General features: G+C 39.8%; 1 protein-coding gene and 1 non-coding gene across 6 annotated transcripts; one reads left to right on the top strand and one right to left on the bottom strand.

Annotated features, from left to right (window-relative positions):
• The first annotated feature begins 12374 nt into the window (after positions 1–12374).
• Mobp (myelin associated oligodendrocyte basic protein) lies at positions 12375–63691 on the top strand. 5 transcript variants are annotated; one of them, XM_047531025.1, is made up of 7 exons: positions 12375–12504; positions 24227–24304; positions 40887–41096; positions 41391–41636; positions 50663–50882; positions 63099–63178; positions 63295–63691. In XM_047531025.1, exons 3-5 carry the CDS (start codon positions 40891–40893, stop codon positions 50700–50702), a joined length of 492 nt encoding a protein of 163 aa, XP_047386981.1. In that variant the 5' UTR covers positions 12375–12504; positions 24227–24304; positions 40887–40890; the 3' UTR covers positions 50703–50882; positions 63099–63178; positions 63295–63691. The 5 variants fall into 5 exon arrangements, 4 of the variants coding, with proteins under 4 accessions (XP_047386981.1, XP_047386982.1, XP_047386984.1 ...); XM_047531026.1 differs by lacking the exons at positions 63099–63178; positions 63295–63691 and adding exons at positions 51643–51714; positions 52275–53205; XM_047531028.1 differs by lacking the exon at positions 41391–41636.
• On the bottom strand, positions 37738–37844 carry LOC124969636 (U6 spliceosomal RNA). The gene has a single exon (XR_007106009.1). It is a non-coding gene; the product is annotated as a U6 spliceosomal RNA (small nuclear RNA).
• Positions 63692–72089: the final 8398 nt, after the last annotated feature.

The following is a 72089-nucleotide window of genomic DNA, read 5'->3' as shown; positions in this document are numbered from 1 at the left end:
ATGCATTTGAGATTCATGCATGTTGTTGCATGTGTCAACACTTTAAGCTGCTGAATAGTATTCCATTGTATAAGTACCCCAGAAATGGTTTATCCATCACCAGGTAGAGGGGATGGGAAGGTGCTTGAGCTGTTTCCAGGATTTGATGATTATGAACACAGTCACTATGCACATTCATGTATGGATTGAGGTAATTTCTTTGGGGTAATTCAGCAATAAAATGCTGGGTCATGTAGTAAGTTAATTTTTAACTTTATGAAAGGAGATATGAAGAACGGGGGGAGAGAGAGAGAGAGAGAGAGAGAGAGAGAGAGAGAGAGAGAGAGAGAGAGAAAGAGAGAGAGAGAAGAGAGACAGATTTGATGATGCTACTCTGCTGGCTGCTTTGAAGGTAGAGAAAAAGGCCATAAACAAATGTTGGGAAATCAAAATCTTCTGCCAACCCAGAAAGCATCCCTGTCAGGAGGGGTGATTTGAATTATGGTCTCTGATTGTCTTTTGACAGGAGCGTGCCTCTGCTGGGAAATCCTTGGGCAAAGGCAGAGTTGAGACTGCCCAGCTGCTATGGTGACTTGGCCCTGTTCAATGGAGGTTCCGTGCTTGCCACGGGACTATCAGTCTTGATCCTGAGTTCACACACCAACTGCTGGGGTAAGTGAATTATGAGCACAAGTTGATGATGATAATTGGGCTACTAATCTTCCACCTTGGTCCTGCTTGCTTTGAAGAATCTTTCTCATAGAAAACCCTTTGATGTTAAAACCTATAAAACAAAGGTGCTGTGCTGGCTCTGGGGTTGAAGAACCACTGGGCCCCAGCTTTTTCTCTCTACATATGTCTGTTTGTCTTTCTCCAGCCCCCACTACCCCTCACTGGTTTTCTGCATTAACGGCCATGGAGGTTGCAGTATATCCCCACAAAAGCAGAAGAGAAAGAAATAGTTTTATTATCAAATAAGCATTCAACCAGAATGTAATGCACATCCCAGGCAATCAGTTAGAGATTGCAAAGACAGAAACATATCTCATCAGTTTACAAAGCCAGGAAGATATGTGCACACTTTTTTTTTTTTAATTTCTTTTTAGTTGTCGATGGACACAATACCTTTATTTTATTTGTTTGTTTGTTTTTATGTGGTGCTGAGAATTGAACCCAGTGCCTCACACATGCTTGGCAAGCACTCTGCCACAATCCCAGCTCTACACACATGATTTCAAGACACACAATATCAGATCCTCCAGAAAAAGGACTCAGTAGTACTCCTTAAGAAAGACACTGACTTTAGGCAGAAAAAGGACATTTGATTCTTTTCAGGGACAATGACAGAGTCATTCTCCCATGCACAAAATGCTTTAGAAGAAAGAAATTGACACTGTCTAGGAAATTTCAAAGGTATCTTGAATACATTTTATTTACAAACTGTCACAGATTGTTCACCCTAAAATCACTGGGCAATGGGGTAACCACAGTAGCCATGTCTGATTATGTGAAGAGAACATGAACTCTTCCTATCATCAGTGGGAGGTAATTTTGCATCTTGGACTGATGCTCCCAGTGAAGTTAGCTGGGAGACAGGGTGCTTTGTTCCTTGATGCTGAGTTTTGAAGAGATGATACTCAAGGCTTTGAGGAAGATCTTCCAGGGTTGCAAGGCTAGAAAGAGGCTTATTTAGCTCTTAAAAAGATTTACATACATCTCAAAGGGGTAGAGACAACTTGCAATGACAAGTTTTCTAAAATCAGTGCTTTAACAAAGGGGAAAGAGAAACCTCTTCCCTGATTTTTGACAGGGAGAACTGAGGCTCGTTTTTCTTTCTTATTTTGAATTTGCAAGTGCCTTTGCAGCTGTCTTGCAGGCAGTCTCCTCAAGGAAGTCACGCTAGAGAAGGTAAGGAAACGTTTCTCTCCTGGAGTCTCCTGAAGGGGTGCAGACTCTGGGAATTCTCGACTTTAGCTCAGAGGAGTTGGTTTTGGATTTCTGACCTTCAGAACTGTAAAATAATGCAGTTGTTTTAGATTGTGTTGTCATAAATCATTAACTTTGTGGCACTTTGTTACATCAGCAATAAGAAATGGATACTCAAGTTAATATAATCCTCATTACAAGACAGGAAAAGAAATGTGGTGCGCATAGTAGGTGACTGTTGGACAGCTGGCTTCAGTATGAGAATCACTTTGGAAACACATGTAACAGATTTATGATCATTAGTTTTCTATCTATCTAGTGCTCAGTCCACTGCACTAGACAACAGAATTCTAAGTAAGACGGATGCATACTGGGTGCAGTGGTGCGGGCCTGTAATCCCAGCAACTCAGGAGGCTGCGGCAGGAGGGTTGCAAGTTCAAAGCCAGCCTCAGCAACTTAGTGAGGCCCTGAGCAACTTGGTGAGACCCTATCTGAATAAAATATAAAAAAGGGCTGCGGATGTGGTTCAGTGATTAAGTGCCCCTGGGTTCAATCCCTGGTACCAAAAATAGGTAAATAAAATAAAGGAAAATAAAATAAAATAAAATAATAGATGCATTAAAGTTTCATGACATGAATATTTATTACAAACAGGGGTGAGTTCCAACCTTGTCTCCTCTCTTCTGTTCCTCAGGGAGACTTGTTCATATCATTAGAAATCACCTGACTGCTAATTACAGACGCCTAAGAGAACAGTGGTTTGATGAAGGTGGGCATCTTTTTCATTCTGAATGTGAGTTCTCGGATAGGCAATCCAAATTGCCTGGAGGCTGCAGGAGATTTTGCCCCGGCAGACAGGGTCCTCCTATTTGCTCTGCCCAGTTCAGTTTCTACTCTCACAATTGCAGGAAGGCCATAGCGCCATTTGAAACATTCGTATCGTGGGCATTTGGAACATTCCATATTGTGCAGGAAGAAGAGGGAAAGGAGGGATCAAAAGGCATCTGCCAGCTGAGTAAGTCCCTTACGTCATGTTCTCGAAAGCCGCTCAAAGTCTCCGCTTGCATCATTGGCCTGTCTGCAAGCAGAGTCAGCTGCAGGAGAGGGTTCTTTTTAGAGCAGAGCACGGTACTGCCCAACCTCAGAGGCGTTCTGTGACTACAGATGGAAGGTAGAAGAGGTGGCGGGCATCAGTGGTTTCTGATGCACTGTTCTTCCCTGAGAGCCCAGGAGATTTCAGATCCTCCGCTCCAGCCTTCTGTTGTCTCAGGACTGGTGTGTCCAGATCAAGGAGTTAGAAAAATTCATGTGTATTAGTCCACATGGAACTCTGAGGAAACTTTGGAATCAAATTCTGGCACTACTGTTCTTATTTCTTGTTCCATATTGATTTTCCTGCAATACTTTTTTTTTTTTTAATCAAGTAAACATCTAAAAATTCAGCTTTATAAAAATTTGTCTTCGGAGTTGCTTGAGCAGTTCCACAGATGATAATTTCCTATTTAAAATGATTTAATGTTTTTGTGGAATACCTTCATCATCTGTATGCAATCTATACCAGAGATTCTTTTTTAAAAAATTTTAAAAGTATTTCTCTTATTTTGGTAAAAAATACATAACAGAAAATTTGCCCCTTTTTTTTTAACCACTGTTAATGGCACAGTTCTATGATATTAGGTCGATTCACAATGTTGTGCAGTCATTATCACTCATTTCTAGAAAAGTTTTTCACCCCAAACTGAAACTCTGTACCCTTAAACAAGAGTCCCCCATTTCCATCTTCCTTCAGACCCCGAAAACTACCATCATACTTTCTATCTGCATGAATTGATGACTCTAGGTACCTCAGATGAATGGAATCATAGAGGATTTGTTATTTTTGACTGGCTTAGCAAAATGGATTCCAGTTGCATCCATGAAATAGCATGCCAAAATTTTCTTCGCCTTTTTTCCATTTTTAATTTATTTCGTATCGGGGTAAAAAAACACATAAAATTAAATTTATCATTCTCACTTTTTAAGTGTGCAGTGTAGTAGTGTCAGGTATATTCACATTATTGTGAAACAGTTCTCTGGAATTCATGCTTCTTGCAGAAATGGAATTCTATAACCATTAAGCAATGATTCTTCCCCACAGTCCTTGGTAACCACCATTCTACTTTGTTCTTTGAATTTGAATACTTGACAAAAGTGGAATCATGTAACACTTGCCTTTTTATGACTTAACCAGAGGTTCTTAAACATTCTTTTTTTTTTTTTTCCTTCTTGTAGTGCTGGGGATTGAACCCAGGTCCTTGTGCTTTTAAGCAAGCACTCTGCCAACTAAATCACATCCCCCCACAAACATTCTTGATTCAAGGAATTTTCAGGACTTCTATAATTCTTCACTGCCATAACCAAAAACAACACCAAATCAAAATGCCAAAAAACCTAATATTTCCTTTCATGAAGTAACTAGGCCTGAATATCTTAATAAGCTTTTGTGTTTTAACAATATTGTAGTGATATCAAAAAAATAATACCCAGAAATTGAAAGGAAAGATAACATTTTTATTTTATTCTTAAATAAGTAAAATTACTTTGTAATGGGGTCCCTGTGCTGTGCAATGCATAACTTTTCAAACTTTGGAAGTGGATTCTGGTATCACTGTTCTTATTTCTTGTTTCATGTTGATTTTCCTGCAGTACTTGTTTTGCTTTTAAATCAAGTAACCATCTAAAAATTCCACTTCATAAAAATTTGTCATCATCCAAAGAAACACAGTATTAACTTACTGTTGAAATGCTGAACTATCTCAAGCCAGTGACTCAGAGGGTGTTGGACTGAGGTTGGCTATTCTGTTTTTCTTGCATGGCACCCCAAGAGCTGGCTGTGCCACACCAGGGCTTCTTGGAGGAGTTTGGGGACCAGATGACATGTCACACATGTTGAAGTGCTATATGGCATGTCATCTGAGCTCCGCCTTTGTGGCACCTCCACTTAGGTGGAGGAAACACAGTATACAGGTCACCAAAGAGGGGGTGAGAGGAGGTGGTGTGATGGACCCATGAGCAAATGAAGTCTTTCTTTCTGAAATGGCTAATATAACTTTGAAGTTAGATAGCTCCACTAGCCATGGTCACTGTGTGCTATGGTTTGGAATTTTTATGTCTCCTAAAGGTCATATGCTGGTGCAACCTTTAGGAGGTGGGGCCTTGTGGGAGAAAGTTAGGTTTGGGGGCGTGCCCTTGAAGTGGATATGAATACCCCAGTCCCTTCCTCTCTCTTTTTGTTGCCCCACCACCATGAGGTGAGCAGCTTCCTTTGCCTCATGCTCCTATCACATTGTTCTTCCTCATCACAGTCCCCAAAGCAACAGAGCTAACTGACCAAGGACTGTAATCTCTGAACTGTGAGCCAAAATAAATCTTTCCTGTTTTTTAGTTGTTTATCTCAGGTATTTTGTCATAGTAATGAAAATCTAACAGATGGTGAAAACATGGACTGCTCTGTGTGGAAAGGACAGTATTACAGAATGACATGACTCAACAGATGATACCGGAAACAAATTGAGACTTTTCCTTACAAATAGCAGCTGGTGGTAACAAATGTTTAGTGTGCTGGTTTGACCAAGGACCAAATTTCATTCTTGTACTTTTATAAAGTAGAAAGATATTATTCTTCTCTTTACTTAAAATATGCAAAGTTTTCTTTATTGCTAAAAGTTTTCAAATTATATGAATTAGGGTTTTCCAGAAAAGCCAGAACCAATAGGATTTATGTGTGATGATATACAAGTATATAAAGACATTCATTTTAGAATATCAGTTCATTTGATGGTAGAGGCTAAGAAATTCCCAGATCGGCCACCAGCAGGCTGGAGACCCAGCACAGCCTGGTGCAGCCAAAAGCCTGAGAACTGGGGAGCTGATGGGTAGATTCCAATATGGGTCTGAAGACCTGAGTTCCAGGTTCTCAAAAGCAGGAGAAGATCCATGTCCCAGCTCAAGTTGCCAGGCAGAGGGAGTGCAGATTCAGGCTCCTTTGCTTTTTTCTTCTAGTCAGGCGTTTAGCAAGTGGATGATGCCTGCCCACATTGGAGACGGTAGTCTTCTATACTGGGTCTATTGACTCATTGTTAATCTCTTCTGGAAACACCCTCACAGACATACACAGGAAAAAATGCCTAACCAGCCATCTGGGCACACCATATCTGGTCTTGTTGGCTCCTACAATTAACCATACCAGTGTGGTCTAAAATTCTTCCAGTTTATACCTCCCTTAAAGATAAACTAAAGTTATTGGCTGGTGAAATAATTAAGTGTGAACTATCTGAGAGAAATGATTTAGCATTTTTTCCTTCACAAAGCCCTTTACCAGTGATGATCCATAGGAATTCCTCCCTGGGATCAATGGTGAAGCCTTCATGTAGACTTAGATGAATTTGCCCTGAGTAAAAAGTCACTGGGTTGGAACTCTTGTAACAATTTACTTGGTTGGGACCATTTTACCAAAAAGAAATCTTGCAGAAGTTGTGTTGTACTCAGAGTTGTCTTAGAAACCTGCTGAGAGGAGCCATCTTGGCCCAGGAGAGAGAACCTGAACAAGGTGCGGGCTGGTTCTACCATGCCACAAATGGCATAGAGATCTTTCTAAAATCATTCTACCAGCTGAGAAACTCTGAGCTAATGAGGGGAGTCATTGGCAAATTTGGAGAAAAATAAAGAGTATATTTAAAACAGGTCTGCATGAAGGATTCACCATTGAGTCCCAGAAAGAAAGTCATGTGGACAATCACTTGTGAAAGGCTATGTGAAGGAAAATGCTAAATGATTTCTCACAGAAAGCTTTCAGTTAATTATTTTGCCAGTCAATAACTACCATAACTCTAAGGGAGGTATAGGCTGGGAGCATGCTAAACCATACTGCGATGGTTGATGTAGGAACCAACAAGACCAGCCACCGGGCGCCCAGATAGCAGGTTAAGCATTAATTCCAGGTATGTCTGCGAGTCTTTTTCCAGAAGCGGTTACTATTTGAATCAATAGTCTGAATGAGGAAGACTTAGCCACACCTTATTGTGCACCTCAGGTCAGTAGGCTTTGAAATCCGATTTTTACTTTTATCAGGGGGTAATAAGTTAGAGACAGCAGCTTCTATTTATAGATATCTGATTGTGTATAGGAAGTGTACAGGTATATTCTTAAAAAAAAAACACAATGGGGCAATTAGTTCCAATCTATTAACTCACATTGGCAACAGGTTTCTTGGAATTTGTGATTTTTCTCAAGGTACTTTCTTAACAAACCACCAGATGCTTGGCTGCCTGGTAAACACAGAATTAAGACAAAGATAATTCTTTTGGTACAAAGAGTATGCCCGTTAATGCTGGGTCCTGCTTCAGTGCGCATGTTTCTCTGGGAGACTGATGTCAGAAATGAGAGTCGGAGCTCCTTCCCTGCAGCGCACCCACTGCACACTGGCGCACTGTCCTCCCAGCTCCCTCCTTCTGCTGGAACCCTCGCAGGTCACCCTGCATCCACGTTTTCCTTCCCCAGTGGTAACATTAAATGGATCTAATGCATGGATTGCAAGCCCGATATTTAATAGCAGAGGTGTGGCTGAGTGAGTTTTAACACAGCAAACTGGAAAGAAACCCAGCCCCTTTCTTAGGGAACACGGCGTCTATTCTTAGGCCGGTCATCGCTGGCCAGGACACACAATTGTGACTGGGCCCTAGCAGAACAGAGGAAGGCAGACAGAGACATTGGGTGTGGAGCTTGGGAACACACAGAGGCTTTGTCTGAGCGGCTGGCAGCTCAGTTGGTATCACATTCCCCTGTTTACCATTGAAAGTGGGGAACCATGTAGCTACAAATCTGTGAAGTCAAGGTCAAAATCTTGGATGAGGCAGATTTACACCAAAAATAAAGCTCAAAGGGCAAACGAGGACCCGTTCAGACTTGTGTCAACAGATTCATTATTATTTACATCCCAATAACTTAAAATTGGCCTTAGAGTTGTTTATAAAACAAAAGACTCATTTTGACATATTTATACAGCACAGCATTGTGGTTGAAAATCTCTGGCTTGTCTTTTATCTCTTTTGATCAGACCAGATCAGGTATTTCAAGGTAGTATGAGTGTAGAATCTTTTTAAATTAAAAAAAAAAAAGAAAAACAAAAAACTTTTACAACATATATTTTGATATATAGTTTTGCCAGGTAAATAACCATTGAAGAATTGCGGGTATGACTTCATGTGCATCCAGGGTCGCACATGTCTCCTTTCTTAAGGTAGTGTTCCTCTGTAGATAATTCATTTATTTTATACAAACTTTCAATAATCTCTCTGACAAAAAAGATTTGCCTTACCCTCATGCAATTATAATCATCCCACTTTTTAGGGGAAAAACTATGTGCTTTAAAAAGAAGAGTCACCAAACAAGTATGAAGTCATAGAATCAAAAAATATGATTTTCAAAACAAAGTGTAAAACTCAGTTAAGAGGGATAAAATGGAGCAAATAGGAAAGTATCCTAGGAGAGAAAATAGACAGAGCTGGGAACTTGGAATGAATGAGGAGAAAAAGAAACAATTCACAGCATTGATTTAGACCGGTAAAATGATAAGAGATTTCAGAAAGAAGGAAGAAAGGAAAGGAATAAATTTTTAAAAACATACAAAAAAATTTCAAAATGGAATGTTATGAATTTCCAAATGAAAATGGTCCTTCAAGTGGGGATGAAAAAAAACCTACCCATACCCTCCAAAAAACCCCTTACATTGAAGAACAACATGGTGAAGTTTCAAAGCACTTGGGGTTAAAATATGACCCTTAACATTTCTAAAGGTTTAGAAAAAAAGAGTTGTAGGCCCAAAACAAAACAAAACTACCCTTCCACACAAACAAAAACATAACCACAAAATAAACTAACTCAAAAATAAAAGCCACCAAACAAACAGCAACAACAACAACAAAAAAAACCCAAAATAGACAAACAAATGGAATTCTAAAAGATTTAGAACTTCTCAAATCTGCAATGAGATAAAAAAAATAGAGAAAAGCAATACATTCATAATAATATGGGGAAATAATTTTTCAACTTAGAATTCTATATCCAAATAGGCAAGCAAGTATGAGGGTAGAGTATAGCAGTTTTCAGATGTACAGGCACTTGGAAAAATCCACTTTATATATACCCTCTCTAAGGAAGGTATTGGAGGACTTGTCTCAGAAAAATGAGGGAGCAAGCCACAGATGAGGATGACTGCGATCCAGGACAAGGTGACTCCATCTCAGCAGAGCAGTGGGAGGAAGATCCAGTGCCCCAGGCCCAGAGAGCAGCCGGCCTAAAGCCAGAGACATAAGAGATTAATGTATTGGAATGCTTGAAAAAATCATCAATCAATATTTGACACAGCTGCTGGAGTATTTGGAAAAATGAGTGATAAGTAAATTTTAAAACCTAAGCAAATTAAAATACATACACAAAAGCAAAAACAGGACAATTATTAACTTCAGGGAAAAGAAAGTCATACACAGAAAAGGAACAATCATGGTTTATCATAAGACTGTAGGCAATAACATGTATATGTTTATAGTAATATAAGTACTGATTGATTTAACTTCACTCTGGGGGAGGGAAAATGGAGAAGAGGAAGAAGTGGCGGGTAAGAAAACTAAATCCTCAAAAGGAAGCCAATAACCTTCAAAGATATAAACAGCATATAAATGACTGTTTGTGTGAATAATGTAGCAATATGGAAATAAACAACTAAAAAATAGTTACATGATGGAATGGAGTGAGGTGGCATCACGGATTGTTAGTTTGTTTTTGTTTTTGTCTTTCTTTTTACCGCTGAGCTACATCCCTAGCCCCTTTTATTTTTTTATTTTGCCACAGGGTCTTGCTAAGTTGCTGAGGCTGGCCTCGAACTTGCCATCCTCTCGTCCAGCCTCCTGAGTCACTGGGTAAAGTCAGTGACTGAGTTAAGTGACCTGACTCACTGGGTAAAATACAGCCTACTGAGTCACCTGTAAGGGTGACAGTCCTCATGCCAGGTTTCACATGTGTTATTTTGATGACAATAAAAACAAATGAAAATCGTACTTATTGGTACATACCGTATATTGGTTTGCTAGGGTTGCCATAACAACGTACCACCGTTTGGGTAGTTAAAACAGCAGAAATATCTTTTCTTACAGTTCTCCAATTCAGAAGCCTGAGATCAGGGTTTTAGCAGTGTTGGTTCCTTCTGAGGACCAAAGGAGGAATCTGTTCCAAGCCCCTCTCTTTGGCTTGTAGATGGTCATCTTCTTCCAGAAGACAATGTCCCTATTGTCTCCCCACTACGTGTGCAAATTACCCTTTTGTATAAAGTCATGGATCATGGCCTACCTAATGATATTTTAACTTGACTACTTCTGTAAGACCCTGTCTTTAAATAAGGTCACCCAGAGAGGAGGTGGGGGTTAGGTTTTAAACACAGGAATTTGAAAGGCAAGGGGACACAATTCAACCTTAAAATGGGGGGATTGTCAGTTGCCAGCCATAGTTTCTGTGGGAAGTCCTCTGAAATGTTATCAAGTTACAGCATTAATTTTGACTGAGTCCACTCGGAGTCCTGGGAGGTCTTACCCTGTGTTGAGCATAAGGCTGTGGACCCTCCACACTTTGCATAAATGGTATATCACTGCATTTGTTATGGAGTAGATCAAAGATGGTACCTCATAAAAATTTGCCATTAAGGTTTGAGAAGCAGAGGAGTCCTTTAGTAAAGATGGATTTTTATAATTTATCTATGATCTTGCATTTTTTAAAACATCCTGATCTCTAGTAGTTTGGGGGTCAAAAAGGAAGTCTTTGCAAGTGCCATTCACCCTTGTTTGTAAGTTTCTTTAGGGTTCCAACAATGAGCACTAACATGGTGTGGCACTTACTACTACTACTCACTGTGTGTGAGGTGTATTTCAACCAGTATACACCTCCTAACTGATTTAGTCCTCCCTCTGGTCCTGTGAGGTGGGTCCCATGATCTTCCAGTGTCCAGGGCCTTCAGAACCTCCTTACTCTATCCAACCCTCAGCCATATTTGCCACAGGACAAGCAAGATGCTGGCCTTGCAGCAGGAACAAATCAATCAGCATATGTATAAATCAGTGCTCAGAGAAGATGTTTAATTAGCCATGATGTTAATGAGCAATAAGATTGGTACAGAATGTTTGCAGTCCCATAAGTTTGCCTTTGCAAGGTTCTCTGGCAGATTCTTTTTTGCCTAAACCAAGAGAAGAGCCTAACAGGAAATATGGTGACGATGTTGATACTTGCATTTCACTGTGTTTCAGGGAGTTCTGGAAATTCAAGGGGCAAGCTTGCTGTGGTTGGTTGGATTCGTTTCAGGAGTATTCTTTCAGTTTTCAAATCATTAGCAGGTAGGTGTATATATAACTACCTGCTAATGATACACACATCCATATATGTGTGTGTGTGTGTGTACATATATATTATATATATAAAATGTAATTTAGCAGAAACTTAGAGTTATAGGACCCATGAAATTTAAAAGAGCACAGAGGGTTATGGACCTTGAGAGTGGGGTCCCCAAATTTTAAGAAAAGGATAAGAAAATATCAAAGACTGAAGTCAATGTTATTATGTTCATTGAATGAAATTCACTATTTACCAAACCATCTACCATAATAAATGGTGTACAGAAGTTTTCATAAATTTGAATGCCTAGGGTGACTGTCACAGAATCTTCCAAATTCAATCTCAGTTGTAATTAGACTAGATAAGACTTTCGTTAAATCAAGTGTGCAAAGGCATTGTGTGTGAGAGGGTTAGTCTTGGTGTGTGTGTGTGTGTGTGCGTGTGTGGGAGGGGAGTGTGGATGGGTATTTAATCTTCATGGAGTATGAAAATAGGAGCCCAAAGATCCAAAGATAGGGATTCGTTAGTGTGTCTCCAACACTGTTCTTGGCTGAAGGATATGACTTGGGTCGTGGGGGGTGAGGTATGATGTGCCGGGATGGGGTGGTGACTGTGGTGGCATGTGTGTGGGTAGGACAGCAAGGTTGTGTGGGGCGTGCTGGTGTGCGGTATGGATGGATTTGGCTGGTTGGAAGGAGCCTTGGTGATGGGTGAGGTTTCACATGGGCATTGATTTCATGGGAGGTGGGAGCTGGGGCATGCGAGTGTGTGTGCTGTAGTGTGGATATGGGTTGTGGGTGTGTGCGTGTGTGCATGTGTGATAAGGCCATAGCTTAGTTTAGCTTTTGTTTAGATTTTCTTTTGCTCTTTGTTTTGGCTTTTGTTTTTGTCTTTGTTTGGCCTTTGTTCGTCTTTGTTTCACTCTTTGTTTAGACTTTCTTTGGCTTTTGTTTGGTTTTTCTTTAGCCTTTTGTTTAAACTTTGTGTGGCCTTTTTGTAGTCTTTGTGTAGCTTTTGTTTTAAAGTGCATCTTGGCCGGAGGACCCATCAAAAACACCTTGTGTAATGAAAACCCAGATATATAATCTCTCCCTATATATTCTGCATGCATTGAGGTAGCCTCAACCCCTCAGGGACCTTGGTATAGACGAGGGACCCCTTACACCCAGCAACTGCTATCTGAAGGTAAGAGAGTGACTCTGGTTTTCATCTTACTTCATCTTGTACCAGATCCTCAAGTGGCAAGTGAACAGTCATATTGTAACCATTTTATTACAGCTGACTGTAATAGCGGTCAAGGTTGGAAGGACAGAAAAGAATGGAGAAAGGACTGGAGGAACGGCAGCAGCAAGTTGATTCTGATGTGGGCAGAGAGCCCTCCTGGAATGTTTCTGCTAATGTTTGGGATTTGTCTGAGCCCAGGGAGAGGTTCTGAATCCTAACGCAGATTTCCTCAGTTTCAAAGGCCCCTGTTGTTTCAGTGAGATCAATGGTGCTACTGGGTTCTTTTTTTTTTTTTTAATCCCTCTTTTGACTTTGATAATTTGTCATGATTTGAAAATGAGATTTTTTTTTTTCTTATCTGGGAACAACTGCTTCCCCTCTACAGTTGGATTTATGTGTGTGGGATATTAATGGAGTAACAAAAACCAAAATCTTAGCATTCTTCTCCCTGTAGACCAACCAACTTAAATGGAAAGACATTGATGTCTTGTCACATACAGAATCTCTTAGAAATCACAGGGAGTCTTTCAGTTCTATAGTTGACAAAAAAATGGAATGAAAAGATAATGTGTCAGGGGAATAAAGTCACGAACTTGGCTAGGATACTGGGAAGGAAATGGAGAAAAGGAGAATTTTTAATGCTCTGTGAATAAAACAGGGAGGCAGAAACCAGAAAGCCAGATGTGCGGATATGCTGGTTGGTGATTATTTAGAATGACAGGGGAATTGTGGGTGAGCGGATTTCAAAAATTGCTTCAGAAAAGTTGCAAACGGTACAAAAACTCCAGATGCACAGGGTTTACCCAAATGTGAACATAGTACCAGATTTGCTTTATCATTCTCTTTCTATAGCAACATATAAAACATATTATATCTTTCTGAGTCTTTGAGATTAAGTTGCAGACATCATCAAAATAAAAAAAAATGTTATGAGAAATCTAGAATTCATCGATTGTCTCAGCTGTCAATCCAGTATGATTAATTGACTTCAATTATCCTATTTCTTGAGTGTCCTTTAATCTGAAACTCTACCTGAGATAGCTATTCTCCTTCATGACAGTAATGGTTTTGCAGCATGTAACCTCGTTATTTTGTTAAATGTTCTTCTGTATGGATTTGGTCTGGAGTTTTCTCATAATTGCGGGGGGGTTTTTGAAGGAATATGCTTGTATTTTGACTGTGAATATTTAAATTCATACTTGAATCAGTTTCTAGAAACTTGTTTATTTGTACTGGGGATTGAACCCAGGGATACTTTACCACTGCGTCATATCCCCAGTCCTTTTTATTTTTTTATTTTGAGACAGGGTCTTGCTAAAGTGCTTAGGACCTCACTAAATTACTAAGTGTGGTCTCAAACTTGTAATCCTTCTGTTTCCGCCTCCCGAGTCACTAGGATTATAGGTGTGCCCCATAGTGACCCGCTGATTCAATAAATTTTAAATTCTTATTTATCCAAGAGTTACTTGGATTTTAAATGATTACCTAAAATCTTTGTCTTTGAAATTACAAAAAAGTTATAAATCCAGAAATTTTACAGATAATTCCCAAGCATTCACCAAAAGTGTGTCAGAGCTCACCTTTGATTATAAATGGGAATTGCTGTGATAAGTTCATAAACTTGATAGTCTTGGGTTGATATTTAATTTAGATTCTTTGCATGTGTTGACTGCACTGAGTTTTTTTTTTTTTTTATTACTTTTTTACTTGTCAATGTACCTTTATTGTACTTATTCACATGTGGTGCTGAGAATCAAACTCAGTGCCTCATACATGCTAGGCAAGCATACGACCACTGAGCCACAACCCCAGCCCTGCACTGTGAGTTTTCATTGCATAAATGTGGTCACTCCTTCCTAAGCACAGCTAGGAAGAATGCTAAGATTTTGGTTTTTGTTACTCCATTAATATCCCACACACATCAATCCAACTGTAGAGGGGAAGCAGTTGTTCCCAGATAAGAAAAAAAAAATCTCATTTTCACAGCTGTGAAATTGCTTAAGGAAGAACTGTCCTGAGTAGCCACCCAGCTCTCTGGTATCCGTTAGCAAGTTGGCAGGGTGTCTGCAGTAATGGAGGAGGCATAACTTTGCCAGGGCTGTGAGAAGACCCCTGTTCTAGAAACCACATCCCAGCACAGAGCTATTCCTTTGTGAGGATAGGAATCCAAATTCTGAGATCCCAGCCTGGCTCGGTGGTGCATACCTCTAATCCCAGTAGTTCAGGAGGCTGAGGCAGGAGGATCACAAGTTCAAAGTCAGCCTCAGCAACTTAGTGGGGCCCTAAACAACTCAGTGAGACCCTGTCTCTAAATAAAATACAAAAAAGAGCAGGGGATGTGGCTCAGTGGTTAAGTTCCTCCAAGTTCAATCCCTGGTACAGAAACAAACAAAAAACTGAGATCCAAAGATTTACCAAGCATTCTTAAAATAAATATTCTCAATAAAATCTTTGAGATAGGAAATATTATTCATATTTTACAGATGAGAAAATTTAGATCTAGAGATCAGCCTGTGATTTTTATACATGGGTAGCAAATGTCAGAGCCCACAACTCAAACTAAGATACCTACTGAATTGTCATGAATGACAGGTATTCTTCTTCTATTTTTTTTTTTTTACTAATAGATCATACACATTACAGTTACAAAAATTAAAATTGAAAAAGTGGGCTGAAAATGAAATAAACAATATTTCAAAAATAATTTTATACCCTGATTTGGACATTACATGGAGACTTGACTTCCCTTTAGGCTTTCTTTATTTTATAAAAGTTATTAAAATGCATTCCTTACATATGCAAATAAAAGCATTCATTTGTTTTCCCCCTCAGGGAAGATGCTGAAGTCAACAAAAATCAGAATGTGAGGTAGTTCACTACCCTGTTACATTATCTTTGTAGTAAAGTGGGACTTTAACAGGACTGTTCCTTGGGTGAGGGAGATAAATGTTTTCTTACCTAACAGTGGAATTAGATTAAAAGTTTGGGGTTCTGTACAGGGTGCTATTTAAGGCTGAGGAGCTTGGCTACTGGGAAAAGGAAGTGTCAGATGTTATGACTGTCTTATCTGGGTCATGGAGGTCACCCTATGGTTTGGTGAAGTGTTTTATACTTCAAAGATTATGTTTTCCCAAAATGAATTATCTTGTAGTGGAAAATGAAGGCAGGAAGACCCCTTTCTCTCAGTCAAAAGAATTGGGGGTCAGGACATGGAAGACTTGGAAGACCAGGAAAGTTAGACCAAGACTAACTCTTGGATGAGAGTTAGTCTTCTGACAACCTAGAAAATCTGCTGGACTGGGACCATGGGATGAGGTTTTATAACATGGGCTCCAGCAGTGATTTCTTTCCTTGGAATGTAGGCCACTCTGACATCTGTTGTTTCTGTTACCTTTCAAGCATTAGAGTCGGCTGTGTTCTGGGTGGCTAAGGAATCATCCTGTTTAAAAACGTACCTGAGATTTTGTTATTGATCAGATATGGTGAGGCTAACAGATCAGGAAAAGACTGTCATTGGAAAGAGTTTGTTACAGTTCCTGTTTTAGTCAGTATTTTTTTCTTTCGCTGCTATGACTTAAAGACCTGACCAGAACAATTTTAGAGGAGAAAAAGTTTATTTGAGGGCTCATGGTTTCAGAGGTCTCAGTCCATAGACAGCCAGCTCCAACCCTTGGGGCTCAAAGTGAGGAACATCACGGCTGAAGAGTGTGGTGGAGAGAAGCAGCTCACATGATGATCAGAAGCAGAAAATTACACTTGCCAGATACCAAATAAAAGCCCCAAGACACACCCCCAGTGACACACATCCTCCAGCCACACCCTACCTGCCTTCAGTCATCGCTCAGTTAATCCCATTAGGGGTTTAATTTGCTGATTGGGTTAAAGCTCTCACAACCCAATCATTTCTCCTCCAAACCTTCTTGCATTGTTTCATAGGTGAGCTTTTGAGGGAATACCTCACATCCAAACCATAACAATTCCAAAGAAGAGGGAGACATGGGGAGGGTCACAGGACCACATGGAGAAGCACCAGGTTCCTTAGTCAAGAGTCAGGAGGAACAAGGGATGGGAGCCTTTATTGTGGTTTTTTTTTTTGGAAGAGTGGGGGAGGCAGGGTAAAGGAGTAGGCAGGTTTAGGACTGGCTAGTTTGAATAATATCTTGGGACTCTGGGATGTAGGATCTGTCCCAAGTTAACTGGTATCTGGCCCTGGGGTAATTGGGACAGAGGAATATTTGTTCAACCTGTGAAAGCTTAATGAAGGAGGTAGTTGGAAAGTTTGGGCTCTGGATTGGTTGATTTCCATAGGAAAGATGAGCTCGCCGGAGAGTCATTTTCTATCTCTAGGAATTAACTAGTCTTAGGAAAGACATTCTCTCTAGGATCAGTAACACCTGGGTTGCCAGAGGATCGTGAATACAGAATATAAGAAAATACAGTTAATATAGTCAGTGTCCATCTTTGGAGTGAATGAACACAGGGAAAAGAGAGCAGCATTTACAGGCTGGAACAACAGCATTTAAGAGCCAGGACATCTGATACAGAGACCTTTATGGAAAGTGTAACATTTTTTATGAGAGTCCAAAATATTATAAAGAAGAAAGAGGAATGGATCTTCAGAGATCCACAGGAGTGAGTATATTTGTTTCCTATTGTTTTGTAGCATATTACCACAAACATAGTGTCTTAGAACCGTTCCCATTTATTACCTCACTGTTCTGTAAATCAGAAGTCCAGTCCTCTGCTTTGGGCTTCACAAGGACATGGAGGGGTTGCCTGCAGAGCTCCTGTCTAGAAGAAGCTCTGAAATCCAGGCTCATGCAGGTTTTTGGCAGAACTCACTCCTTGTGGTTGTTGGGCTCAGGTCTCTGGTTTGCTTCAGTCAGTAATGGTGGACTGAACTCTTCTCAAACTTGGAGTAACTCTGACCTCATCTTCTGTTGCATTTCTCTGACTCCATCTAGATAAAGTTCTTGGCTTTTAAGAGCTCATATTATTTGACCCACCCAAATAATCCAAAATAATCTCCCTGTAAAATCCTTAGCCTTCACTGTGCCCATAAAGAGTCTTTTGTTATGTAATATAATATATTCAGAAGTTTCAGTGATTAGGAGTTGGAAATTTATTGGGCAGGCCATTTGGCCTACCACAGGGAGCTTAGGACCAATGCAAATGTGAATATTAAAAATATAGTGAGCGCATACATTTTCTTTTTTCCTTTCTTTTATTTTTTTCAGCACAAACATTTTCTATGTGGAGTCTAGTGTGATTTAGGGTTGTGCCAGTTACACGGAAAACCACTGTAGGGATTAGATCTAGTCCCCTGCCCAGAGCTCTGCAGCTCCTTGGAGTTTGGGTGGTCCAGCTGAATGCCCATGCTCCAGGCTCAAGTAGCCCTGCCCGCCATGTTCCTACTCTCTGCCTAAATATTCCTGTGTGTGGGCGGGACTAGATACTGGAACCAATGTTCTTGGGCTGGCTCTTATTTTACCAGATATTTCTGCCACCTCTTCTTTGATTTTGTCCCAGAAAATATAGGCAGACATACGCCTGGCTTTTTCCCTCCTACTCCACTTCTACTGTGAGTGGAAGGGCTCCCAAGTTTGTTTCCCTCACACAGGGACCTTTTACATACCATGCCCCCTTCTTCCCCAAGGCAGTGCTTACCCTCGCTCTCTTCCTTGGGATTATCATAATAAAATGTCTGTGAGGGAATAGGGTTCATTGTAAGACTTGATGTACTAGTCTGACCCATTAAAATTACCGATTACTTTAGAAATATGTTGAGATTTTGTATTTTAAGGAGCACCATAGAACAATATACAACCTAGGAGTTAAGTACCAGAACTGCACCTTCAACTTTTCAATTATGCCTTAGGGCATGTTAGTGCAATTCTTTAGATCATAGTATGTGAAAAATCATAGGTATAGATGGTGTTTAAGTACTAGGTTTTTTTTATGATAAACACAAAACAGTGTTCATCCATAGTTCAGTCCTTAGATGGAATGGATGAAATCTGTTGGAATAATATTAAGTTAAAATTCCATTATAAAAACTTAGAATTTTTTCAACACTTCCCCTACACATCCCCAATTTCATTTCCCCACTCTTTGTCTCTCTCCCCTCACCCCACATCTCACATATACACTGAAGTCTCCAGTCAAACTGAACTGCTTGTAGTTTATCCTGGTGGGTCCATCTTTCTCCCATACTTCCCAGTTTCTGGAACACCCTTCTCTGTGCCGTCACCTGATAGCTCCAGTGCATTGATCAGGTCTTGCTTCATCACCCCCACACCCCTTGAGTTACCACCCTTGCTTCCTCGGGTCAGGTTTGAAGTCGGGGATCCCAACTACTTGGCAGCACACATTCATACTCCTCTAGATACTTCCATACTGAGTCCTGGTCTGCCGATGCTCGGTGGGTATCTCTTCAACTGTGAGCCCTCTGAAGTTGCCACAGGTGTGTTCACTGCTTCATTGCCAAGGGCTGAGTTGGTGCCTGGTACTGGATAAAAGTCTGTTAAGAAAGAGATTCCTCCATAGTCATTCTAAGAGCCTATTTGAGTCTACCACCCAAAGCAGTTTTGTGTGCAATGATGGCAGGATTCCATCCTGTTTCCCAAGTTGAGGAAAGCTATTTCTGAACATCTGTGTGTGGACCTTCTCTTAATATCCTGATGGTGGCAAAAGTATTTTAAAAATTTCTTGCTGAGAGTAGGTGTGAAGAGGGTCTGGGGATTATGTTGGGCAGTTTAACTTCACTATATTGGAGAACAGCGTTGAGTGGCAGTTACCAATCAACCAAGGCATAAGACTTGTGCTTAAAAATTCTGAAACAACATTGAGCTTTATATTCAATAATAACATTTGCCCTCAGAGACGCATGGAAGAAATCTTCATAATACCTTCATGCAAAATGTTTTCAAGAATAACCAAAGTCAATTCCCTAAGTTTAGAAACTGGTTTGCTTATTATGTCTTTAAAAGCAAGGTATTAAAGGTCTATAGTGGAAGACAAACATTTTTTGAGGGGGAAAGGGACTCCATCATGTAAGGTCCTTAATGTGGGACTAGTCAAGTAGTCAGTAACCAAGAACAACTGTCCAACTCTGAGTAAATGCAGAGTCCCTTGGTTAAGGAGATTGGAAGTTAACTTATGACATGGAGTTATAGTGAGACTTCCTTCTTCCTTTTTCCTTTCCAAAATCCCCATTTACTTCATCCCAAATCTGAAGATTTGTTGATTTCAGAGGCAAGGTCAAGAAGGCCCATCTATCTATGTTGCCAGATGAAAGTAAGAGATACAGAAACAGGGAAGTGTGTGTTTTCTCCCAAGTCTGGTGTAGGCCTTGAGCCTTGGCCACTTGGCTCCCTGTCTGGGAAAGTCAGGCTGTCCCAAGTGGAACAGGGAACAATATCTCTGGAGAGAGAAAGTGAGGGAGGGAGACAGAGAGAAAGAAAGAGAGAAGAAAGGCAAGGCTTTGACTTTCTTACTGATCCAAAGGCAAAAATAAATCATGAATGAAGAAAATATATGTATAGCCCATAGGCATAGTTCTTACTGATCATGTCATGAAAATTGACTCCAGCACTTGCATATGGAAACTTTGACTTAGAGGAGGTGAATACACCTGTAGAGTAGGCTTGAGAAGTTTTAACTAAAAGTAGTAACGGACAAAACTGTAAGTTAAGCAGGTAAACCTCAAACATTAATTTCAGGCAAAGGGAGTAACAATCATTGCCTTTTATATGATTAAGATAAATGGTGCATTCACAGTCTATTTTAAGACTCTGTAGGAAACACAGAGACCAGACACCAGTACTGAATGACACTGTACATCTTCCTCAGGGCTTCAGTTCACTGGAAAACTAGACTGTGCTTGGGCATCACCTTCTCTTTATAATCCATATTTATTTAAGATAACTTGGTTCTTAGATAAAGTTACTACATTTTGAGAGGTGAACAAAATAGTAGATGCTAACTAACAGATGTTGAATAAACTGGGGACTTCAGAACCACAATGTCTTCTGTAGTAGTAGAGGATACAGAAACTGTATGGTTCTGTCTTACACATAGCTATTTAAAATTAACATTCAAGTTTCCAAGTAGCTCCATGTGGAATAGCCTTGGTGCCCACCAATGCTATTAGCTGATGTTCACTAGTGTGTAGATAACCTGTTGTTAACGCTATGTTAATTAGAGTAAGTTGAGGAATTCTGAGTTACCTGGAAATCTACATTCAGGTATTTATCCTGGATTCGTCACAAGATTGTGTCACATTTCATTCATTCATTCATTCATTCGTTCGTTCATTCATCCATCCACTCAAATATTTGAGAGTCCATGTGGCAGGCACCGAGCTAGCATCTGGAGCTAAAATGGTGGATAAAGTGTAGAGTGTACATTTTCATGGTAGTGAAAAGAAAAATGCAACCCCAACAATAATAAAAGCAAAAGAGAAGAAGCCCAGGGAGCTATACAATTGTGAAATGAGGATGCTTGATAGCTAATCTAACTAAATGACCAGAAAATTTTTCTCTTAGAGAGGGGTGTTTGACTTGAAATTTTCTATTCTCAAGCAGGCATTACACAAATAAAGCAAGCTCAGGAGGGTATTTCTGGAAAAGGGACTATTATTAGCAAATGTCCTGGGTAGGTAAAACCACATTGCTTGGGTACATTTGAGTATGGAGAAGTACAGAGAACTAGGTGCTAAATACCTTTTATAGCTTCCCTTTTCCTGACTTGGCTGGTTTTTAGGAATCCCTGCAGATTAAATAAGTTATTATCATGAAACAGATGATGACATTAAACAAAACACAGACTCTGCAATTATCTGTATCACCTAAAATATATTCATCATTCCCTTAGGAGCCATTTATTCTCTAATTGCTTCTCCCTCTCCATGAAATTTTAATTCTGCAGAGATACTATATATTGTTTATGCATTGTACATGTCTCTCTGCTTTGTTCATAAAAAGAACAAGATATTTTTGGTCCCCTGCCCCTGCCACCACTTTTCAAGCTCTTGGGGAACACCTTTCACCCAGGTTCCTTTAATGTTAACATTTAACACAACCATGCAGTTCAATTAATAAAACTGATAAATTAACATTGATACATTATTAACTAACCACATTCCACATTCACATTTCACAAGTTTTACCCACTAATACCCTTTTCCTATGTCAGGATCTAACCCAGGATCCCCCATGGCATTTATACTGTAAATTAAAACATCTCTTTAATTTTCTCTTGTCTGTGACAGTTCCTCAATCTTTTTCTTTTATGACCTTCAGACTTTTAAAGAACACTGATAAGTGATTGGTAAAGTGTCTTTCCATTTGAATTTTTCTGATGCCTTTTCACGATTAGATCATGGTTATGTGTTATTGAAAAGAATCCCAGAGATGACATTCCCTTCTCAGTGTGTCACATCAGGGAAAATGACGATGATCTTTTTTATTACTATTGATATTACCCTGCATCACATGGTTAAGGTGATATTTTCCCAATTTCCCCACTATAAAATTATTATATTTTATTTTAAGTTAATAAATATTTCTTTGGAGAAGAGTTATTTTAAGGCTATGCAGATATTCTGTTTTTCATTAAACTTTCACCTATTAATGTTAGCATTCATGAGTGACTGTTGTTTGTAGAAATTATTGTGTTGTTATAATGGTGGTTTATTATTTTTCTCATTTTAAATACATTCATTAATTAGAATTATTCTTTCAGAAATAATTCACCTCATTTCTCTTCCCTTCAGCATAGTTATATGATTAGTTTTATCTGATTCATTAATTACATTCATTTGTCTCCATCTTGGGTTCCCTCCCATTCCCTATATCACAATTGATTCTTTAAAATGAATTTTTATTCCTTGTTGAAATTTCTCATCTTCTCACCCATTGTGTTAATCTTTTTTCTAATTTCTTTAACATATCAATAATGATAATCTCTGGGTCTGCTTCCATTGATCATTTTTTCTCTTGACTTTTCAATTTCCTTTTGTTTCTTCAAATGTCTGGTAATTTTGTTTTTGTTTTTGTTTTGTAAGTAACATGTTATAAAGAACAGATTGTAGAGTTTCTGGGTTATGTTAAGATGGATCACCTTAATCCTGTCAAGTCTTGATTTTAGGCCTTGTTAGGACACACCTATTTTATTTTTGCTTATTCCTCGGAGTGGACCATACCTTAGGGTGAAATCTCCTGGTGTCTCAACTGAAAGCTTGGGGTATTCACCAAAGTTTTACAGTGTTTCCTCAGTAGTGTGGGAACTCTGAAATGTCTGCTCAGTTATCAGCCTCTTCAGAGATTTTTATTCATGGGTTTCACAAGTCTCAAACTGCATTTGCACAATTTTGGATTTGGCTAAGTATCTGAGAGAAAGTATAAATATCTCCCCCACTTTTTGTTATTCTTTCCTCCCCCCTTTAATCGATCTTTTCAGTCTTAGTATCCCCTAACTCATGTGTCTGTTTCTTCCTCTCTCTAAGTTGGATCTTTTTCCCTATATAACAGTTTGGAAGGTATCTTTAGAGAGAAAACCAATATAGTGTGGTTCACCTCCTTTGCTTCCTTCCTCTCAAAAATTATATCCCTGATATGTTTACTGTTCAGTGCTTGAGAATAATTCATTTGTATATTTTGTTGAGTTTTATTGTTTTCAGTGGGAGTGTAAATTTGATACCTGCTACCATATTATGACTGATCTTTTTTTTATTGTTTGATAAGTAAGTTTGTAGACTTAGAGTTAAGAATGGTGGTACATGCCTATAACCCAGCAACTTGGGAGCTGAAGCAGAAAGATCAGAACTTTGAGGTCAGCCTAAGCATCTTGATGAAACCCTGTCTACAAACAAACAAATAAATAAGCAACAAGAATTTCAATTATTCTATCAAGTATGTGGTAGAACATGTTAGTAATTCTAACCTAATTTGAGTTAAAACTCATAAAGATTTATATGGTTAGTCATTACACAGAGTAGCCAATTACATCATTATTATTAGAATAACAAATTACCTAATAGGATAATCAATTCACATTACAGATTTTCGTTTGGGAGTTCTAGAACCTTCATAATTTTTAAGACCCCCATTTATTCAAATGAAACTTCCAAGATCTGCTATATAGCAAGAAAGAAAGGAACATAAGGTTATGATTAATCACATTAATGCTCATACTGCAAAGGAAAATAAGACTGATATCTGCCAAAGTGTTCACATCTGTCTTTTCAGATCTCTAAGGGAGGAGGATATTCCTTTAACCCCCCTTTTGGGCTGATTCCTTTGATTATGAATATTTGCATTTTTAGATCCAGACTCTAGAATTTTATTAATTAGTGTAATAAACAAAACCCAGGCTTGTGGAGCTCAAATTTACTAGGAGAAATGGAAAAAAGATTAAAAATTTTATTTAATGATAATAAATTAACTGGAAATATGGTATTTTTTTCTTCTCTAAAGGTAAGGTGGCTTTAAAAAGTTTGCATGTGATTTTGTGACTATGTCTTTCTCCCAAACCCAACTTGCAGATGACATCTAGATCAAATATCATGATCCTTCCTACAATGGCGAGAGTGGAGCTCCATGTAAAATGTACTTGAACTATTTACACCCTGAGTAACGAAAACACTAATTAACCAGAACACATTCTACTGCTTCATTTTTAGGAAAAAAAGAAGCAAATGATTCCAAGACAAGCTTACAGCAGAGATTTAATCACCAGATGTGTACGGATGAAAATACAGGTACAAATGAATCTCTTAACTGGATCTGTATCTAAACTGTTGCATAATGATGGCTAGTCTTCAGAATTTCACAGTAGAATCAGCAATGGAATTTGCATAAAGAGTTAAACACCTTTGCAGTATGTCCAGGTGTCTCACAGCATTCTAGATTTGGGGAGTAGAAATATGAAAAAAAAAAAAAAAACTCTATCAGAGAGAATATGGCCCCAGTCACCATTTTTGTCCACTATTGACAAACCTATGTACTATGTATGACAGTCATCTTATGAACAAGACTACCTTTTCTTGTGCCCTCAGACTCCACTCAGAAAATTCTTTCCATTTCTTTGTCTTAAGTGAATCTCACCAGTCTTCTGAGAACAAAGCTTTATATGTTAGTTTCTCGAATGGGGGCATTTTGTACTCCCTGAAGCTCCAGGTTTGAGAGTGCGGTCAGTGTCTTCCCCTACCCCTTTCAGGTTGCTAATCTTTCACTCTCTAGTTAAATCTCTACATTTTGAAGCTTGTCCTCCATTTCTTATCGGGGAGGGAGGGTCTTCACTTGATCTCACTCAGTCACTTCTCCTTGTTCACTGATGATCTTTTTATCAGAGTTCCCACTCCTTTTCTACTCCAACTCCATCTATCAACTTGGATGACTTTAATAATAATGTGAATGGGCTATTCAACCCTCCAGTGAATTATACTGTCTCATCCATCCATTGCCATGCTGTGGACCTTGTCAATACTTGATACTACTGCATCAATCAAATAGCGCAAACATCTAGCATTTGCAGACTTCCTTTTATTCCGAATTGCTTTCTAAGTATCCCACTACAACCATTCTTCACCATGTGCTTCTAGTTGACTTGCCCTTTCATTTCCCCTGTCTATTAATGAATTTGTTCACCTATCCATTCATCAATCACTCTTTTATGCCTCTTTTTCTTTATATTACTGGTAGATTCTAAGATCCATTGTTTCAATTATGCTTTTGCAAATTAACTGGCAAATCTCAGCCCTGGATCAACCTATCTGTCTTCTCCATGTCTACATGCAAACCACTGAGAACAACTGGAGAGAAACATGGTGGAGCAGACTACCAATCAATGTTTAGTGACCTCATCTCAGCTTTGAAAACTGCCTGGTACCCTGGCAAACTGCTACAAAATCTCTTTAAAAGTCATTATAATCTATTACTCAGCCTTAAAGAAGAATGAAATTATGGCATTTGCAGTAAATGGATGGAACTGGAGAATATTATGCTAAGTGAAATAAGCCAATCCCAAAAAACCAAAGGTCAAATAATTTCTCTGATAAGTGGATGCTAATCAGAGGGTGGGTAGGGAAGAATAAAGGAATTTTGAATTATGCAGAGGGGAGTGAGGGGAGGGCGGGATGGTAGGAATGAGAAGGACAATAGAATGAGACAACATTATTACCCTATATACATGTGTAAAAAAAAATTTTTTTAAATATTTATCACTGTCATAAAAAAGACTGAATTATTCCAATCTAGAAGTTTCTACTCACTTGATAAAGAGTAATGAAAATATTTTCTTTCTTTAGTAATTAATAAAGACTTCTAAAAGTTAAAAAAAAAAAGAAAAGAAAAGGCATTGTATTCTTAAATCTCCTCCTCTGACAGCTGATACCCTTGCTTCCAATTTCACTGGAAAAATGAAGCGAGTAGAGAGGAACTTCACTCAGTCAACTGTTTTCTCTCTTCTAACAAAGGCCAACCATTCTAGTTCCTCAAGTTTTTCTTCAGCCCATTGATCATTTCCTCTTTCTGATACAATTCAATCGGACCCTTCCCATCAGTATCTATGCATGCTCTTGTGTCTCATTGCATCAAACCAACCAACCAATGTACCAACCAATCACCCCTTTCCCCCACAAAAAGCCTTCTGGAAACCATGTAGGTCTTCAGCTACCACACTCTCCCTACTCTCTCCTCAAACTTCTGGCCTGCATTGTCTGTGGTTTCTCTCCAAATCTTTAGCCATTATTCCCTCTACAAATCCTCAAATCTAACTCCTGCTTCAACTGCTCCATGTGAACAACTTTTGTTAGTGTCACCAATTCTTTCCATGTCACATAGTCGAATATGCTCTTCCAGTCCCATATCACTCCGCCTCACAGAATTATTCTACAGGGTTGACGACTCCCTCTTTTGAAACATTCCTTTCCTTGGGTTCCCATGATGATGCATGTTCCTCACTTCCTTCCTACTCTTCTGATTCTTTCCTTATCTTTTACCATTCATTGGTCTGCAAACTTGGAGTGCCCCAAGACTCAGTCATAGTCTTTTCTCATTCTACATCCCGCTATCAAGGCAGTCCCATCCACCCTCAAGGTTCAACTGGCACCCACACTCCAACAGCTTTCAAATTCTATATCCAGCTATACTTCCCCTCTGACTGTCCATAGGACATCTCCATCTGGATACCTTCAGTCACCTCAGGACCCTCCCGCCTGCCAGGCCTGCAGAAAATCATGGAATTATTCCTCCACATACAATGGCAATGTAAATTTGTATGTGCCTAAACCCAAACTGAGCATTGCATAATTTTATACATAAGAAAACAAAGGATGTCATGTTATTTGTGTAACATTTAGGAGAGTACCATAATTTTTGTGTATTTTTCTGCCTCCCCTATAATGCCTTAGGTTTTGACTCCTAAAACATCTACTAAAATATATTCTTTGTGTGCTCGGGACACCAATCTTTGGTCACACGTATTTCTTTCCCTAGAATGGCCAGAGTCAAGTAGATCTTGTTCATCAGAAAGGGGTCCTGCACAGCTCCAGGAGGTAGTTGTCTGTAGTTTGTCATCGTTGCCTGAAACAAAGCAAAGCAATGAGAACATCCAACAAGGCTTTGTTTTGTGTCCCCAAGTGGGCAGTAACCTCCAAGATAATTAGAACCTTCTTATTCCATTACTTTCTCACAGTCTTGGCAGGTCCCCAAATCAGTATTGGATTTTGGCATCTTGCTGCTCTCTGTGGAAAAGCACCCTGATTCCAAATAAATATTTGTAGGGAAATTTCCATTACCTGCCACTGATTTGTTACCAATGATCTATTGTTCAACTTTCAGTGTACCCATTTGTAAGCATAATAATTGCAAAGGCGCCAAGTGTATAAGCAGGGACAAATGGAAAAGGTGATCTTTAGAGACAGTGTTAAGTAGTTACGACCAACTTTCAGGTCCTGCCTTTTTGTATTTTTGCTGTGCTGGAATGATTGACACAGAAGCCATTGTCATTACTGTGTAAATCTACATGCAGAGGAAGGCATTAGCCTCTGGCCTGGGAGATTAGCAAGGCTTTAGGAACTACCAAAGGCCTCTAAGGGAGTTGGTGAATGTGGAATGAATTTACGCTGCAGTGAAAATCAATTGCTTTTCTCGTAGCTGGAGGCCTGGGGCCTGAGCGTCTTTGGAAACCTGTAGTTGGGGTCATGTAAAAGAAAGCCAGAGCCTGGAGGGGAAGGTTTCTTGAACCCCCAGGTATTGTTTGGAATAGCTCTTCTGCAGGCACATGTGTGCATTATTTCCTGACAGGAAGCCAGGGGTTTCATTGGCAGCCGGGGGCTGCGGTTCCAGGTACCAAGTGCAAAGGGCAATCAGTGTTTGCTGAATGGATGCCTCACCTTATACCCCTGACTTCTTTATATCTCTCACTTGCAAAAAGGGACTATTGTGAGATTTTCAGGGGTGAAAGGAACTTAAGTCCTTGAATAGTGCTGGTTTGTGTCTCATGCCCTGTCTTTGCTATTACAATTCTTCCTTGGATCTTTGGTCTAATTTCACTTTGTTTTTCTATTAAGTAATCTATTCATTTCTTTATGAAGCTCTTGCATTTCTTTTAGCTGATATAGTTCTCTCTCTAGGTACCCTGTGGTTTTATGGTATGAATGGTTTCTTTTATATTTTCTGATTGGATCTTCCTGATCTATGAAAAATGATTGTGATTTTTATACATTGATCCATGTCCAGAAATCTTATTGGATTCTTTTTTCTTCCTTTTAATTCTAAATTTTGTTTTTTATGTGTTCATCTTGGTGATGATTTCTAGAGCAGTGTTGACCAGTAGTAATAAATGGTAGTTGGTTTCCTTGTTGGGATATCTGCTTGGATGGAATGTTTCCAAAATTTTACCAGCAGAGGACATTTCCTTCCCTTCCCACTATGCTAAGAGTATACATCATGAATGGATATTGAATTTCATTGGCTGCTTTCTTAGCATTTATTACTGATCATATTTCCCCCTTTCATCTATTTATGGTAAATTACAATTACAGACTTTTCAAATTTAAACCATCCTGAGATTTATGTCATCTAGTTTGTATTACAAAACATTTCACCTATTGGATTGGCAAAATATTTGGGTTTGATAACCCCCTTTATTGTAAAGGCCATGGGGAAATGGGCATTTTCATATATTGCCTACAGAATGATACTTTTACAAACTCCATGGAAAGCAAGTTGGCGAATCTATCTGTTTTAGTCAGCTATTTTGCTGCTATGACTAAAGGATCTAACCTGCACAATTGTAGCAGAGGAAAAGTTTATTTGAGAGCTCATGGTTTCAGTGGTGTTAGTCCATAGAAGGCCAGCTCCCTTCCTCGGGTTTGAGGTGAGGCTGAGCATTGTGGTGGAAGAGTGTGGTAGAGGGAAAGAACTCACATTGCCATCAGGAAGCAGAGAGAGAGAGTTTCCACTCTCCAGATACAAAATATATACCCAAAGCCACGCCCCCATTCCAATCTCCTCCAGCCACACCTACCACTTCAGTTCCCACTCAGCTAATCCCTATTAGGGGATTAAATCACTGATTGGGTTAAGACTCTTACAACCCCATCATTTCTCCTCTGAACCTTCTTGCATTGTCTCACATATGAGCTTTTGGGGTACATCTCATATCCAAACCATAACATTATCAAAATGTATAAAATTACAAATGCATAGTGTTAGCTCTCTGTCACCATAACAAACACACAATGATTAAGACATAGCAACTGGTGGAGAGGAACGATTTATTTTGGCAACCAGCTTTAGGGGTTTCAGTTGATGATCAACTGGCCCTATTGTTTTAGGTCTGTGTGGCACAAGGAATGGGGTGGTGGAGCAAAACTGCTCATTTCCTGAACATGAAGTGAAAGAGAGGAGAAAGAGGTTGAGAACCCACTAACTCCTTTGAAAGGCATGCCTCCCAATGGCTAAAGACCTCCCATGAGACCACACCTCTGGAAATTTCCACCATCTACCAATAGCACCAAACTGGGGACAAAGCCTTTAACACATGGACCCATGGGGGACATTCCAAATCCAAACTAATGCACATAGACCCTTTGACCTAGTGATCCCATTTTTTTTAAAAGAGATTTATCCCTCAGACATGTAAATGATGGGTACACACATTTATTACTACATTTCCAATGATAATAGATGGGAAATTTCACCTACAGGAGACCGTTAAGTAAAGTATGAGCCTCCTTACAATGGAATCTTTATACCCAAAGGACTTAAAATTAGCATACTACAGTAACACAGCAACATCAATGTTTATAGCAGCTTAATTCACAATAACTAGATTGTGGAACCAACCTAGATACCCTTCAACAGATGAATGGATAAAGAAACTGTGGTATATATACACAATGGAATGCTACTCAGCGATAAAGAAGAATAATATTATGGACTTGCAGATAAATGGATGGAATCGGAGAATATCGTGCTAAGTGAAATAAGCCAATTCCCCCAAACCAAAGGACAAACATTTTCCCTGATAAGTGGATGATGATATATAATGGGGGTGGAGGAGTGGGGGGTGAGAGAAGAATAGAGGAACTTTAGATTATGTAGAGAGAAATGAGAGGGAGGGGAGTATAAAAATGGTGGAATGAGACAGACATCATTACCCTATGTACATGTATGATTACATGAATATATGAATCTACATCATGCACAACCATAGAAATGAAATGATGTACCCCATTTGTGTACAACGAATCAAAATGCAGTCTGTAAAAAATAAAAAAAAGAAATAATAAAAAAAAAGAAATCTCTCCTTGTGTACTCTTGGAGAGATATATGGTTAAGTAAAACAAAGTGTTCATATTATATACTTCTGGGTAAAAATATTAAAAAAAAGAACACCTACACACACAGTCAAATGTCCACACAGTCTCTATTTTATATTACTCATTTCTTCCATCCTTTTTCATTCCATGTGTGTGTGTGTGTGTGTGTGTGTGTAGTACTAGGTATTGAACCCAGTGCCTTGCAAATGCTAGGCAAGTACTCTACCACCGAGCTACATCCTCAGCCCCCAAAAGGATATGCTTTGATAGAAGGTTCAGGCATATGTATAGGTATTCAGGTAACTATTTTAAACTGCTGCATAGAATTCTACTATATGAATTTACCATACTTTATTTATCCAATTCTCTAATGCACATTTCTTTTATGTTTCGTGTTTTTTCTCTTTCAAATGGGGCTGCCATTAACATGGTACAACTCTCTTGTGTGCATGGACTGATTTCTCTAAGATACATGCTCAGGAGTGGAAGCTCTGGGTTCTTTGGGACTCTGGTTGCCATTGCAGATACGATTTTTTTCCCGGTTACTGTTCTACTGCACCCCTTTTCTCGGATCCTCTCGGCTGTAAATCTCATCTGTAAAGTCTACTACACTTTAATGTATTTCTTGCTCTCTTTCTGGATGCTTTTTCTCATGTGACCAATCAATTGCGTTTCACAGCCCGTTGGAGGCTTTGCCGTTTCTCACTCTGAACATGTGAAGAATGAACTCTGGATTCTTCTCCCATCCCTAAGCCTGTCCCATTGTAGTGAAATGATTTGCCATCTTCCTAGTTTCTCTCAGAGATTCCCTGGATGTCTTTGCTTCCCTGTCTGCATTCAATCTACCTGCATGTCCTGGTCATGGTCGGGCTTCCTTTCTTGCTCCCTCTATACTCGGACCCTTGGCAATTTTGAAGCATATGCCGATGCTGCTAGCCTAGGCGAGTCTGCTGAGTGGCATCATCAGCGCTTAGGTCCTTATAAGCATCTCACGCTTCATCTATTTGGCACATAGTAGGAGCTCAATGAATATTTGTCGAATAAATAAATGTGAAAAACCATGCTTTCACTCCCCTCCCCCAGCTTCCTCACCGCAGTACACAGCTCCATCAGGCATCTGCGGACACCCTGTGTCTGACAGTCATCCTTTCAAATCCGCATCCCATGCATCCTGAAGTCCTGTTAATTTTGCTTCCAAAATCCACCTCCACTGGCAATGCCCTAGTCAAATTCCCTGCCATGCTTCCTGATTTCCTTGCTTCTACTCCTCTCTCCCTCCATTTATGATGCAAGGAACCTGAGTGATTGTTACTGGATATAAATGGGAAGACGTTCCTCTTCTCTGGTCAGTTCTTCCAACACCTTCCTTTTTCTCTGATTGCTTAGCTCACCTTCAAGGCCCTGCCTGGTCTTGCTTGATGCCCCCACTCCAATCCTCTAGTCACCCCCTTTTTCCTGGTTTTTCAAGCACATCAAATCTTAGGGACTCCGTCTAGAACTCTCTCCTACCCCACATGTGAATGGCTCCCATTTATCCTCTGAATCTCAAGTTAAATGTCACATTTTCCAGAATCCCCCCTTAGCCCCTTAATAAAATTTGTCTCCCTGTTGTATTTCCTCCTGAGCCTGGTTTCTGTCCCTCTGAGCCCTAATGGCTCTTTAGTTAGACATGCAGTTTACTAGTCAGGAGGTGACAGATGAGCTGGTAATGTCTCCTTTTCAGTAGCCTAAGCTCCATGAGTCCAGGGACCTCTTTGTCTTGTCCACCACTGGCACTTACAGGCACTCAGTAAATCTGCCAGCGAATGGCCTGGTCTTAGCACCGTATTGGTCTACATTAGCTTTCAGTCATCTTATGAGTACATTCTTCACACTGATAGGCTGATGTCATCCAGTTTCTTCTGTCAGTGAGATCTGTTGTGGGATCACAAGTAAGTTGTCTTAAAGACTTCTACCTGTAGAGGGCCTTCATCAGCCTTAAAATCAGTGCTGAGAACTGTTCTCCAGGGCACTAATGTCTCATCTATTTAAGGCAGGATCTGGGTGTGGCTCTCCCCGTGCTGAAGGTCCTGTCTTCCTTTCCAGCCCTCTGCTGCAGGTGCTACTCCTGGAGGTGCCGTAGGTACCTGAGGGAGCTGGAAGCCCTCTGGATGTGGACTGCCACACTGACTCTGCAGGCTTTGGCTGGGATGGCCAGCTATTCAGAGCTGCAGCCTACAATAAATAATCTAGCCTCCTGCTGCATTCAGTTGGTATTATGAAGGTATTTGTTAGGTCAGTACAGCTGCCTCATAAGCACCCTTTAAGAGGGCTGCCTAATATTGGGTGGGTCTTCAAATAAATATGTGGTATTTCCAGGACTAACAACTTACAAGAAATACTAACAATTAAACAAAAATCAAATCCTTACTGATTACATGGTATTTTTACAAAAATGCACAGATTTCCCCACTCATCTCTTCTTTGAAAAGCTAGACTGATTTTAGGAAAGATAAAGAATAATGAATACTTCACTTTTTTTATTCTGGCAATTTCTTTACCACCTCTGTGTCTGGGGAGTATGCAGAAATTCAGGTTGGGATTTTCCTACCATCTTCTCCCTGTTCCCATCAGTAAGTAAAATTCCACTTCCTATTTTCCATGCATATTCTTCTATATTACTGGAAATAGATTTAATTTCTATGTCCCCTCACAGAATGAAAGGTTAAAAGATTTTATTGCTCTCAAGGGCATTGATTTTTCAGACAGTAAATATTAAATTGTGAAATGGAAGCAAGGCTTAGCAAAAATTCATTTGAGATTTATAAATATTTTAAGCACTTGAAGTTAATTCTTCCCTACTTCAGAATGATTTGGTATTTTAAACATTTGGCAATTCAGCTTGTTCTTGCAACCAATATATGAAACTTGCAATTCCTAGTTACTTTCCCTTTCTTTACAGTTATTCCTAATCACTTGAAGGAACTGAGGGTGGTGGTGTGGGCGTTGAAGAGAAATTGCAGTCATGGACAGGAAGGACTTAGAGAAAAGGAAAGGGAAGACCTGGAAGGAACATGACCTCATTTGCTCAAACCTTATGTACTTCCTAAATGTATGGGGGATATTGTGTCCTCTGAAGCACATTCTTAGCTGTTGAGGGGTGACTTCTTTCTGTTTTGTCTTTTAAAGTGGGAGCAAAGGAAGAGGCCTGGGATACATAATTTATTATAACCATCCTCACCCTTTCTCTAGTGTTAGATGCACTGTGGTGCTGTCATTCTCTAGAGTGTGAATGACCAGCTGAGATGTCGCCAAGGTCCCCTTTGCCCTATATGGACAGAGCGTGTGAGTCATCCTAGACAAGTGGTCTCAAGAGTTATGCTGGCTCTTAGTCACTTATCTTCTCTGGACCTGTCTCCTCATCTCTTAAAAAAAGATACATGTGAATCTAGAACTACCATGAGGGTTAAATGGATTAATAAATGTTATGCACTGAGAAGAGTACTTGACTCACATTGACCTGTCAATTCATAGTGCTATTATTAGCTACCATTAGTAACCTATGTTTCCCAATGGGTGTGATTTAGGGATGTTAAAGTACATTTTTGTTCTTTGTTATCCTTAGTTCCAGATGATCTGACAGCTCACATATCAAGAATCATGCCAGGCGGGGCTTTGTGATGCACACCTGCAATCCCAGCAGCTTGGGAGACTGAGACAGGAGGATTGCAAGTTTGAGGCCAGCCTCAGAAACTTGGAGGCCCTAAGCAACTTAGGGAGACCCTTTCTCAAAATAAAAAAATAAAAAAGACTGGGGATGTAGCTCAGATGAGCAGTGCATAGCTTGCATGGGGACCAGAAGTTTCCTCAAGTGGATGTGGAGGAGCTGAGAGGACCAGAATGGGAAGATGCTGAGGAAGAAGTCTTTGACCAGTGACTTTGGTCAGGTCAAGCGGTTAGCAATGTGTGTCATTTATGCCAAAGTGAGACCAGACAAGACTTCCCATGGCAGAGTCCAGCAAAAAGGACATCACCTAGACTAGCCACCCCTATGCTCATTGTCATGAGGACATTCAGCCATCTCCATATTCTGTTCTACTTTGAGAAAGAACAGAGGGAGGCAAGAAATAGTCCTTTTAGGAAATTGAATTCTAACCATCTACTTACCAGGAAGAGGTGGTTTGAACCAGAAGTGATCAAGGCACTATAAACTCAGAGTTCCAAATCTCTCCCTTCCCTTTCCTTTCCCAACCAAGAGATGAGTTGTAATATTGCATCCATTTTATAAGAAGGAAATGAAAAAACTGCATCTTTTTTGTATCCTCAAGCCGAGTTAGAAAATATTTGGTATTTCTTGCTTCATTTGTTGACTTAAAATTTTTCCCTCAGTATAAATTAAACATTCACTATCTTAATTCATAATATAATAAGAACATTGTGATGGATCATGGCTCCATCTTTAAGATTAAAGCATGATCCAAGATTGCAGTTGTACCCATAAATAAATTGCCAGATTGTAAATTGTGCACATTAAAAAATCTTTGCTTGATAACTAGCAAATTATTTCCAGAAAAAATCAATCTTCAATCACATGTGGAGCATTATAAAAATTGATTGTGTATTAGGCCATAAAGTAAGTCTCAAAAAATATCAATCATTATCATATATTATTTTCTCTGACTAAATGTGTTGAAATTTGAAGTTAATATAACAAAAATAACTTTATTCATTTGGGGAAATTTTACAACAGATTTTTAAAATTCATTGATGGATTCAAGGAGAACTCATCCATATTTAAAAGGAAGCAAGGATGAAAATTTTATTTTAATATTTGTGGTGTGAAGCTTAAGTTATACTGAAGGGGAAAGTTGTAACCACAAATGCATGTGTGAGAAACACTTATTCAAGAATTGAAAAGAACAAGAACATAAATCTACAGGAAACTCATAAAGAAAAGAAATAATAAGCACATACAGAAATTAACACAGAAAAGAGAAAAAAGACATGAAAACCAAAACATTATTTTTTAAAAAAATAACAAAGTAGATAATCTCTGTCAAGATCGCTCAAGAAAAATGGGAGAAGATATAATAATGTAACTCCAAAGGAGTTTACAATTACAAGCCAAAGGAGATTGTAATTGTAAATTCATCATAGACTTAAGCAACCATAAAAATACCATAAATAACATTTTGTCTATGATTGAAAATTTAAAAAATAATTTTCAACTCTAGTACATAAATTTGAACAATAGGTAAGTTATGGCTTACTTTCTATTAACTATGTATTTGCATGTAAATATTCTTAAAGAAATAATTGTTCAAACATTTTCGAGAGGTTGACTATGGGGTAAGAATCCAGGAGTTTGTATTATTTTCATCCATCCAAGTTTTCTAATTCTCAGCAGTGAATGTAGATTTTAAAAAAATCTACTGGAGGACTGGAATGCAAGGAGCTATGGGAACACCTGTAGGTCCTGTTCCCTCAGCTTCTGGTCCAAGTTCACATTCTAGTCCTGCAAGTTGAGTCTTCTTGGCCTGGTAGGACAGTCCTGGCCGCCATATTGTTGTGAAGTCTCCAAACTCCATTCTTCATCTTTCCCTTTCGGTGTGGATTCTTTCTGCAGCTTTCAGTCTTCTTCATTTTAGGACATTGATTCACAAGTCTCTGCAGCCTTATCCCATCTTCAGTTCATGGAAGTCCTGTCTGGGCCTACCACTTGAACTTCTGCTCCACAGAGATGGGGGTTGAGTAGGAATACAGATCAGTGTTGGATCTAATTTAAGAATTAGAAAGGTGGGATCCACTATTGTGGACTCAAATCCTCTGCCTCTTATTGGCTTTTTGAACTTGGTCATGTTTCCTAGACTGTCATCTTTAGTTTATTTATTATTTTCATCTTTAGCTTATTCATTATATATTTTATAAGGAATAAAATATATAAAACAACCACCATACAATAGGTTCAATAAATGTTACCTCTTTTCTCTGCTACTAGTTATATGTCTGTACTTGCAACTAATTTACTGGTTTGTTGGGAAAGAATGACTTGTGTATATTGCTTTTGTTTAGCATGTAGAGTTTAACTTTTCTAAACTGGAGGGTGGTGTGGGGTAAGAGTAGGGAAGGCAGTATACATAACCAACTAAGTATATACCCCACAAAATACTGTATTTCTGCACTGGTATAAAGAGTTAGTATGCTAGAGCTTTCCACAGAATATAAACATTTGACTTAAGGAAGAGAGGAATGTTCTTTTAAAAGATGGATGAATTTCTAGCTGATTGTCCTAGGACAATGGTAGTGTTCTTTTAGGTAAGATGATTTCTTTGTCCTTTAGGACAATGGATAGCAAGAGAGGAGGCTTCCCCCTGCTGGACATGGTGGGTGAGGCAGGGGGTGAAGGAAGTCATGGAATAAGAAATTGAGAACTCCCGGCTGATGTGCTGGGGAGGTGGGGGAAGAGATGGGTGTAGAGAGGGCCTACACATCACCTCACCTGGCAGTGGAGAATTCAGAGCAGGAATTCAGTAACAGCAGACTTGAAGTCTTCCTCTTCCCCCATGCCAGTCATCTCTTAGAAAGCTGGGGCATGTGCTAGATATTCTGTGGGATGGGTACCAGGGTCATTTGGGAAAAGATGACCCCAAGAAGGGAAGAATTGAAAATGTCTGAGATTCCTGTGAAAAGCAAGGTAACAGTCCCTGTGTGCTCGGTAATTCAGAAATGCTGCTGCTGTGGCTAGATCTGAAGTGTTTCGTTTTAGTGATCTCCATGGTGGGAAAAACTTGAGCTAAACTTTGTGACATGTGTAGGATGTGGGTAGGGGTATGGCATGTCTTTGGGATATTTTGTTTGTTTTTGACTTTTTATTTTTAATGTCTTCCTTTAACTTTTTAAAAAACATTATTCTATTGTTTCTTTTCTGTTCATTCTACTGTATGTATTAGGATTCATCTTGACATAATTAAAAAAAGGATGGAATATAATTTGCTCAAATTCAGTCCTCAGTATTTGTTCTTTCCCTCTCCTTGTTCCCTTCCTTATACTCTACTGATATTTGTGCTGTTTACTTTCAGATCTTTTTTTTTTTTTTTTTTTTGGTTAGTGTCTTTGTGAATATACATGATGGTGAGATTTACTTTGGTATATTTGTGTATTTACATAGGAAAGTTAGGTTAGATTAATTTCTCCGTTCTTCCCTTATTCTGTCTATTCTCCATCCCCCCCAGTTCCCTTCATCTAACCCACTGATCTTCCTTCTTTTTTGATAGACCCCTGCTTCCCTTTCTCTCTCTTTCTTTCTCTCTCTTTTCCTTCTTATTTGGACTAGCTTCTGCATATCAGAGAAAACATTTGATCTTTGGTTTTCTGAGTCTAGCTTTAAAAATATGGAATGCTTTATGGATTTGCAGGTCATCCTCTCACAGGGACCATGCTAATCTTCTCTGTATCCTTCCAATTTTAGTATTGATGCTGCCAAAATGAGCACTCTTTAGAATCTGTACAAGGAACCAGAACCTATAAATTAGCTGTCGTTTCCTGTTGATCTATAAATGCCTGTTTGAATAAAAGGCTTCTTTGGATATTGCTGGATATCTCCTTCTGAAAGTTGGGAAGTTTCTAAGAGGTTGTTAATCATCCCGCCCCTCTAAACAGCCCTGCTACTTCTCCTTCTTTGGCTCCTCTCCCTCAGCTTGAAGGTTGACTCATTGCTCCTCCAGGAAACCTTCCCTTCTCTGGTCCCTCCCTCAGTTCTCGAGCATCTCATCCATCCCAAGTTTATGCCTCTTTTCATAGGTGAAGGATCTCAAGATGGCGGCTCAGCTCCCAAGTGTTGGATGCCTATTTCCTCATGCATGTCCTGGGCACCTTAAACTCGGGGCATCCCAGACTAATGAGATGACTTCATTCATTAGGGTTAGGCCCTTTAGAGTGACAGGTCATCCCTGTCCTCCCTCATCACCAGCACCTTGGTGCTATTCCCCTGCCTACACTCCACTCTGCAATGCAGGAAGAGGGTTCTCAGAGCTACTATAACTCATCCCTCTGTGTCTTTGCTCAGGTAACAAACATTCCCATCCCCCCACAAGTTCTTATCTCTGATTGGCCAAATCTTAATACCAGATGAAATATTTCTTTCCGTGAAGTTTTATCTGGTTCTATAGCCCAGGATATCACCTATTGTTTGTGGACTTCCCTTCTCATTTTATCAGCATGTTCCCATGCTGTTTCTTGTATTGCTTTTCCTGAGATCTGTGTCACATTCTTCCCTCAACATCCTGAGCTCATTGCGAGCAGATATTTATCTAATTCATTTCCTTATACCTCTCAATGATATGTACATATTTGGGGTCAATAAATTAGTCTTGTGGCCATTAATACACTAAGTGCATCCTAGTCACAAACTTGCCTGTTTCTCCAGCTGGTGGAGAAGTTTCTTGAGGATGTGACTGAGCATGATTCAACTTTGTGTCTGCTATATCAACTGAGCATGGTCCTGGAACAACCTAAATATACAATAAATGTTGAATTGAATGTTTGATGGGAACTCCACTAATGATTTAGTATTTATTATATCTTGAATATTTAAACATTAAAAGTTTTGGATAGAGCAGGTGAACCTATAAAAGATATTGAGAAGGGGTTTAGGACAGAAATCTAGAAGAACATGGTATCACAGAAAAGGGAAGAGTTACATGGAGAGAGGACTAAATAAGAAGACATCTGGTTTAGCAGCATGTACATCTTTGGGGATCTATTTTTTTTTTTTTTTGTGGTGCTGGGGATTGAACCCAGGGCCTTGTGCTTGCAAGGCAAGTACCGACTGAGCTATCTCCCCAGCCCCAATCCTTTTTTTTTTTTTTTTTGAGAAGGGAACAGAAGCCAGAGTGGAGTGCGTTGAGAAATGAATGAGAGCTATAGACATCTCTCATTGATGATTTTTGGAGAAAAAAAAGTATTGAAAATCTTGCCTCTGAGAGGAGGAAAGTAATAGGGATGCAAATAGATATTGGAGTGGGATCCAGAGAGGATTTTTTTAAAAAATGGGAATATACAGCAGTGCATGGTGGCACACACCTGTAATCCCAGCAGCTTGGAGGCTGAGGCAGGAGGATTGCAAGTTCAAAGCCAGCCTCAGCAACTTAGTGAGGCCCTAAGAAACTCAGCGAGACCCTGCCTCAAAATAAAAAATATAAAAAGGGCTGGGAATGTGGCTCAATTCTTGAGAGCCCCTGGGTTTAATCCCTGGTACCAAAAACAAACAAACAACAACAAAAAAACCCTAGGAACATACATTAGTATTCTTAGAAGCTTAGGGAAGAAGACTGAGGGAGAGGAAATATAGAAAGCTGACTAAGAAATGTATTTACACAATAATTATTTTTGCATGATAAAGGTGGATAAAACATCAGGGAAGAGCATTTGTAACATACATAACAGATGTAATGCAAAATTTGGAATATCATAACTGAGGTTGAAAAGCATATTTTTTATCTTTATGCAGCTTGCTTCTCAGCCCTCCTTTCTGTCTGTAGCAGAAGACAATCACATTAAAGAACAAAAATATGAAAAAAATCTCCTTAATGTAACTTAGTTGTCCTTAAAAACCCAGATCATACATCCTGTCTTCATCCTTCTCTGCTGCCCTTTCACTTTTGCACAAACTTCTGTTGGCCAACGTAACACTATTTTGTAATTACACACTGCACATCTATTCCAGTGTGACCCTGATTTTGTCAAGAGCAGGAATGTTCTTAGTGCCCAGCACAGGCTTATCACCCATGATAGTTGCTGACTCTTATTGATTAATAGTCATTTAAGTTCCTGGTGTGCTTCAGTGTTTGGAGTGTTAGTTGGAACATTTTCTGCAATTGTCTCACTCCAAGAAGGAACATTATCAGTCCTTTGTAGGCTCTATTGGGCCCCTGCTTAGATCCCACCTTCTCCAAGAATAACTGCTGATTTCTAGCACCACAGATGAGTTTTTGGATCTCATGTAAAGTGAATCATACAGCTCGCATCCTTTTGTGTCTGACTTCTTTTTGCTCAACATTATATTTGTGAGATTCAAATGTGTGTGTCAGTGGTTGATTGTCTTGCATTGTTGTGTAGTATTTTATTGTATGAATAGTGATTAGGATTTTAATAATAAAATCTTCTTTGCTTTTTAGACAAAGGGCCTTTCCTAAATCTAGAATATTATTTAGCCAAAGATATATTTAGTTTTGTAATATTTTTCCTATCCTGTATAGATCTCTAAAACATAAGGAAGAGTCAGATTCATATTCCTCTTTCTCCTATAAAGCATGATTTAAAAACGTGAAGATAAAAATTAATAAATATTCACTCAGTTCCCTTTTGTAGAGCTGGGTAAGACGTTGGGTTTCTAGGCTTCTGTTCTGTAGGACCACCTTGAATGTTAACTGGGACTGTGGAAATAACGGGGAGTGGGCCTCCTTGAGGGGAAACCTCCTTTTCCTGACAGCTCTGTTTTGTGTCTCCCCATCTCTCCCACGTGGATGGTTTCCAGTAAGATGAGTCAGAAAATGGCCAAGGAGGGTCCCAGACTCTCCAAGAACCAGAAGTTCTCCGAGCACTTCAGCATCCACTGCTGCCCGCCATTCACCTTCCTCAACTCCAAGCGTGAGATCGTGGATCGGAAATACAGCATCTGCAAGAGCGGCTGCTTCTACCAGAAGAAAGAGGAGGACTGGATCTGCTGCGCCTGCCAGAAGACCAGGTGAGTGGTCGCGCTGGCCCTGGCGCCGGGGCTGGGCACCGGCCAGTCGTCTCTGGGCTCCAAGTCCACCCTGCCACTGGCTCTGTGATGCTGGGGTTGGGGCTCCGCGAACCGCTCTCCGGGATCCTGACAGTTAGCTCCCTGCTAGGTTCGGACACTGGAAGGCACTCCAGGGCCATCGGAAGGTGGGAGGGGCAGCAGGGCCTTCCTCCCTGTTTCCAGCTCCTGTCAGCATCCCTTAAGCAGCAGAGGAGAGCCCTGGCTCCAGCCTCCAGCTTCTTTTGGCCCTCTCAGAACCAGCCGCCGTGCCACGTCCCCTCAGAGGCCCAAGCAACAGCCAGCGGCGCCCCCCGCGGTGGTCAGAGCACCAGCCAAGCCACGGTCCCCTCCGAGGTCTGAGCGTCAGCCGCGTCCCCGCCCAGAGGTCCGACCACCACCAGCCAAGCAGCGTCCCCCTCAGAAGTCCAAGCAACCGCCACGCAGCAGCCCCCTCAGAGGGCCAGGCGCCAGCCGTGGGGGGTCTCCCAACAAAGCTTCTAGGTTCTGGTAACACCATCTCTTCCCTTTTGTTTCCCCAGCCCTAAGGTTAGTAGCTGTTGCCTGTACTTGTAAACATGGGGCTCTCTCCACGGCCCTCTCTCAGCCTTACCAGACTTGTATAATCAATTCCCTGCATTAAATCCCCTCTGTTTGAAATACCCAGTGTGGCTTCTGCTTTCCTCCTGGACACTGTCGGTCCATACCTCATGTGGCCCTGTCCTTTGTCTAGTAGAATTAGAAATCATGAAGTTACCAATTAAGATTATTGATCACAGTAACAGATTGAATCAAGGATTACCTCCAAGGATTACCTCCATTCTTGTGCCTCAGAGAGGAGGAATGGTGACTGTTAGAATATCTGTGTTTGTGTGGAGGGAGAGGTTCAGCCCGTTCTGATTCTCATCCTCTCAGCACACTTCATCAGATGTCAGTCTCAGTGGCAATGCCACTCATTAGTTTGCCTCTGGAGTCATTCAGCAAACCTTACTGTACACCCATTGGAGTCTATGCTCTGTGGTGGAAGGGAACATGGCAATGAACCCACCAGGGCATTTGTGATTCACCAGGACCAAGTAAGAGAATAATTGGTGGCAGTATAGAGTGTAAAGGCTCCAGTATTGCCACAATCAGGATGTATCTTGACCATGGGGCCCTTGAGTAGAGAGTTATTGGCACAGGGATTTGGGGCTCCAGGGAGGAAGTTAGGTTAGGGTGAACAGAGGGTTAGAGGACGGTGATCCATGTAGAGGGAACAGGAGAACCAGAGAGGCGCACGTTCATCTGCCCTTAGTTGGGTTGGCTTTTTCCTTCTTAAATAGACTTTAATTTTTGGGAATAGTTTTAGGTTTACGATAAAATTGAGGGAAGGCACAAAGATTTCCCCTGCATCCCCTGACCTTATGCAGGGCTGGCCAACGGTTTAGTCCTTTTATTATTTTGGAAAGTTAATTTGCTATATAGGACAGAAATGGGTGTTAATTGTATTTGATATGCTCATATCTACTCTGATACCCGGCACCTGTATAGCACGTTACTGAGTGTAGATATCACATGATGTTTACTAATTTAGTAGAAAGATGAATCAACCAGAAAGCATGTTCACTGATTCATCAGTGAAGCCCGGGGATCTGCATTTTCAACAAGCATCCTTTCCCCAAGTGTAGTGAGAAAGTACAAAGAGTACATGATGAACAACCCTGACCTAAATCTTCTATAAATAAATGGTCCAGATTATCTGTGATATGTAGTAAGAAATGTGAAAAGTACCAAATTTATGGTATCAAAGTGAAAGCATTAAAAAGATGCAGGATCGGGTGTAAGGGGCTGGAGTAAAAAGTGGCAAGGTGAGGTAAGTTTCAATATGCAGGATTGGTTAAGGGAGCAGAGGAAATTTTCTAAGAGGCATGTCATCTATGCTAAGTTCAGTGATTGCTCTTTGCTGGAAAGGACTTGGAGAGAAACCTTAAAACAATTAAAGCAAAACCAGCCATACGTTTGTCTGGATCCGGCTTTGCTCATTTGTTTACCTGAATTCAAGACATCCTAGTGTTGGGGTGTCTTGACTCCCTTGGTTAAGTCCTCTTAGTGAGTGTCAGAGAAGGTGCCATTGCCTTCTCAGCCATCATTCCATACCTGGGGACAGAGGACCCAAAAGGCTACCTTCATAATGTCCCATAACTTTGCTTGTGTGCCATCTGAGCCCTACCTGAGATACTTATTTTCTCTTCTCAGAATCTCAAAGGTCCTAAGGTGATGTAGTAAATCTATTTCATTATGATATTATCTATTTGCTTTATTGATACAGATTGACTAGTGCAAATCAAAGGAATAGGAGGTGGATTAAGGGAAAAAATTCACTCTTAGGCAGAGCTACTCAGTCAGGCTTTTAAAAAGGGTAGAAAAAATTTCTCTGAAGCTGACTTACCTTCTGAAATGGTCCCACACCTGAGGCTTTGCCTTGAGAGGTTAGACAATTCTGACAAAGGACTTTGGGGTTTGTATTAACTTCCTTGCATAGGTCTCCTCAAAAACCAGAGCATAATTTAATCTTAGAAACGAATTGGTATGATTCCCAGAATCCTGATTGAACACGGTAGCATTCCTGTATTTGATAAGAGGAAACTCTGGAATTTCCCATTTAGTTTATCCTGCTCCCTCAATTTTTTAAAGATTTTAGGACTTCACAAGGTTTCTCTTCCTCTAGTGTTAATGCATTTTCTGGGCTGAATCTCCTTTGGTCCTCCGTGCTCTGCTTTTGGGAGCTGGAGATCTGTGGTTCTTTGAAAATCAGAAGGCCATAATTTGGAGCCAGTCAGTCACACGTATTAGGCAGTACTGCGGGGCTTTAACTCATCCATTGACATGTCTTATATTGCACCAAATCAAGCACTGCCCATCAGAAGCCTGGAAGACCAATTTATTTCCGCATGTGTTTATCAAGACTGTTCATCAAGACCTTGTGCATAGGACTGCACCAGGCTCTGAAAATTAAGGGAAATGAAGTAGGCCTTGGTTTGAGCTGCTCAGATGATATTTATGTGTCCATCCTTCAGTGATGCAGCTGTTAATTCCAAGGTCAGCCCTGTCCTTGGCCACCTCCACCCTCAGCCCACATCCAATGCTTTTATCTCCTAGATCTCTCTCCTTTAGTCATTTATTTATTTCATTGTCTCACTGTATCAGATGATAAGATCAAAGCTCAGGAAAGATAACTGAGGAAAAGGTAAGTAGATTTAGGTTCTGCATGGGATTTATTCTCTAAGAAACAGAGAATGCTATAGTCTTGAGTCTCAAAATTGAAGCAAGCCCCAGTTTGGTGACTGGTTGACCACTTGCTATCTTGGGCCAGGCATGGCAACATAGTGCTTTTAAAGTTTAGGAAAGCACCACCAGCTGAATAATTCATAATGGTTTCAGCAATGGGATAGAAACCACCATACTTTCCTTTTGCAACTGCGGAAGGAAAGATTTATATTTTTATGTTGTTTTGAGTTTGGAATTATCAGGACCTAAAAAGAACAGTTCAGTTATAAGTGGTTTTATAATTGGCAATAACAATTGAAAACTAGAATTTACTTTGGAAGAAGGATGACCAATAAGCGGTTACTATTGGGGGTCTGAGAGTCTGCACTGACAGTACCAGCCTTTGGAGCCACCTACAAAGGTCCAGGCTGTTGGGTAGAGATTGCCTTCCTGTCTTTTAGGCATGTACACCTCAACTTTCCCTGAACAGCTTCTGTAACATAATTTGTCCTCTTTTGTCTTTCCTGATGCCGAAGAGGTTGACTCTGCAATTTCTCCTTCCAGAGAAACAGAGAACACTCTCCCTTTCTTTGTGCAGGATTGGGTAACCTAGCTCTTGCAATTCTTTTTCTGGGTCCTGCCTCTATTTCCCCAGGTGAAAAAACATGAACTTTGTAGTAATATCTTGGAATTTCCTTCTTACATGTTTGAGGGAAAACAGGAATACATTATTAATTTCATCCTAGTGATTATGTCTTGGCATTTTATTTTTGATTTCTTCAGCCAAAAAAAAAAAATTAGAAATTTATCTATTTTTTTCCACATAATAGCAGAGCTAGGGAAAGGACATGAGCCTTTGCTCTATTCAGGCTCTTGCCTTACCTGCCTCCCCAGGTTTCATTATTGCTTTTATGAGTTTGAGTGACTGAACTACGTGGACCTTGCCACATAGTCTTCCCATAGGGAGCAGGCCTATGTGCATCCTGCACAGTGCCTATGCTGAGCAGGAGCTGGTACCAAAACCTGGGCAAGACAGGGAGGGAGGCCTCCCATCTGAGAAGCTGTGTGTGGTTACTCAGTATGACAGTCCCTGCCTGCTCGCACATCCTTACCTAATCTGGGCCACATGGGTAGCAGTTCCCTCTCTAATAGCCTTAACTCTGTTGACCTCTACCTCCCACAACACTTGCACATAAATCCCCTGTTCTAGATTGAGTTCATGACCCGCCTACTCATCTCTGGTTTCCCAGCTGCTGAGTGTAGTGTGTATGCACAGAGCTGCTGCACAGCTGAGAAAAGATTCACAACCCCAAGGGTTGGTGCCACAACAGATGGGTGAACCCCAGCTCCTAGACCAGCCTGCCTCCACCAGCCCCACATGTGAATCGGGTTACACGTCTACCTTCAGATCCTCCCTTTCCACTTCAGAGGATGAAACATTTGTTCCTTGATCAGGCCGGGCACCCTCCTCCCCGCTGCACACACCCGTGATCTTCCTCCCTCTACTCCTCTCTTCTCCAGGGTCTTGCTTGCACAATTTATCTACCTCCCTACTCACTTCAGCCTTTTCATATTGTCTCTTTCTCTTTATCCTTTAACCTGTTGAGCTGTGTCCTAGTAGCTGGGTTTCCCTCTGACTTGGTTTCATCTTTTTTCTTCCCTTCGCTGACAAATTTGAAAAAGAATAATGTAAACTTATCATCGTTACTTCCCCAAATCCCATTTACATTTCAGTTGATGGGGCTCTGATTTCTGCCCACATGCCTTCACAGGAATTTCTCTTAAGTAGATTCCTCCGGAAGTGTTGACGCAGGGCAAGCAGTTTATTTGGGAGGTGAAGCAAAGACTGGAGGAAGTGAGACCAAAATGAGGCAGCCAATTAAAAACAAATGCTTTATGCTACTGACTTCTGCTGTGAGAAGCAGAGTATCTTTTAATAAGCCTGTAGATAATCTACAAAGATGCTTATTTAGTGAAGTGTCTCCTCCAATATTTTGTGTATTTTAAAAATCGGGTCATTGTTTTCTAATTATTTTGTTTTGAGATGTTTAAAAAAAGTCTGGATATAAAAATTATTTAAAAATTATTAAAAAATACTTTTTGAATGTTTTCTCTGTTTATGACTTCCATTTCATTTTTATAACAATGTTTTGGGAAGAACTGAAAATTTAATTTTTGACAAAGTCAAACTTACCAAATTCTTTTATGGGTCACAGTTTTTGTGTTGCATGTAAAAGATCTTTTCCTAACCCAAACTTGCAAACATTTTTATCCTATGTTTTGTTCTAGAAACTTAAAATTCTAGGTTTTACATTTACGCTATTATCCATTTGGAGTTAGTTATTTTGTAAAGGGTGTGATGTATGATTGGAGTGTAATTTTTTATGTTTATCCAAGTATTCCAACATTATTTGTTGAAAAGATTGTCCACTGAAATACCTTTGCAATTTCATCAAAAATCAGTTGATCACACATGTTTTGGTTTATTTCTGAATTTTCTTTTCTACTCTATTAATTTATACATCTTTCCTTTCACAAATACACCACTTTATTACTATAGTTTACTAGTAAGTATTGAAATCAGTTAGGGTGAATATCCAGCATTTTTCTTAATTTTAAAAAATGTATTAGCTATTCTTTCAATATGAATTTTTTTCAAGTACTAGAAATATTTTATGGAAGTGTTTTGAAAGGGATTTTGTAGAGTTAATAGATCAATTTGGAGACAACTCTAGCAATACTGAGTCTTTCGATCCATGAACATGGTATACCTCTCCATTTATTTAGGCATTTTTGGTTTTGTAATTTTTAGCATATAACTCTTGCATGTATTTTATTTGTTTTAAAACTGTTTTGTGCTTTTTGGTGCTATTAAAATAATACCATTTGTATTTCAATTCCAATTGTTCATTAATAGTACATAAAACATAATTTACTTTGTAATATTGATCTTGGATCCTGTGATTTTGCTAAACTCACTTATTTCAGCTTTTTGTTTTTGTAGATTCTGGAGTTTTCTATATTGATAATCATGTTTTCTTTGAATAGATACAGGATTTTTTTGTTTTTCAATCTGTGTGCCTGTGTTTTCTATATGTTTTGAGCTGCTGTTTTCTTTAAAATATTTGCAATTTAGAGTAATATTTTGACAAGATTAAAGTCTTGCCAATTTGGCTTTGTGAATCATTAAAAGGGATTAAACCTGAAAGACTCAGTATTGCTATAGTTGTCCCAAAAATGATCTATTAACTTAACAAAACCCCTTTCAAAATCCTTCTGGGATAAACCAGATAAAGTACCTAGGTTGAAATATCCGTTCATTCCTGTGCCTTCTTTAAATCCTTATTTCAGAATATGAAACTTTTCTATCATTCATTGATTGATGCTCTCTATCATCAAACTAGAAAATGGGCACAAACACGGTTTGTATTTACAGAATCATTGAGGTTCTTATTACTATTAGAATTATTATGGCAATATTTTCCTAGGATCATCAGATACTGATGTAACCTTGATGCTTATGACAGATAGTTGCCAAAACTCTAAGGATTAAATATTCATGAAGAATTCAATTTCAATTTACTTTTACAGCCAGTCACTTATTGGAGGGAACTAATGCCTTGAAGAGCAGTCACATAATAATCATCCACATATAGATCAAAGAATTGTGACCTTTTATTCCCTAATCCTACACAGGACTGAGTTGTTTGATTCTTCTGTTCTGCTCCATGGACAATCTTGTAACTTTAGCCTTTCAAAGCTATGCTACAATAAGATTAGGACATTTAATATAGGTGCTGACTTTTCTATAATAGCAAAGTGGTTTTTTCCTATTTGGGGTTGGTCAGTGGGAATGATGTATTGGGTATTTTGTGAGGGTAGAGAACTCCTTCCCTTTATCTAGAGAATCATTAATTATTGTCAGTAATAAGGAACCCTGATATAGTAACCCTTTGACTTAAGAGGCTTCACACTCCTTGCTGAGCAGATAGCTGCCCTGTTCCTGTGCTCCCTTGATGCTTCTATCCTTTTCATTAGTCCATTTACCTGTACATATATTTACAGGAGAGCACACAAATCAAGATCAGGGAATCTTACATTCATATCTCTAGGGCCTGATTCAGGGCTTGACTGATGTTATCAACTGAATGAGGCCTATAAATTCACCTAGCAATCAGTCTGAAACAGTGGAAAGGGCAAGGTCTCTGGCATCAGGTTCGAGTCTAAGCCTTGCTTCCTGTGAATTCCTTTTGTCCAGGTTTCTTACTCTCTCAAAGATAAAGATATTATCTAACCTATTATTTAGCATTAGTAAGTACTTAGCTCATTAGATTACAGTACTTAGTAAGTATGCGGTTTAAACTGTTGTTTAATGGATATCTTGTCATTCAATTCTAACTACTAGCAGATCCTCTCCAACTCATTCTCCTCCCCTGGTTAATTTGGAGTTTAGGGGCTGTTGCTGCATAATTTGGCCAGCCCATTGCCATCAGTGTGGCTGCCATTGCCAGTGAATGCCAAGTAGATAATTAGATGCTCATATTCTCTAAGATGCAACAGTGACTGATTGCAGTAATACCTGCACAGGGTGGTGCACAGGGTTGGTGGACTTTCATGCTAATCGCAACATCTCGATTTTATATTGAGCAGGATCTATGAAAAATTCTTGTATATGTAGGTTGCTCCATGTTTAAAAGATCATAGAGGCAACCCAGAAAGTATTATTGCTCATAGTTGAATATAATTTTATTTCTCTCTCTCTATTTGTGGTCCTGGAGTTGAACCAAAGTCTTTTACCACTGAACTACATCCCCGGCCCTTTTTATTTATTTATTAATTATTATTACTATTATTATTATTATTATTATTTTGTACTGTGGATTGAATGGGCCACATACCTAACCTGTTTTACTTTTCATTTTGAGACAGGGTCTTACTAAGTTGCTTAGGGCCTTACTAAATTGCTGAGGCTGGCTTTGAATTTGTGCTCCTCCTGCCTCAACCTCATGAACCACTGGGATTATAGGCACGTGCCACCATGCCCAGCTTATTTTTCATTTTGAGACAGGTTTTTGCTAAATTTCCAAGGCCGGACTCAAATTTGTTATCCTCCTGCCTCAGCCTCCCAAGTAGCTGGGATTACAGGTGTGTGCCTCCACTCCCAGATAATTTTACTTTTGATTTTAAAAATTCTTCAGATTATAAGAAAAGACATAAATTTGGTTTTATAATAAAAGTGTGCTACATTTCTAATGCATAGTCCTTGTTTTTTGTTTGTTTGATTTTTAAATCAAGAACTTTGGGGCTGGGGAAATAGCTCAGTTGGTAGAGTGCTTGCCTTGCAAGTACAAGTCCCAGGGTTCGATCCCCAGCCCCAACAAAAAAAAAAAGAACTTTGATTATGCTCTGAAGGTATTTAGATGGCATTAGTTTCAAAGACAGTCATGAAGTGTTCTGCTCTCTATGAAACTGAAGGAGATACCAGGTGACACTTCAGTTAGAGAGGCTGTGAGCAGTCCTTTTCTGGGATTACATATTTATGATGAATTTGTTGGATGTCATTTATCTCTTAAACACAATCTAGTCTGCTCCCCATCAAGTTAGGAACATGGGAACATGGCCACAATTTCATAATGTGAGTGCATATACTCTATGTGACTATGTGTGTACATTCACATCTTTATGTCGATGGGTAGAAAAATGTTTTTCCAGGCTTGGGTGCATTTGAATTCCCTTTGTGTTTTTTTATGTTTTAAAATTATCTGCAACAAGTAACCAGAAAAAACAACAATTACTATACATGAAAATAGGAGTGTGTGTTTTTTTTGTTGTTGTTGTTTGTTTTTCTGGAACTGGGGATTGAACCCAGGGGATGTTCTTCCACTGAGCTACAAAATAAAATAAAAATTTTTTATTTTGAGGCAGGATCTCACTAAGTTGCCAAGGCTGGCCTCAAACTTGTGATCTTCCTGCCTAAGTCTCCTGTCTCCCTTCACTGGCATGAGCCACTGTACCCAGAAAAAAGGAGAAATTTTTTTAAACAATATTTTTTTCCCAGGCTCAGTCCAGGAAAAAAATTATCATATTAATTTCGACTACAGACTATCAGAATTGATAAACTAAAGAGAGGGATTCAAAAACTAGATTTCTTAGAAGAAAAATACTCCTCAAAAGTAGTTCACAGATAAATAATTATATAACTGAGGGTGGGGAGTGGGGGAGAGAGAGAGAGGGGACATCACTTGACAATGTTGTGAATTTCTCTTTTTCTTTTTGTGAATCAGATTGAAAAGAAGAAGCAAGCCAACTCCAAAAAAGAAGTGATAAAGGAGTTTCAAGTGAATGGATGGCCTCAGCCCCTGGACTCACTGCTTCGCAACCTACCTGCCCTTGGACAAGTTATCTGGCTTCGAATATGATGCAGGGGCAGACACCTGCTGATATAGCAACTGCCATTGCCCAGAGTTCCCATGACATGGGAGTCTCAGGGCAGCCTGCCTGGAGGTGAGAAGGGGCATCTCTGTGTGTTCTGCCCCAGTTAGTGGGACTCAGCAACTCCTTGGGTTCCAGAGCTCAGTGCATAGATCTTTTGGTTTCACCTGCAGTCCTTTCCTCCACCATCAGGCCTCCAGGGTCTTTGAGTAAGCATGGCTTATGTGCAGGTCTACATGTTATCCTCCAAACCTCTATTTCCCCGATCCCTGGCATCCTGTGGCTGAGCCTGACTTTGATCCTTGACCTTCTCCATCTGGATTCCTCTCCTCTCCATCTGGATTCCTCTCTTCTCCTGTGACATTGGTTTCCCATTTGACCACCTTAATCAGTTCCCTGTATTGAAAGCCCACAATTGGCTCTGGGGAAGATGGGAGTTATTTTCTGAGTAAGACATTGGGCTGCTATATAATCCAGAAATGCAAAGAAATCCTGAGAGGTTAAGGGTTATCTCAATTCATGTCAGATGTAGTTAGCATGCTGTGTCAAAAGCAGAGAGAAAAGGCATAAGGGAGTACCCACTCTCCCCCAGGTCCCTCTCCACCCTCATTCAGGACTTTGTGAATGTCACCTTGTGGTCCCAGTTTACATAAGAACAAACTCTAAGGTGTTGTCTTTGAGCTTTGTCTGGCCTAGCTGGGCAGTCCCAACTCACCTGGACATTTCACACTGCAGAATCAATGGCTTTAGAACTGTGTGGCCTTGGGCATTACCTGGTTTTAACCATGCTGTCTTATTCCCATCTTGTCCTGCCCCTCCCTCCTCACTTCAGGACACAGACGTATGGCTCCAGAGCACTTTCAGGGGACTGGAAAGAGTGCTTAGAGAGTTCTACTTCCAGATGGTAATCCCCCACTTTCTAGGGAGAGCTGAGGCCTAGTGCCTCAGTGCCTTCCCTGCTCGGTCTGTCCATATTTCTGTCTCATTGTGTAGTGGGATAAAGAAAAACAGAGGAGTTTAGCTTTGGGAGAGAGGAGAGTCGGGTGGGGGCAGTTGGGGGAGGTTAAGCAATCCAAGTCTTCCCTTGCTGTGTAGGAGACCATTCCATGGTGTATATATTGTGGGGGAAATGCTGAACTCAATTATAGTGGGTCAGGGCTGGGAGTTGACTTCAATCTCTTTATTCTGTTTTGCTCCCACTATCTGCAACCCCAAACTCTTGGGAAGGACTTTGATTTCAAGTATGGGCTCTTGTTCAGGGTCATAAGAACTAACCCTCACTCCCACTCCACCTGGTCCCTACAAATCCCCTACACACAAACACTTGCTGTTGGGGGAGAGATTGTCCCTGGGTCAAATGGAAGAACCTCAGATCAGCATGTGCTCCTGTGGACTAGCAGGTGTGTTTGTGTGTGTGAACTAGCTCTGGGAGAATATCTTTGGGCTCTTATATTTTTTCCCCAGGCACAAATATTGGAGAGCCCTTCCTCATTCCATGTCACCCCAAGGAACCTGACCACTGAAGCTCTTCATGAAAAGACCACTCTGACTCTCCTCCTTCAGGGATTTGGCCTGGATTTAGAGTTCTATTGTATCCAAAGCCCAAGAGACCCAGGTCTCTTGGGTTACTCTCTTTACTCAGTCCATAGTTGCGGGGAGTGGGTGGTGGAAAGAGAGGGGTTGGATTAGATGCATCTCTATTTGGGTTCCATCTGAGTCTGCTCTAGAAGCTATTTCAGTTTGTGTTAAGTCCAAATTTAGATGATTTGTTTATTGAATTCCAAAGTTGGGTGAAGGGTGAAAAATATCAGTAACTCTTTCCACCCCTCCTCAATCTCTCCATCATTTCTTTTCTACTTAGGAGGCCAGTGAAAGGGAAGGGAGGCCATGCCTTAGCCCATAAGGGTACAAGGATCATTGTTCTTCTAGGACTGGCCCATCCTGCTTATGATTTAGAGGACCTTTACTTTCCCAGCATGACCACACTTTCTGGTCTTCTTTTTGTTCTCTCCTTTTATACATGGACAATATATGGTCACATATACCTGGTGTTTGGCCTATTGCAGGACTCTGTTCTTACTGTTCATTCTGACTCTGATTCTGTGGCCCACAGTCTTGGTTCAGGTGCCTCCAGCTCAAATACCATCTCAGAGTTGCTTCCTTTAAAAAAATACAGTGCCATGGCTGTAGTTATTCTGTCACTCCAAGTTTGGTTCACTTTCTCAGCACTTCATCACCATATCTTCTTGTTCATTGGTTTACTTGTTTAATGATGAACTCTTTTTCCTCCTCTAATGTAAATCCCACAATTGCCAACATCTACTCACTCCTATATCTTCAGTTCCCGGCATTAGTAAGAATTCAAAATAAAACTTCTTAACTGAATGGATGTTTGCTTGTCCTTTTTTTTAATAGCAATAATTTTTCAAAAGTATAGATTTTTTTTGAGAAGTCAAAGGTGTCTATTTATTTAACAACAAGGAACCTACAGGGCTCTCTGTGTGGAGTAAATGGAAGGTAGGGAAGAGAATTCATGAATGGAGTTGCAATTCCTTCAACCTAGCTCCACCGTGAGGGGAAGCAGCAGGATAAGGCTGTGGCTGGGGTGTTAACCTGGGAGACACTCGTGCATGTTGAAATGCTGCTGGGAAGGAAGCATCAGAGTGGGTGTGTAAAGAAAGAGGAGAATATAATTGAAGGAGGTAATAACCTAAGAGATGGGAAGTGAGATTTGGGGGTACAGCTGAGGGGAATGGGCACAGAACAGGGGAACCTTTTCACTGGAAAAGGAGGAAGGAAGGTGAAAATTCTGGTGGTTTTCCAGGGTCAAATGGAGGAGTTTAAAGTGGTTTCTGCCTGTGGTTTTGATTTCATTGTAAAGTAGGAGGCGAGGTAACCTGTTCCCAATGGTGGTGGTGGAGATGGGGGTGGTGGGAGTCAGAGATTTGAGGATAGAGGAGAGGATTATAGAGAAATCACTTCAACCCACATCTTTGAAATCTTCTAGTATAATTCTTTTTCTGGAAGAATTTTAATTTCTCTTTATTTATTAATTTAAAATTCAAGCGGATATTTTGCCACTATGTTCTTGCCTACAACTTCATATTCAGATCTAAGGTATAGAGCTAAACTTGAGACCAACACGGTTTCACATGAAAGATGAAGGAGTTGGAAAAATAAAGTCACAATTTAATCCTCACAAAGAATAAGTGTTCATGGGGGAAAATTTGACCAGATTATATATCAAAGATAGTATTTACTCAATGTCCACCTGGGCTGCAGTTCTAACACCAGAGGGATGTGGAAGCTCAGGACTGGAAGGGTCCTGGGAGGGCTTCCTGCTTGACTCCACAGCTCATGTCTCAGTCCTGCTAACCGTTAACAGGTACTTACTGGCTGCTTCAGTAGAATATAGTGAATGGATAAAGATGGTGCTGACCGAAGAGTAGGTTGCCTTGTTGTCATTTGAGAAGATTTTGCACACTCTTCTTATTTGTGACATAGGTACACACTTGCCTGAATGATTGGTTAAGGGTAGTAATAATAATGAATTTTTTATTGAGTATCAACTGTGCATCCATCTTACGCCATAGGGTATTTTGCACTTACAAATGAGAGAGGTAGTCACAGCCCCCATGGTGACTGAAACCATGATCTTGACCTTATTTCAATCATGTTGCAAACTATAAATTTCTAAACTGAACTTGATGGAGCCTTGGGATACTTGGAAATATCACTTTATGAGATGAGAGGGAGGTGGAGCCAACCTAGGTCACACCTGTTCATCAACCAAAGTGTATTTTAGGGTCCATGTTGACTTTTGATTTTATATAGATAAAGGATCCCACTGGATTAAAAGAGTCTGACAATATGCATTTTCACAGCTGAAAGCAAATACTGATATCATCCTTCTCAAAGTCATTTTCTAAATGATTTTCGGAATTGAAGAGTTTAAACTTGGCATTATGTCATAGGTTTGGTTTTAGTAGACTGGTATTTCAGTGACTACTTATGTCCTCTTAGACAACAATCCACCTATTGACATTTTGGTGATCTGATATTTGGTTATCTAGCTAGGTTTATCCAAAGTGCAGGTGAGGAGAAGAGCATAGATTACCAAATACTACTGATAACTATTCCTATAACTTTTAAACCAATTTATATAAAAGCATTATATTCAACATAGCACTAAAAATCCATTCCAGTTGCAAAAGCTACATTAACTATACAAAGTAAATAACACATGAAATAAGGCTAAGGAAAGTAGAGAAAAGGGAGGCTGTAGCTTGAGAGTGGTTTTACTTCACAGTAAATCAACTATCTGTAGAGTTTGAATCATTTGGCTCAAAAACTTTTTAAAATTAAATTCTAAAAATATGTTAAATCTAATTACCAAAGTGACATTTTGATTGGATTTTGAAGCACATGAACTGTTCCAAGAGTCCAAGAGTCCATTCATAACCTGAAACTGGAAGCCCATGGAACCAATGGTGGTAGCTGGAGAGGCTGTCAGAATCCTCTCTAGAACCTAAAAGCTATGAGGATTTTGCAAAAAGAAAGAAAGATAGATAATCCTAAGTAATTAAGGTCCTCTCATGGCAAGAGGGTCTAAGTTTCTAAGTTCCTTCAACAGGTTAATCTGTCTTGTTATTAAGTGACATAAGATCACCAGGAAGAAAAGTGTCAAAGAGTCTGAGTCCATGTTTGAGAAGGTGACTGATGGTGGTGGAATTCCATTCTGTGTGGGTTAATGACAGGCATTCCTGATAAAGATGGGGAGTGATTTGCATTGATATTAACCAAATCTGCCCTCAATGCAGAAAGAGCTTATTGGGCCACTCATTAGTAACAAAGCCATACAAGGGTCAATATTAGAGGCAGATATTTTTATGAGGTATTAAAAATATTTCTTTGGCTCAGGCAGTGGACCAAGCATAGCCAAGACTGACCTTTAAGCAAATATTTCTGATGAAATGGAGATATCTTTGTGTCCATCATCAAGATGGATTGAGTAGCCTATCATCAAGAGGGCATGGGGCTGAATAGACATTATGGAAAATTTTTATTAGTTAAATCACATTTGTATGAAAGTCAGAGGTTGCCTTTCCCAACAACTCATATGTCCCTCTCTTCCCAGAGGGAAGTCCATTCACAACTAAACATGTGTAGGCATGCTTTTCCACATCAAGAACAAGATAAATGGCATTGTGAGGGATAGAGCATCTCAACCTCACATGGAGTGTCCCAGGGAGCCAGCCTGGTTTCCAGGTCCTTTAATTGGTTGGGAGTTATTTATGGAACTTCCTGGATTTGACTTTATTTCTCTGGTTTCTGAAGCATATCAGTCTTTGGGTTTGCTATCTCCAACTTCTGCCTCAGGTAGGCAGCATCTCTCTTCTTTCCAGGAAGAAATTTTGATGCATCAAGAACAAAAAGTCTGGTGTCCTGGTCTGCTTTTGTTCTCATGGTGATCTAGCAGATTTTTGCATAATCTATTTTCACTATCATTCACTATTTCTTCAATTCTTTGAGAACATCCCCTTTTCCCTTTGCTGACAGCTTCTGTTCCTTCTTTTCTAAAGCTTTTTCTTAAGCTTTCTGAGTCAGATCTTTAGCAGACCTTGGTTTTCTGCTGATGGGGATCATTAAGAATCTCTACTGCCAGCTGCAGATTTCTTTGCATTTATTTTCATCTAGAGCTTGACTGCAAACAGTAAAAAGTAATCATTTCCCAAGTTAAACACTTTTTTCTTCTAGCGGATGCCTTGCCGACACCTCATTATTTGACTTAAGAGTATAAAGGGTGTCAGTTTTCTTCACCTTGTTAATGTGGATTTTGATATCATCTGACTTCCTTGATATTTTGTCTTCTTAACTATGGCAATCTGTCCACTAACTCATTATTTTCAAAATGATCCTGTCCATTTCTTTCCCTATGAATTTCGTCCTCTGATTCAAATATCAAGATCAAGCAGTTTTGGTTGCATAGCATATTTATTCAAAACTTCATTATTTCCCTCAGCTTCTTTCTGAGACTTGAGATCTTATCTGATTTACTCACTGATTTTGGTAGGCAAAAGGTGGGGGCAGGAGCAGCTAGGGACAAAGAGAGACCATGGCCTTCTCTCCACTCCAGCGTTCCCGGTACCCCTTGAATCAATCTATACTGCGACCCCTTTCCTGCCTTCCAGGTACCATTCTTCTTCCATTTCTTACTTTCATTCATCATTCCAACATATTCGCCTCTGACCACAATATCTATTCTTCTAGAACTTAAACTCACAGAATATCTCAGTTCATAGATTGTTCGCAGATCTGCTGACAAACTTTCTAGTTTTTTATTGCTCTGGACTTCATATTCATTTCACTGCCTTCTCTCTCCAGATTTTGTCCTTGGTTGCTAACTGAGTGTAACATCCACAACCCAGTTGTGCTAATGCAGTGGGATAGGCTGTGAGGGACTAAAGAAGATACCTGGAGATGCGATATGAGATATAAGATTTATTGAGAAAGGCATATAGGGAAGATCCAGTGACAATGAGCTGGATAGGTGCTTCACCAGAAAGTCCAGTGGCAATGGGCTGGACAGGGGCATCTCCATTCACACAGTGCATTGAGTACTTGCCAGAATATGACACCTCCATTTCCCCATGACTTTGTTCAGAGGCAGTTGCCTGGATGAGCACTCTCCACAGTACTCTGATCTGCACCAGCTATCACAGGCAGAGGGTTTCATAGGTTTTATAGAAGGTTTTATAAGATTTTATAGACGCAGCATCAACTTAACTGGCTTTGGCCCACCGTAAGATCAGCACCCCAAGGAACTTGGCACATATGTGAGAAAACAGTGTTTTACAGATAGCACTAACTTGTCCTGATTCCCAGCATACGTGAGAGAAAGCCAGGGTCCAGGCCCAAACTTAGTCTCATTGTTCCCTTAATTGGCTAGGTTTCTTGGGAAGAGAAAGAGGCATTTTGCGACATGATGCTTTACTGATCTTTTTTAAGGAAGACACACAGATTCTTCCCAAAGCAGCATCACCCTGACTCAGCAGTTCTCTGCCATCAGGCAACCAGCAGTGGCCCCTGGTGGGATTGCTGACCCACAAGCAGGTGCATTCTTTTTTTTTTGGGGGGGGTGTGTGTGCTGGGGATCGAACCCAGGGCCTTGTGCTTGCAAGGCAAGCACTCTACTGACTGAGCTATCTCTCCAGCCCCCAAGCAGGTGCATTCTGGCTCCAGGTCTTTCCAAGCCCATGAGGCCTGGTGCTACAGTCCCATTGTGTCCTCCAGGTCTCCTTAGGGTCATTACATCACTGCTCATTACATCATTACCTCATTACATCATTATCTCTTTACATCATCACCTCCTTAACTTGCTTTCACCTATAGTTTTAAAAGGATATTTTTAATTGACACATTAAAATTACACATATTTATAGGCTATAGTGTGACATATATATACTGCATAGATCAAATCTGCATAATTGGTATTTCCTTAAACTCTTACGTGTGTGTGTGTGGGCGTGTGTGTGTGTTTGGAACCTATAAACTCCTCTCCTCTATTTCTTTATAAAATATACAATAGGTTATTGTAAACTATAGTCACCCTCCTGTGTTTTAGAACACGAGAACTTCTTCCTACTATCTAACTATATTTCAATATCCATTATGTTACTATTTTTATCTCCCATTCCCTATCTCCCATTTCCTGGCCTCTAGTAATCACTACTTCTCTACTTCTCTACTTCTCTACTTCTATGAGATTGACAATTTTAGCTTCCACATCTGAGTGACAATATGCAGTATTTATCTTTCTGCATCTGGCTTTTTTCACTTAACATAATGTCTTCCAGCTCAATTCATGTTTCTGCAGATGATAAGGATTTCAATTTTTTTTTTTTAATCAGCAGAGTTCAGCTTTCTATTGAACATGTCATGAAGGAGGTTTAGTTCAAAAGACCAAAGCCCATGCCATCATCAGACTCCTCTGGCTCTTCTTTGTTTCCACTTTCTTCTCCTCATCAGGGTAGCAGTGGTGGAGGAGGCAGACCTCCTTCTGGTGCCACATCAGAGGCTGGAGCAGGTCCAATGGCCCCAACATTACCGATGAGGCTCCTGAAGTTGACACTGGCCAGGGCCCAATTTCAGCAAGCCAACCAAAAGGTTCATTTACACCTAATACATTGATCTCATCCTCTGTGAAGGTCACCTCATTGTCATGCAGGATGAAGGAAAGCAGAGTAGATGAAGGTGAACTCAGAGATGAAGACCATGGTGCAGGCTGCTGAGCATGGTTCTAGTCACTGGCTGAAGTGAGGGCCTCATCCCAACATGGTTAGCTTCCTTGGGAACACCAAGCACCTTGGTAGCAGCTGAGGAAAAGCAGGATTTCACTCTTTTTGATTATTGAATAGTGTTCCAGTGCATATACATACCACATTTCTCTTAACCAATTCATCTACTGATGGTTGCATAAAAACTTGGGATCCGGGAAGCTCTCACATTCTTACCAGAAGTGGAAGTTGACCGTGGCAGCCATCATTTCACCATCACTGAGAGAGGTGGTATGTGAGGTAGTTCAGAGTGAGGATTCTGGGAACAGATCTACCTGTGGTGGAACCCCTGTCTCTCACTACTTGTGTGACTGTGGACAAATGACTGAAGGCTTCTAAGTTTCATTTTATGAGTGAGGACAATTAAATCAGAAACAGGTAAGGCAGTTAGCAAAGGGCTGGCATATAGACAGCCATTCACACAGTAAAACAGGCATGATGTTCATTCTCATAACTATCACTAATTGCATTGATCTTTTATGCTTATTTGTGTACTTATTTATGTCTCGCCTCTATCACTAGAATCTAGCCCTCATAAGAACAAGAACCCTCTCGTTGTCCTCAATCTCTCTCAATTATTCAAAGTGGACAACTATCATTTCCTGAAACCTATGGAATGAACTTTGAAAACCTGAGCTCAAACCTCCCTCTAGCCCACTTTTTAAAGCTTCACGCTGACCATGCTCTTGACTGGGCAGGGGTAGATTTGCTATACTTTATACTTTGCCATAGTGGATAGACTTTACCTAGAAAAATTTCATATTTTGCAATTCCTTGAATAATAATAGTAAGAAAAGTAATTATCATCCGAATAAATCTCATTCTCTTTCTCAAGATGCACCTGGTATCAACTTTTATGTGAAAGTTTCCTTAAGCTGTGAGACTGTAAGTTGTCAATCCCTTTTCCTAAGACTTTTGGGTTGTTCCTGTCTTTAAGCTTAGTCTTATTCAAGGATTACATCTGAGAATTAGACAAAGATGGTTTAGATATGCCTCAGCACTCATGAGGAGCTGAAATTGAAGACTACTAGCCTGAGACCCAGTGTGAACAAAAGCTATCTATGCAAAGAAGCCAGTGGATTTGGGATGGACTGCAGTCCTCTGCCTTCATTAGTCATAGTATTTATAAGTAGATGATACAACGCCACACATGGATCCTTGTCTCTGTTCTACAGAGCAATTCTCATGATCAAAGTGCTTGGTCTTATGTGAGCTAACCAAAGAACTGAATTTCACAAAATAATAATCTCTCGAACTGTAATTCATGGACATTATAAATAATTTTCTCCTTTACCCTGAGTCATATTTCTGTGGGTACTTCTATTTAAGCTTTATCCAAAATTAATATTTATAAAGTAAAATATCATTATCACATTCTAATATATTAAACTCTAACATGTGGTTTAATAAAATCTTAATTAAAAATAATTATCTGTTTTATAAACAATCTCACAACTGTTTTGATACTTCTTATCTTGCTCTCTAGGTCTTGGCTATTTTGTTAAATTTTAGTACCTTCACATAAGAGCAAACATAGTTAATTGATAAATTTTCCAATTATTGTCATTTTGGAAGTAGTGGCTCAAAGAAATTTTAAGGAAAATGGAAAGAACACTGTATTATTAGAAAGGGCATGTATTTATACAGCAAAAACTAGGCTGGGATGTGGTTTGATTTCTCACTAAGCATATGACTTTGGCAAGTCCTTCACCCATCTGCATCTTGGTTTCTTGATTTGTGGAAGTGAAATGATGTCTTGCTGTTCCCACAGGGCTATGGAGAAGACCAAGGGAGAAAAAAACTTTAGGATCTCAAGGTTAGCACATCTAGGTGGAAATAAGATTTTGAGAGAGTATTATGTGGGAGCCAGTTGACAGAGGTCTTCCTACCTGTGTTTTATCATACAGAACTTCAGAAACCTGACTACTGTGATCAGCAGAGTCCTACCAGTCTATTTATTGTTTCAGAACAACACTCAGAGATAGATGAGGTTTAGGGAGGTGTTGATCCCACAGTATGGACAGACAGCTATGCATGCACTATACTAATGCCCTTGCTGAACAAACCAAGCCTCCTGAATGGGGCAGACTTGGGGAACATGATATTTGTCAAGCCAAAACACTTTCACCTCACTAAGTGGCATTACAATCCTGGGATAGAGTTAAGGGCTTTGGACCAATGACGGGGATATTTGGAATTATGTGAGAAGACATGAAAGGGAGAGGCAACCAAAGCATAAGAGATGTGAGGAAGTAGGTTGGGGTGGCACATGCCTGTAACTCCAGCTACTTGAGAGGTTGAGGCAGTAGGATCATAAGTTCAAGGCCAGCCTGGGCAACTGAGTGAGACCCTGAAAATAAAATAAAAAAGGATTTGGGATGTAGCTCAGTTGTAGAATATTTGCCTAGCATATGTGAGGTCCCTTTGAGTTCAATCCCCAGGACCACATGCACACAACAAAAAAAAAAAAAAAAAAAAAAAAAAAAAAAAAAGAGAGAGAGAGAGAGAGAGAGAGAGAGAAAGCATGAAAAAATATGATCAAGTTTTACCATGTGGATTGTGAGATATTTCCTTCTGCTCCAATACCTTTGAAGGCTTCATTTTTATGAGTCTGATTTCTTTTTTGAGATGTGTTCAAGTGCTAACTGAACTCAAGGAAGGCTTAGATTAGGGGCAAATTCTACCACAAATTGCCTGTCACATTTGATTCTCACATGTCAGTCTACTCTCTCCTCCAAGCTGCCTTCCCTTGCTCCTTTTGAGTATGGAGTGGTGTGAAGTATGGCTAACACTTCTGATGCCCAGTGGGTGGGGTCTTCTACTGCAAAGGCAGGGTTTTAGGATAGCAGCTTTATCATCAAACCAAAGAACTTCCTAATAAAGGAAAAAATGGAGAGGAGAGAGAAGAGGAAAGAAGGTTCCAGTAGACAGCCAGCATTTAGAAATTGCCTGCTACAGGCAGAGCATTATACTAAATATATTAGCAAAGTCACTCCAAATATTTAGTTCATCTGGATGCAGAGATAGTGGGTATGGGGGAGTAGAAGTGGCTCAGGAGTTAGGAGGCCCAGGTTCTGGCCCTAGATCTGTCACTAGTTAGTGACATTGTTCTAAACAACTCAATCTATGGTCTTTTGATTCACAGATCTATGCAATGAAGGAATTGGATTAAAGGGACTTTGAAAAGCTTTCAAGTTCTGAAATTCCGTGATTTAAATGGACTATGTTGTCTGTAGTTTTAGTAAATAGAATGGAGATGTATAACTTAAGGATACTCAGATTCACATGGTTTCTGTGCTTGTGGTAGGAATATATACAGAGAAATCAAGTAACTCTATTTCCTGAGCTGTAGTATTTTTGGTTTTGGGTCTATCAAGGTTTACCCACTGATGGGAAATGTTTTTATCTCTTGCTTTTTTTGCAGTTGCCTCTGTCTCTCATCTTTTACAGGGGTTGAACACCTCCCCTCCCCTCTATGACTCCTACAACTCCAGTCAATTAAAAATGTGATCTCTGACTAGAACCTTTTAAATTGTTTTCTCTTTCTCTATATCATTTTCTCCAAGTTCCATTTGACCCGTTTTCTTCCAATATTTTTAATCTCAGGAAATGCTTCCCTCAGATCTTTCAGATACAAGGGACAGAAGCAAAGATGATGTGTCTTCAAGGCTTGGAGAGTGGAGTTGAACTGATCTCAGAGATGAGAGCATCATAGTTCTTCCTGTCTCTCCTTGTTTATATGCTGATTCTTTGGATCAATGATAAGGCTAGGGGCATGAGGTTCTAGGTTTTGCCTAGCTTCAGATATTTACCCTCCCCTTTGGTCAAAGTGCAATATCTGTTTTTTAAGAAGCTAGGGAAGATAATAAGGAGATGCATGGTTATGATCATTGGGAGAATAATTTAGGGTTGAACTGGAGAATTCTGGTCTGAAAGTGTTTTCTTTTCTCAGCACTTTGAAGATCTCATCCCATTGTCTTCCTCTGTAATTGCCAATGAGAAATCTGCTGTCAATCTACTTGTTCTTCTACTGTAAGTAGATTATATTTTCCTTTTGGTTGTTTTTAAGATTTTTTTCTCTTTGTCTTTAGTGTTCTGAAATTTCACCATGATATTACTAAGTATGGATTTATCTCTATTCTGTTCAGGACTCAAGTTTCTTCAGTCTGAAGATTTATGCTTTCTTCAGGGATATGAAAAAAATTCATGTTGCACAACCATCAAAATAGCAAAAATAAAAAAAAATTATCAAGTGTTGGCAAGGATGTGAGGAAAATTCTCATAAACTACTGAGCAGAAGTTATACGTTATTCACCACCTGGGGATGCAATCTGGGAAAAATATGTAATCAAACAACTATGATTTTAGGACTCCATCCTAGAGAAAACTTACACTATTAGAGAAAGGATATGTACATAAATCTATTCAATGTATCATTATTTGCAATTAAAAAAAAAAGGATAAAGAAATGTCCATCAATAGGAGAATGAGTGAATCAATTGGCAGCTAAAAATCAATGAATCAGACATACCCACATCAGGTAGATAAATTTGGAAAACAAAATGAGGAGTTAAAAAATCAGATAGTAGATGATAAATGCGATATGACACGCTACATGGAAATTTTAACAACCCACAATACTATATTGCATATCATCCAATAATCAGAAACCATAAGGTCTCACACTTTTCTTATGATGCAATAGAATAAAATGACAACAAATTAAAAGGATATCCAAAAAAATCATCATCTAGGAAAGCAAAAAGACTAGAAATAATTCCTGGTTTGAAGAAGTAACTGCAACTAAACACTACATGGTTAACCACATTAGCCAGATGGAGAGAGAAGTGAGTGACAGATGAAAAGTTTGGGCTGTCTCCAAGGCTATAAGTCTTAGGGTACAAAAATGTCTGTCTTGAATTAATTTTGTATCTGAGTTTGTGACTGCAACATGTGATGACTTCTGACATGGGATAAAAAAGGAAAGAATTGGAATACAACTCTCCCCCAACCCCAACCTTCTCTTTGTAATAGGTAGAAAACAGAAGAAGACCATAGAATGTTGTAGAGTGAGGAGGGATGTAAAATGGACAGTATTAGGGGAGAAGGAAACTCAGAGGATCGGAGAGAGAAGAGCATTAGAAGAAGTCTTGTGCTGGGAGCTGGTGTGGCCAAGCACAGGCAGATGCCTGAAGCTCCAAGAGGCCACAGCTCTGTGTCTTTGAGTGAGCGCTGCCAGACCTGGCCAAGCATAAGAAGCAAGAGCAAGTATGGGGCCATGTCAGAGGAAGTCTTGTTCAAGGTGTGGGGTTGAGGTGAGAGGGAAATGCCAGAGTAGTGGAACAGTAGTGGACTCAGATGAGATATGGGTCAAAATGTCATGGCCCCAGGAAGAGGAATCAGACCAAGTACTGTTTGGAGGCAGCTGGAGGGCGAAACCAGAGTGCCCTGATTTCCTGCATTGGGAATTCTATTACCCTCTGGAAGTGCCAATAAAAAGGCAAGGGAATTTAACTATACAGAACCTTCAGGTAGAAATGTTCCTCTTGCTTAAACTTAGGTGCTACATGAACAACAAATTGTCAACCTCTACTAGAAAAATTTCCAGTGATGTTATATCAGAGGCCAGTAAATTCCTGAGAATAACATGATTGGGCAGAGTGAGGATAGGGAGGTGATGCATGGTAGTCCACTGGTAAGTGAGACAAATTCCTGGTCCAGTCCCACCCAGACACACAGGGAGTCTAATATCCCAGTTGCCCTTTTGGATTTTGACCAAACTAGACCACATACCCAGAGCTTGCTGGCTCTGCCCTCCTCATCATCCAGAAAACACACAACTACCACAGAAGGAACCAGGAAGGGAGAGAATGCTGTGTATTAACTCATGCAAAAAGTTGGATATTCTCCCAATAATGTTAATAACCAGAAATTACTAGATTCTCTGTTTGTCTGTTGTGGAAATAAAAACCTTCTGGGGATGGATCAAACATATCTGGAAATGACTTGAAACTGGTGGATAGCTAAATGTAACGTGCCTTGGATATCCTAACGAAAATGTGCTGTCATTCAATTACAATTTTTTTTGAAGGATTGATCCTGGGGAGCTCAACCCAGTGAATACTATAGAAATCATGTGAAGCTCCAAATGCTATTCTATGTAAATTTCTTGAGTGGGAATTCATAACCATAATTCTGGCATATGACTGATAATTCTGGATTTTTAACCGATTTTATGTTGTGACATTTTGAATGGTTGTGGGAAAACTGAGGTATGTTGTCCTGGTACATGTTCCACAATGGGATCTCTAGGTAGAAAGTCCAGATTTATAGTGCTTGCTGTTTTCCCTGGTGTAAATATTTCCATGGTGCTGATTTTGAGCAATGAACATGAAGTCCCTGAATGCAGACCTGGGAAGAGAAGTGCACAGTTGATTCTCACGAATCAGCAGAGACTGGTGTAAGGGAACCACTGTACCTTCCGGTGGGCTTCTGTGAAAGCAGAGCTTACCATTATAAATTGTGATCCATAAATACCCAAAGGCAGTAGTATAAGAAAAATATAATAAGGGAAATCTTTTCAAATTTGGGAGCTTAAATGGAGAAAATTGACAGAGGATTTTTTTTTTTCATTGAGAAGTGGTGTTTGTTTCTAGTCTACATTTGATTACTATTATTTTTAAGCAAACAATATCTATGTATCAAATTGAGTGCACTGAACTCTTGGTTTCTTTGGGGTTCCCTAGTTGGAGGCTGGGACTTTTTTCCTTTGATATTGGTGCTAAAGTGATGTTGACCAAAGAATCAGTGGGACCTGCGCACTTTGAAGCCAGCTTCAGCATGGCTGAGCTGAGGGTCAAGAAAGAAGAACAGATGTGGAGTCTCCCGAATTTGGGGGAGGCAGCACTGACATTTAGACCTGTGATTTGGTATGACAATAAATAACTTTTTATGGCTGTTAACATTAATGAAAAGGAGAAAAATAAGTTGTCCAAAAGTTGAAAAAACAGATTAATAAACTTTCTAATTAGAGTAAGGCAAAAGAACTTATTAAAGTAAAGGTGAATTGGAAATGTCAATAAGACTCCCTGGATGTTTTTTAAAAGGAGGATTTATCTGTTTTATGCTTACAGTGATTTGTGCTGTTGGGTGTTTTGCTGTCATCCTGCCAGCTGGAATGTGGAACAAGCTATTTGTAGCCCTAGTGCCTGTGGCTCTTAAAGTGATTCTCTGATAAAAGGAACTGGCTTCCCTCGGGAGGACAGAGATATGATTCCATATCTCAGGACAGGGAAAAAAGTCAGAATTAGCCTGTGAATTCTAGACGGAAGGAAGCAGGGTTTCATTAGGGAGTCAGAGAATTGCAAGTTCGCAATGAGGCAAAAAAGATGATAAAATCAAATTATTTGAGACCCAAATTTCTGGAATCATTTACTGAAAAGGATGTATAATGATAGCTCAGATCATGTGAGGTCTACGCTTAAATTTTTATAAGTGACTATCTGAAAATGCAGGATGTTTTTCTTTCTATAATGAGACCTGTAACCTAACATGGTCCGAAGCGAGTAACGCAGGACCTTGTCACAGTCCAAAAGATCTTTGTGAAGTGTGGTTTATTTGATAGAAAAAGATACGAGCAGATTGAAGAGAGTCAGGATTTGGGGCAATGCCAGGAATGTCCTGTAAGAGGGTTTCTGTTCTTTTCCCAGCAGTAAATGACCATCCTTCCTGAGTACTCCCTAGCATCCCCCCACCAGCTCATGTGCACTATTGTAAGTTAAGACATATTGTTGGGGTCACCTATCCAACAATGACTTCCTCTGTGCCAGGACTCAGCCTCCTCATTCTGTACTATTTTTATTACCATATGTCTCTGTGCTTCAGATGACAAATCAGAACCTTCTTTTCTACCATTGTGGGGCTCACCGTGCTTCTCTGCAAGGAGAGGAAATCTAGATGCCAGAAAATTTGAATGACAATGATGAGCAGAATACATGGAGAAAGCCGCATCCAGCAGGGAAAAACAGTTTGTTGGCGAATAAAGTATTACAACTACTTTAAAGAGTAAGAGGGAAAATAGGCCCTAAAAATATTAATTTTAACTGAGCTTCTCCTAAAGAGATTTTTTTTTAAATGAAGAAAGCACAGGAAACAAGTGAAGAAAGGTAAAATGAGGAGGAGGAAGTCTGACCACGAATACACGTGGAAGAACATGCTTGTGTTGCAAACCACCCAATGCACAAAAGTCAAGTGAAGAAGCAGGTTGATATAAAGAAAAATTATGTCTATATGAACTAAATGTGCGATGAGATGAGGAAATGGTCAGCTTCACACTCGTTGGTGCCTATAAAAATATCTGATTGTTTGCAAAATTCATATTATGGATTCTTAGTATGGTTTACATAAAATTGGAAAAAATCCAACTAATAAGAAGTTTATCATCAAAAAAGGATGGCAGAGTGCCAAACACGTGCAACCAGGAGGCAAAACCACTTTCTTCAGAGGAGAGGGCAGTGGAGGCCTGACGTGGGCAACACTGTGGGCCTGTCCTGGGGATGATGTGGTAGAGGTGTGTGGGGGCGTGAGTGGGGTCAGAGGAGGAACCCAGAAGGAAGAGATTTGTGCTTCATCAATACTTGGATCCTGGAGAGACGTGTGGCAGATCTGAGCACGTGGGGTCAGAGTCCGTGACTTGGGACTGGCAGGTTTTCTGGCTCGGTCTCTGCTGCTCTCCTCTGTCATTGTGAGTGGTCGCCCTGGGGCTTACGAGTTGAACTGGACGTGAGTGATTAAGACAGTCCAGTACTCCAGACAAATCATCCTTGTCCCTGCATCTGTGAAGGCAAGGTGGGACCCCAGGAGGAAGGAGGCTGTCAATACAGGAGCATCCCTCCTCTCCTGACTCTTTGAATCACTGAACATAATTTGTGGATTTGGGGGAGATCCTGCCCTGAACCCTGTTGAATACCTATTGCAGGGATGTAAAGTAAAAAAAAAAAATCAAAAGGTTCTATGTCTAGATCTTGAATAAGCAGGAGAAACAGGGGCCTCGGAGAACTCTTGCCTTAATAGATGGCGAGTGTTACCCCAAGAGAAGAGAAGGCAGACTAGGGAAGGTTGGTTGGTCAGTCCCATTGTAAACACCCAGAAAAAAAACTTAAGGAATATTTTGAGGAGTTCAAATACCTCTCTTTACAGTTGGAACCAGAAGTTCCAACTAATTTCTAAAGTCACAGGCTGAGGAGCCCATAATCAAAATTACATTCTGCATGTAGTTCACTCATACCTGTTATTCGCTCTTCTGTTTTCCTTTCTTTGCTTTCTTGTTTGGACTTAATGAATTTTAATCATGTAATTTTTGATGCTGTGCTGCTTCTTCCTGGCTCTTGCCACCACTATTTGAAGTTTAAGTCGCTCAGCCCCTTTTATTCTATAGGTGGTAGGCAGTGGCTTCTTGTGGGCCACCTCTTGCTCTAAATTCTAGGGCTTGAAATTCCTCCATTTTGAAGTTCAGGCATAGCATATTTATCATTTCTCTCCTCCTGTAGTCAACCTCTTTCTATTCTTTCCACAACAAGAGCATTTACTTAATTATTCACTGACACTTGTTTTATATAGAATGTATTCCATAGTTTCTTAGAAAAGCAGGTGAAATCGTGGAGAGGGAAATGTCCCCGTGGACTCATATGTGTTAAGATGGTGAAGGTTGGAGAAACATCGCTCAACATCACAGACCTGAGGAACAAGCTTAGAAATCAGAGTTTATATAATCTAACATATCTAATGGACAGATGAAGAAACTGAGTCCTGAGGGTAAATGACTTGCCATATTTCAGATGGGAATCTCTGAAATCCCCGATTCTCAACCCTTTCCGACCAGACTCCTGGTTTATGCTGGATCCTGATTTCCTCCAGATTTACTGTTATCCTTATTACTCACCTTAATTATTAGTGAGTATTTATGATGTGCCAGGAATGGAACTAAACCCTTCTTTTCATTTTCACAATTTTGAGATATGTAGTTTTATTATTCAGGTTTTATGGAAGAAGAAGTAAATTAGCCCTGCATATTAGTAAATGGGAGACAAGCACTCCCTAGGGAATAATGCTCCAAGGGTGCCCTACTGAATGGAGTGTGCACTTGCTCACATATTCTCACAGGTACTTCATAGCACATACCACCTCCCCCCGCCCCATACATGTCACCGTGCAGTGTTAAATCAGAACCAGTGATACTTCCAAGTGCCAGGCACTGACTGAACTAAGTAAGCCCTTTAGATATTTGATTTTCACAACTTTGAGATATATAGCTTTTATTATTCAGATTTTTAAAAAAAATTATTTATTTTTTTTTAGTTATACATGACGGTTGGGTGTATTTTGACATATTATACATACATGGAGTATAACCTCCCATCTTTGTGGTTGTACACAATGTGGAGTTCCACTGGTCATGTATTCATATGTGAACATAGAAAAGTTATACAGACATTCTACTGTCTTTCCTATTTATTCAGGTTTCATAGAAGAAGTAAATTATCCATGAAAATTAATAAGTCACCCACGATTTTATAACTGGTAAAAAGTGAAGTGGGATTTGAACCCAGCAACTTGAATCACTGAGGTGTTTGTCTCCCATATTGACCTGCCATCCCATGGTATTCTTGATTTTGCCAACTTGCCTGACTCTAGACACTGATTAAAACTCTTCTTCCTGTTTTCCACACATTGACTCACAGGCAATGTTGGCTTCTCAACTTGAAGGTGCAGTCTTGTATTTTTTGAGCTGATGACTTCCCTCAGCTGGACATCTTCTGCTCCAGAAGTTTCCTGAGACTCACTGGCAACATCACCGAGTGTTCAGAGATTAACTCTTTGGAAAATGAACCAACTCTTTGTTCCAAATGAGACTCATCCCAATGTTGAAAGCTAGCACTAATTCAGGTCTAAAGTCAGGCATATGGTTAGTTGCTATTTGGTGGGTGAATGTCTGTCTAGGCCATTTCTTACCTGTTAAAAGAACTGATGAAATACAAATATAAAATCTGGGTTTATTATACTTTGTGTCAATCACACATATCAGGTTATGCTAGGCTGAAGTTATAAATACACCCAAATTGATTAATGGGTCAAACACAATCAACCTTTGTGCCTAGGTTCAGATGACTGTCCTGGACAGGGGTGTGGATTTGCTGGGTACCTCTCTTCCATATAGTCATTGAAGGATCTAAGATGACAGACCCTCTGCCACCCCAAGTACAGGGCTTCCATTACCACCCTTGTCATGTTTTTCTCAGTCAAGAAGAAGGGGAAAAGACTCTTGAGGATGCACACAGGAAGTATTTATGGGTCACAGATGGAAGTTGCATTTATGAGTTCTGCTCTGATCTCATTGACTAAGATTCTAACAAAAGGCCTCTAAATGCAACAAGGGCTGCAGGGGACAGGTGAAGAACCTTAGTTGTGTGCCCAAGAAGAAGGAACACAGATTTTAGTGCACAGCACACTTTTTCTATCACTCTTCATTTTTGATAAGACATAGTCTGCACGTGTGTGCAGACTTTTTCAGTGGGCTCTTCTGTATTTTCCTGGACTCATTTTGTACATATTTATAGCTTTTTGCTTTATTGTTTAAAGTTTTTTAGGGAAGGTGGCAAAAAAAGAAAGTACATGATACAGATGATAATACAAACCACGTAATAGAAAATGACAATGTGTGAAATGACTTCTGCCTCTTCCGTACACAGGTGGGCGAGAAAATGGGAAAATGGAAGATCTTAAGAAAAGGGTACAATGCATCAGAATGCAGCCTGTAAAAATAAAAAAAAAATTAATAAAAAAAGAAGAGGCTTACATTTTGGTGACATCTTCCAACATTTTCTAACTCTAGGTTGCACTTTGGACATGGTTCCCCTTTATATATATATTCCTGGGATGGGAATAAGGGTAACCTGAGGTCTTTCCTGTAAGTATTCATTTTATAGATTTAGATGACAGAGAATTGTAGGCATCCATGCTTACCTGGAACTTTAGTTGTTCTTTTTACTGAATACCAAGACAATAAAAATCTCTGCATTTATAAGTATTTCATATAATTAGAACACTAAAGACAGTGACTTTCTCATTTGTCTTTAAGTGTTATCCATCACAACTTAATGTATTTCATTCCATCTTCAAGCTTAAATAAAGATTTCTTGAATTTCATTCATAAAACTTGTCAAATGAATTGCTGGAAATGCATGTAAGGGAATAATATGTGCTGTTTGAAAAATGTATGAAAACTTTGTCATTACTGAGTAATCTCTAAGACATTCACATGAAGAAAGCAAGACTAGGGCAAGCTAGTTTAAAGAGCAAGTTCTGGTTTATATTCAGAACAACACCACTTATTTTTAAATTAAGGGAAATGGTCAGACTGGTAGATATGTATTGTTTTTGCTCCTGAAGATAAAATCAACTCTTATGAGAACCAAATAGTTGAGTTTCCTCTAAAGAACTTCTGGGAAAGAAATGCATCTGAATTTCAATAAGAAAATGTGTGTGTGAGACAGAAATCTTCTCCTTTTCCTTCTGTATGTCATGAAAAAGAAACAAATGAGGGAAATCTGTTAAACACCATTTTAGCAAAACTAGAGACAGATAAGATCTAGGTTTCAAAAATATTAGGGTCTACTAAAGGCAATTAAAATAAGCTCCAAAGGTGCTTGGGGGACAGGAGTAGAAAGGTGGCAGGTGGTGGATTTCACAGACAGCTTTTCTGCAGATAAACACACATTCAAGTGACAACCATGCATCTTTTGCACCTATGAAGAGCTGAAATGTCAGGGATGATGGAATGGAGCCAGAGCAGAAGTCACGTGGGGTGGGAGGTGCAAGGCAATGAATATGCATGGTGAAGGGTAAGCAGCGGTAAGTCTCAGAAAACAGAAGCAAAACAACAAAA

Source organism: Sciurus carolinensis, chromosome 17 (assembly GCF_902686445.1).
Source record: "Sciurus carolinensis chromosome 17, mSciCar1.2, whole genome shotgun sequence".
Taxonomy (NCBI): domain Eukaryota; kingdom Metazoa; phylum Chordata; class Mammalia; order Rodentia; family Sciuridae; genus Sciurus; species Sciurus carolinensis.
This window is presented reverse-complemented; position numbering and strand designations above follow the sequence as displayed.

Coding starts and splice junctions, on each gene's coding strand:
- Mobp (XM_047531025.1), top strand. CDS start 40,891: ATGAGTCAGAAAATGGCCAAGGAGGGTCCCAGACTCTCCAAGAACCAG. Junction 41,097..41,390: donor TGCGCCTGCCAGAAGACCAG/GTGAGTGGTCGC, acceptor TGGCCCTCTCAG/AACCAGCCGCCGTGCCACGT. Junction 41,637..50,662: donor TCTCCCAACAAAGCTTCTAG/GTTCTGGTAACA, acceptor TTTGTGAATCAG/ATTGAAAAGAAGAAGCAAGC.